The 56,138-nt window shown below is 42.1% G+C and overlaps 1 protein-coding gene and 1 pseudogene across 3 annotated transcripts; both read right to left on the bottom strand.

Annotated features, from left to right (window-relative positions):
• Window positions 1-28,778: 28,778 nt before the first annotated feature.
• On the bottom strand, window positions 28,779-51,927 carry ELAC1 (elaC ribonuclease Z 1). Of its 3 annotated transcripts, none has more exons than XM_060173893.1 (5): window positions 51,732-51,927; window positions 50,161-50,529; window positions 39,618-39,782; window positions 32,528-32,962; window positions 28,779-29,747 (listed from the first exon to the last, which is right to left on the bottom strand). In XM_060173893.1, the coding sequence occupies exons 3-5, from the start codon at window positions 39,772-39,774 to the stop codon at window positions 29,281-29,283; spliced, it is 1,059 nt and encodes a 352-aa protein (XP_060029876.1). In that variant the 5' UTR covers window positions 39,775-39,782; window positions 50,161-50,529; window positions 51,732-51,927; the 3' UTR covers window positions 28,779-29,280. The 3 variants fall into 3 exon arrangements, with proteins under 3 accessions (XP_060029876.1, XP_060029874.1, XP_060029875.1); XM_060173891.1 differs by having other exon boundaries at window positions 32,495-32,962; window positions 51,732-51,924; XM_060173892.1 differs by lacking the exon at window positions 50,161-50,529 and having other exon boundaries at window positions 32,495-32,962; window positions 39,618-39,783; window positions 51,734-51,924.
• A 1,876-nt stretch (window positions 51,928-53,803) lies between these two features.
• Window positions 53,804-54,259, bottom strand: LOC103107176 (vesicle transport protein SFT2A-like; annotated as a pseudogene).
• Between the last annotated feature and the right edge of the window lie 1,879 nt (window positions 54,260-56,138).

Below are 56,138 nucleotides of genomic sequence, written 5' to 3'. Positions count from 1 at the left end.
TGGTATATATACACAATGGAATACTATGCAGCTATTAAGAACAATGAATCCACCTTCTCTGACCCATCTTGGATGGAGCTAGAAGGAATTATGTTAAGTGAGCTAAGTCAGAAAGATAAAGAGTATGAGATGATCCCACTCATCAACAGAAGTTGAGAAAGAAGAACAGAAAGTGAAACTAAAAGCAGGATTTGACTAAATCTAGTAGGACACCAAAGTAAAAACCCTGTGTTGAGGGGGAAGGTGGACATTAGGCTTCCCAAGGCAGCTGGGTGGGTGGGGGTGGGTGGGTGGAATGGGTCTTTTGGTGGTGGGAATGGTGTTTATGTACACTCCTATTAAATTGTAGTCATATAAATCACTATTTAATTAATATGAGAGGGGAAAAATTGAGTGTATGTCTCGAACTTTTTAAAGCACAGACTGAGTCTTTTTAATACATAGGCTGAGTCTTTGATATGTTGACTCTCTCAAAAGTCTAGACCAGGGAGAACAGAAGCAACTGGTGGCACAGCTATATACAAGATGCTGGGTATTGTACAGCAAATCCTAACAAAGGGACTTTTCAAAATTAACCCAATTACCAAATAATGTGGTAACAATAACTATCCATTTTCTTCTTGAACCCTAAGACAGCAGGAACCTCACATCTCCACTATAGAGCCTATATTTCCTCCAGTCCTGGAACCTTATGGTGGGGCCCACTTTCCTGCATGCTTCTCTCAATTCATATCAAATAATACTGCATCCGCCAATCACAACCTAATCAACGCAATGAGTGCCACCTCAGCATGCTTCACTTCAGACTGTCCAGAGACTTCAGGTGTGGAATGACAACCTTTCAGCTTCATTACTCGGGTGAGACCTTTCCTTTCATAGTATTCTCTAATTCCATTCCAGGTGGTTCACTTCCTAACAAAATCCAAAAACCTAGACATAGACCAGGTCCCCTGAGATAGAGCATATGTTCACACGTATCCATAAACTAGGGCAAAATATATACCTGAAAGCAAAAGTACACAATAGTCTGCAGTGAGTACCCCCCCAACACTTCATCTGCACTTTAGGTCCATAATTGTTCAACAATTTGTTTGGCTTTGTATGTTCACTCTCCTTTCAGCCACCAGGTTCCAGATGCCAGCATGATGCCGACCAGACTACCTTGGACAGACGACCCCACCAATGTGTCCCGGAACTCCGCTTCCCCAGAGACCCACCCTACTAGGGAAAGAGAGGCATACTGGGAGTATGGACCAACCAGTCAACGTCCATGTTCAGCAAGGAAGCAATTACAGAAGCCAGACCTTTCAACTTCTGCAACCCACAATGACCTTGGGTCCATACTCCCAGAGGGATAAAGAATGGTAGTCCTAATACACAACAATTCTGCTCCTGACCCTAGCCTCAAATGAATTTACCATTTTGTGAATCAAATAGATTATTTTCAGGAATCAAGCAAATTATTAGTTCTTAAGCTTTATCCCACCTCCCCACCTCACCCCCCTTTTTTTTTTTGACAAATTTTTATTTCCAAAAGGCTCTCAGACTTTTTCACCTGAAAGTAAAAAAGTTGGCAAGGGGGATTTAGAAAAATGGAAAACTGCTTCACAAGCTGAATGATTATCCAAGCTAATGCTGTTATCAATCATCTCCAGGATGACAATCAAGGAGCAGCAACACTTTATACCTTTTGGGAACTGTACAATTTGCTCATAAGCATTTTTACCTGTGTGATCTCATTTCAGGTCTTCCACAAATCTGCAAGGAAAGCACCATTAACCCACCTTTATAGATAAAAAGCAGAGCGTCAGAAGATAAAATTCCAAAGAGGTCTCACAGTTACTAGCCAAGACTAAGATCAAGTGGCCAGGGAGCACCATGCCCTGTTAGGGAGAGCAGCTCCTACTCTGTTGGTTACAAATGACAAAAGTTCAACAACAACTAAGGTGGGAGGAAGGCCAGAAGATGGTGGCAAAGGCTTTATATCTACCAAAACTACAGTCACCAAAGTCACAGCTTTCCCTCATCTGACTCTGTCCTTAGCATAGACCCCACTCCTGGCTCTCCTCACTTCAGTCTACCATTATCACTTCCTTCCAGGCTTCAGTCAGCTGAAACCATCACTGGTAAAGCTAACACTGCTGGGGGTCAGGCGGTGGTGCAGTGGGTTAAGCGCATGTGGCGCAAAGCGCAAGGACCAGCATAGGGATCCCAGTTCGAGCCCCCGGCTCCCCACCTGCAGGGGAGTTGCTTCACAGGCGGTGAAGCAGGTCTGCAGGTGTCTATCTTTCTCTCCCCCTCTCTGTCTTCCCCTCCTCTCTCCATTTCTCTCTGTCCTATCCAACAGCAAACAACATCAACAATGGCAATAATAATAACCACAGCGAGGCTACGACAACAAGGGCAACAAAAGGGGGGAAATGGCCTCCAGGAGCGGTGGATTCATGGTGCAGGCACCGAGCCCAGCAATAACCCTGGAGGAAAAAAAAAAAAGCTAACACTGCTGCCTGAAGATATTTGCATTAACATGCCTCAGAAAAGTCAGGAAAGGACATAAAACAATAAAAAGAGGGGGAAATATACAAAGAAGACAGACTAATGGCCAAAAACATTGAAAAGAGGATCAACAGCAATAATGATCAGTTCAAGTGCAAATTAAAGGCAAAATGAGGTACCTTTGTATGGCCACTACGGTTATTAACATTAAAGACTGACTACACCACAGCTGGGGAAATGGCTCAACTGGTAAGTAGATCATCTGACTCCTATTCATGAAATTCTTGGTTTAATCCCCAGCACTACATACACCAGAGTTGTGTTCTGACTTATTTCTCCTCTCTGTCTCCTGGGAAACACAGTCTTGCACACAGACACACATGTAATAAATAAATCTTTTTAAAAATAAATCTATATCAAATGCTAATGAGAATGTGGAGCCCCAGCAATAGTAGTAGGCATATAAAGCACTGCAGGTTACTTCAAGAAGTTTGGCAGTGGTTTAAGAGTTTAATATAGGGCTAGAGAGCGAGTACATTGGATAGGGCTTGTAAGTTGCCTTGTGCTGGGTCCAGGTTCAAGCCCCAACACCACAGAGGAAGTGCTATGGTATTGGTGGAAACTCTGGTGCTGTGATGTTTCTTCTTTGCTCTGTCCATCTGTTTTGTTTGTTTGTTTTCTGTCTCCAGGGTTATCGCAGAGGCTCAGTGCCACTATGAATCCACTACTCCTGGAGGCCATTTCCCCCCATTTTTTTACTGGATAGGACAGAGAGAAATTGAGAGAGGATGGGAAGACAAAGAGGGGTACAGGAGGCTGCACGGTAGTGCAGCAGGTTAAGTGCACAAGCTGTGAACCACAGGACCCACGTAAGGATCCCCGTTCCCCACCTACAAGGGGGTCGCTTCACAAGCGGTGAAGCAGGCTTGCAGGTGTATATCTTTCTCTTCCGCTCTCTGTCTTCCTCTCCTCGTAATTTTTTTGGTCCTATCCAACAACAACAACAACAGCAGTAAGAACAACAAAAATAACAAGAGCAACAAAATGGAAAAATGACCTCCAGGAGCAGTGGATTTGTAGCGCAGGCATGGAGCCCCAGCAATAACCCTAGAGGCAAATAAAAAAAGGGGGAGAGAAACACCTACAGACCTGCTTCACCACTTGTGAAGCGGCCCCCTGCAGGTAGAGAACCAGAGGCTTCAACTGGGATCCTTGCCCTTCCTACTATGTGCCCATAAACTGGGGTGCACTTGGCCCTTTCCATCTCTATTTGAATGGAACAAGTGTTCTGGAGCAATGAAGTGGTACATATGCAAGGTCTCAGCACCACCAAATAAAAACTACTTAAAGAATGTATATTTAACCATATGACATAGCATTTCAATCACTATGAGATATGTATCCTTCCAAATGCAAATATTTGTCTTCACAAAAAATTGTATACATGATTTCAATTCCAAACTGGATGTAACTGAATGCTCATTGTGGGTGAATCTACTAGCCTACTAGCAGACTGTGATAAAGGCAGCCAGTGGTCTATGTGTAATGCCTGGGACACATGCAAAAACATGGCAGCTGGGTCACCCAGGTTGGGTATTTATCTGTTACGAATAGTCACATAATTATGCTTATATAAATATTTGTAGTTTGGAATATTTATGGTGCATTATATTATTTAACTACTCATGATGTTTCTCGGATTTTCCTGATAATGAGAATCATCTAGTATGATAGGCTGAATAGCGGCCTGTGCCTATATCCCAACCCCTGGAACCTGTGGATGTTCTATGGCAAAAGGTGTGACTAGGAGATGTGGTCAAGTTCGGGGATGGAGCAGGGGAGATGGACTCAGATTATTCAGTGGGCCAGTGGCCATCCTTAGAGGATGGACACAGGTAGACTCAGAGTCAGAGAGGCAAATGATGTGATGGAGGAAGTAGCGATCAGAGTGATCACTCTGCAGATGGAGGAAGAGACTATAAGTGAAGGAATACAAGCTGTCAGTAGAGGCTGAGAAAGGTAAACAGGTTTCCTCCTGAGAACCTGGTTACAACAGTAACCTCCAGAAGAAACTACTTTTGTCTTTAGTCTAGTGAAATGGATTTTAGACTACTGACTTCCAGAACAATACAGTAACAAATTCATGTGTTTTTTTTTCCACCTGGGCTATTGCTGGGTCTCAGTGCCCACACAATGATTCTACCATTCCCTGAGGCATCCCCCATTTTTTTTCTCTTTTTCTGAATTTTCTGAAAGAGACAAAGAGAAATAGGGATGAAGGAAGAGTGAAAGAAAGGCATCTATGTACTACTCCACCACTTGTGAAGCTTCCCCACTGCAGTTGGGAACCGTGGACTTGAACCTGGGTCCTAGAACATGACCACGTGTGTGCTCTACCTGGTGAGTGATCACTCAGCTCACCAAATTCATGCTGTTTAAGATACAAAGGTTTTGGTAATTTGTTACCACAACATTGGGAAACCAATATACCTGTGGTGCTTGTGAAATAGATACTACCATCATTTCCCCTGTAATTCTGATTCCATAGTCTAGGGGTGGAGAGACCAGGAATGTGGGTCTTAGCACAGGTCCAGATGATTTTTATCTTAAGGAAATTTGAGAACAGTTGCAGTAATGGATTGTGATAGCCCAGCCAAATTCCTACCATGATTTTTTTTTTTCTTCTGGTAACACGTTCCATCTTTTTGACCTCCAGTGTAGAGATGTGACCAAGGATTGACCAGTCATGACACACAGTTGTGTTAGCTCTTGAGACTCATCCATAGGTGAACATGTGACCCACATTAGCCAGTCAAAATCCTTCTCTGGGAATTTCTGCAAGGAAGTCATGGTCTTTCTTTGTGCCAGGATTGCTGTGTTGGGATGGTTGCCATGACCTGTCATTGCTGACAACTACTTTCTCTGACTACAGAGAGAAACCCATCTGTTGTGGGAAAGAGGAAACAAACAGAGGGGAGTGAAGCTAAAAGTCAGAGGAAAACCCTTCTATCCTTTGAGCTCTGAATCCAGTTGCATCTGCTACAGCTGGCATCGTCCTTATTCTTTTGACTTAAAAGATACCAACCCATTCTGCCACTGTTTTGAGTTTATTCAATTGGTTTTCAAGCCCTTGACACAGAAATACTCCAAACTATTATAAGTGAGGATTTTTATGTGGAATGGATCCTTTCCACAGCCTGGCTTTCTCTACACCCATTTCCATGTCCAATACCAAGTGCTCAGTGCATGTCGGTTCCAGTTTCCACTTGTCTGGGCTGAATTCATATACTAATTATACAGAGATTTTAGTCACTCTTCGTCACTCACACAGACTCCTTTATAGAGTTAATACTTTATATCATAGCCACACAGAGTCATCCCTCATCAACTCTGTTTTCAGACTACTTCTCCTTCTAGTTTTAATCCTGTCCCCTCCTTGAATGACAAGTAATTCTAGGGTGGTGCCTTTCTTCTAGTGAAAACAGACTTTGCCAAACTCCTATGATTGCTTCTGTTCAAAGTCCTATTTACAAAAAGCCTTCTGCCTCTATGTTATGTGTCGTTTTATAGGCATATTTAACAAGAAAGGAGGAACAAAGAAAGAAGTTGATTGTTGACAAGAAATTTCTCTCTCATTATTCAAGTTGTTTCATCGATGGTTGTGTCTCTTTGAATTCCAAAGATTCTCAGCTCTAGCAGATGCAAGTAAATGCTATTATCTTCAGCATTTCCCTGACATAAATGCTCTTCTCCAAGGAGTTGGGCCTCTGCTATTTACAAAATGGAATTGTCCAAAGAAGGCCCAGGTGTTACTGAAGGTTCACACACAGACTACTGTTGGCAAGAACTATCAGATCTTTACCAGAGTCTAGCTGTTAATCTTGGTGGAAGAAACTAGGTCTCCCCCCAGCTCTTCATCTGCACTATTCCGCCTTTAGGTTCATGGTTAGTCAACAACTTGTTTGGCTCTATATGTTAACTCTTTTTTCATCCACCAGGTTCCAGATGCTACCATGATGCCAGCCTGACTTCCCTGGGCAGACGACCCCACCAGTGTGTCCTGGAGCCCCACCTCCCCAGAGCCCTGCCCCACTAGAGAAAGAGAGAGACAGGCTGGGAGTATGGATCAACCTACCAACACCCATGTTCAGCGGGGAAGCAATTACAGAAGCCAGATCTTCCACCTTCTGCACCCCACAATGACCCTGGGTCCATAGTCCTAGAGGGATAAAGAATAGGAAAGCTTTCAAGGGAGGGACTGGGATATGTAGTTCTGGTAGTAGGAACTGTGTGGAATTGTACCCCTTTTATCCTATGGTATTGTCAGTATTTCTACTTTATTAAAAAAAAGGAAGAAGAAAAGAAAAAGAAGGAAAGAAAGAAACAGGCTGGGGGTATGGATTGACCTGCCAACACCCATGCCCAGTGGAGAAACGACTATAGAAGCTAAAGACCGGGGCCAGGTGGTGGCGCACCTGGTTGAGCACACATGCTACAATGCGCAAGGACCCAGGTTCAAGCCCCTGGTCCCCACCTGCAGGGGGAAAGCTTCACAAGTGGTGAAGCAGGGTTGCAGGTGTCTCTCTGTCTCTCTCTCCCTCTGTCACCCCCTTCTCTCTCCACTTCTGGCTGTCTCTATCTAATAAATAAAGATTTAAAAAAAAAAGAAGAAGCTAAAGACCCTCCCTTTTACATCCCAGAAAAGAATGTTGGTCCATATTACCAGAGGGGGAGAAGTGTTAGGAGGAGATAAATAAAGTGCTCTGAAACCCAATTCCATCAGGACCCAGAAAGAAGAGACAGAGAGAGAAAAAAAAAAGAAGGATATTCAGAAGTAGTAATAGGTTTAGGTGTGACTTGAAATGGAAGAGAAGGCAAGTCCATAGAGAAAATGGGGTGATCTGGGAGGTGGCACAGTGGGTAAAACACTGGATTCCTAAACATGAGTTCAATCCCCAGCATCACATGTACCAGAGTAATATCTAGTTCTTTCTCTCTCCTCTTTTTCTCCTTAATAAATAAAATATTAAAAGAAAAAAAAGAAAAATTGTGCAAAAATACAGACAGAAAGATAGATAGATAGATAGATAGATAGAAGATAGACAGTTATACAAGTAATAGTCAGCCCATATCTGTGACTTTAGGAGAACCACTGCAGTTTCCAATGTAGGGAATGGGGACACAGAACTCTAGTGGTGGGAATGGTGTGGGATTATATCCCTGTTATTTTGTATTTTCAAATCACTGATTAAAAAATAAAGAGGAAGAGAAAAGGTCTCCTCTGCCCAGAGAGTGGAAAGGGCTCTGGCTAGCACTCTGTGAACCTGAGTATATGACTCAGCCCCTTGTCACCCTTCAGTTACTTAAGTCAGTCACTTAACACCACTAATTCTGATTTCTTCATCTGTAAAATGGGTTTGTGTTACTCCCTATCGGTCTCCTATGATGACTGGCTGGGTGCATTCAACAAGACAAGTGTGTGTCTGGCAGTATAGTGTGTTACACAAATGAAAGACATAATTATGATGCCCTGTTTCTAGACATCTTTATTCAAACCCAGGGCTGTGAGATTGTGACTATACTACTTACCAGGATGGAAGAAATCGGCTCAGTGGGGTGACTCAATGATAAAAGCACCTCCTTGTATGCGTGAGGCCCTGGGTTTGATCACTGGTACCAAATGCAAAAGCAATACAGAAAGAAAAAGTCTATGGATACTCAGGCAGTGTTTTTGCATTTCTCTCTCTCACACTTACCCTCAAAAAAAGTAAAAATAAAAATAAAAATAAAAATTGGGCTATGGAAATGACTAAGTAGTAAAGTACACATGCATGAGATGCTAGGTTCAATATCCACAGCATACTGAAAAAACAAGGTTGAAGACGTGAATGGCTTCTCATAAGCCAGTGTGTTTGCTGTGTATATGCTATAATGCGTAAGAAATCATGCAGGCACATATACAGAGTTGAACCCAACTTGGACTGTTAGGATGTATATGCAAATGGATAAAGATTCAGAGTAGGATGCACATGACAATGTAAACAGATGTTACACATTTCTGCAAAACATGCCCAAACATGACCTTCATCAGATGCTTCTAAACTCTCTCCAGATTATGATCATAACTTCCAAACAAAACAAAAACCAATGGATTTGGACCAGAGATCTCTAAAGCCTCCTCCACCCCCACAGTTGTCTTTATTTAGTACTAAATTTAGAGCAGACGGAGAAACCAGCAAGCAAGACAATGCCTGCATCTGCTAATAAATTAACGCCGCTGAGCAAAGCAAGTCGAAAAAACTTGAGTGGTTTCTCCATGTTAGCTGAGCTACGAAGAAGATAAGAACTTTTGTTTTTGAGAAGCTTGTAGTCTATACAATTTAGACATAATCTTGTTTGCTAACATTTTTTTGAGAATTTCTTATGTGCTGGACGCTGTTGTAATTATTTTACTCATATCAACCTGATCTTCCCTAGTAAGATAGGTACTGCTGTGTTAGTCTACTAAAAGGACACTGACATTCACAGTTTAAGGGACTACTTACTCAAGGTCACAGGGCTAGTGACAGTTCTATGTGCTGAGTATACCTATCAGAAGCAAAACCAAGTCATGTCCTGTTGAATTTTCCCTGTGAAAGCAGGGACACAGATAGTGAGCAAATTAGTGTGTGTCTCCTTAGTTGCTGATCAGTGTTGTGGAGGTGATCAGGGTGGGGAGGAGTACAGACAGTGCAGGAGAGCAGCTCGCAGGCCCTAGGTGATCAAGCCAAGGGGCCATGAGGAGATATGCGAGAGGAGAGAAACAAAGGAAATAAGAGGGGAAGTTCTTGGGTTGCTGGGGCTCAGGGTACAGTAAACGAAGTCTCAGGGAAAGGTCATGCTTTGGGTAAGAAAGTTCAGAGACAAGTGGGGAGATGCTAGCAAATGTGGTGAGGAGAGAAAGCGATTTCCCAAGAAACCAGCAACACTTGCCTGGACCCTTGCTCTTGGAGGGGCCTGTGGGAGTTATGAAGACTTTGAGGTGGGGGTGCAGAGCCAGGCTGTGATCTAGAAGCATTTCTTTTTTTTTTAAATTTTTAAGTTTATTTTCCCTTTTGTTGCCCTTGTTTTTTTATTGTTCTAGTTATTATTGATGTCGTTGTTGTTGGGTAGGACAGAGAGAAATGGAGAGAGAAGGGGAAGACAAAGAAGGGAAGAGAAAGATAGACACCCGCATACCTGCTTCACCGCCAGTGCAGGTGAAGAGCCGGGGGCTTGAACTGGGATCCTTAGTGGGTCCCTGCGCTTCGCACCACATGTGCTTAACCCGCTATGCTACCACCCAACTCCCATCTAGAAGCATTTCTATGTAAGCATGTCGGGTAAATTGCCTAAACAGATATCAGAAAAAAAAGGGACCTGAGTGAAAATGTGACTTAGTTTCTCATCTCAATGAATATTCAGTTAAGGGTCTAGTTTTATATCCGTGACCTGTATTCTCTTCCTTTGCAAAGACCCATGTGTCTCTTTTCCTGCCTGCCCTTCCCCCACAGTCCAAGTTTCAGGTTTAGCAAAACCTTGATCTTACCCCACAAGTGAGAGACTGATCGGCAGTGGGGAAAGCTGATCACACAGGATCTGACAGACCCTGGGTGAGATTTTTGACTCTTATTTGTTGTGAATGAAATATCATATTGTTATAGAGTGGAGTAATGATGTAACCTGAAATATATATATTTGCCTCCAGGGTTATCACTGGGGTTAGGAGGCATTTTTTTTTCCATTTTTGTTTCCCTTGTTATTGTTACTCTTTTATATATATATATATATATATATATTTTATTTTTTAATATTTATTTATTTATTCCCTTTCGCTGCCCTTGTTGTTTTATTGCTGTAGTTATTATTGTTGTTGTTATTGATGTCCTTGTTGTTGGATAGGACAGAGAGAAATGGAGAGAGGAGAGGAAGACAGGGGGAGAAAAAGACAGACACCTACAGACCTGCTTCACTGCTTGTGAAGCTCCCCCTACAAGTAGGAAACAAGGACTCAAACCTGGGTCCTTGTGCATGATAACATGCACTCAACCAGGTGCACCACCACCCAACCCCTTCAAATGTTAATTTTCACAATGTATTTTCAACCTAATATGTCCAAAATACTATTCAACATAAAAATAATTGAAATATTTGATATTCTCTTCCCCTCAAGGTTATCGCTATGGCCGGAGGCTATTTTTCCCCGTTTTGTTGCCGTTGTTGTTGGATAGGATAGAGAAATCAAGAGAGAAGGGAAAGGCAGACACCTGCAGACCTGCTTCACCACTTGTGTAGTGACCCCCACACACACACACAGATGGGGAGCCCGGGTCTCAAGCAGGGATTATTTTTTTTATTCCCTTTTGTTGTCCTTACTGTTTTATTATTGCAGTTATTATTGTTGTTGTCATTGTTGTTGGAAAGGACAGAGAGAAATGGAGAGAGAAGGGGAAGACAGAAGGGGGAGAGAAAGACAAACACCTGCAGAGTTGCTTCACCACCTGTGAAGGGACTCACCTGCAGGTGGAGAGCTGGGGGCTCGAACCAGGTTCATGTCAGTCCTTGCATTTCGCGCCACGTGCACTTAACCCACTGTGCTAGGGCCCACTCCCAGGAATTCCAATTCTCAATGAAGTAGTCAGTAGTAGAGTAGAATCAAGAACAGAAACAACAGCAGTAGGGAAAAAAACAAAGAGGAAAGGAGAGGGCAAAATGGACAGAGAAAAAGCATCAAATGTTAGTGAACCAAGGTCAATTTTTAAAAAGACTGTCATAGATACTGTAAATTAGATGCAAAACTCATGGGGTCCAAGTGACATTCTTCAAGCGAATTGAACAACTTGCCCAAAAAAATGTGTGTGCAACCACACACACAAAAAAAAAAATCCACAAATTGCCAAGGCACTTCTGAGGAAAAAAAAGGAAATAAACAGAGGTATCATTCTCACAAACTTCAATTTATACTACAAAGCAATACTGATTAAAACAGTGTGGTACTGGAGCAAAAATTAACACTTGGACCAACGAGACAGAACTGAGAGCCCAGATAGGAGTCCACACATAAATGACCACCTAATATATGACAAACAGGCCGAAACCATGCAATGGGGAAGAGAAGGTCTCTTCAACAAATGGTGCTAGGAAAACTGAACAGCTACATGTAGAAATGTGAAACTAGATCACCACTTAATACCAATACACCCAAATCAGATCAAAGTGGATTAAACAAACTAATATTAAACCAAAATCTCTAAATATTAGGCTACTGCAAAAGTCAGCATGTACTTTTTCTATTTTCCTATCCAAAAATGCATTTTGACTTTTCCAACTACCTAATATATAGAAAACATTCCCCATCTTTACTTCATCTTGGATGGATCTTGAAAGGATAGCATTGGGCGGAATGAGTCAAAAAGAGGGCTGAGTACCAGATGACCTCACTCACTAACAGAACTTAAGAGACAGTCACAGAAAGGGAAAACATAAAGTAAAGCTTAGTTGGGGTTCTGTGTACTCCACAAAAGCAAAGGACCGGGGGGGGGGGGGCAGGGAGGAAGAGGGACCTTCAGGGATGAGGGGTGGACTGGAGTCCTAAATTGGGAATGAGAGTGCTTTGCAGATACCTAGCTCAGGGAGATGGGAAATTGTACCCAGGTATCAACAACTGTACTGTGAACCATTAACTTCCCAATAAAATGAAAAGAAGCAAACAAAAACAAGGCCATTGGGAGTGGTAGATTCATTTTGCAGGCAGAGTGCCTGCGCAATCCCTGGTGATAATAAAAAAAAGAAAAACAAAGCAAAGGAAGATATTGGGAGAAGAATTAAAACTTGTGGTCTATGTCAGCAGATGTAAGGATTGAAAAGGGGAGAGGATGGATAGAGAGCGACAGGGAACTGGAAGCCCAGTGCCTTATAGTGGTGGGAGATGGCACTTTGGTGGTGTGATTGAGGTGCTGGCATCTGACTTGGGGAGACATGAAATTAAATGTCTGTGAGAAATAGTTTTGTAAGACAGCGCTTCCTCAATAAAGAGAAATATATTTTAATTTTTTGCAGCACTGAAATCTCACACATGCATGACTCCACTTCTCTGGGGTGATATCTTTCCAGCTCTCTCTAAACTTCAGATAGAGGTAGGATAGGAATAGGGACCTTTTTTTTTTTCTACAAGGGCCATTTGGATGTTTCTAACAGCATTCATAGGCCATGAAAAATTATCAACTTAAAAAAGAAATTTTGTGGACTGGAAGTTACCCACCCCTGAGGCAGGAGAAGGGAGTAAAACTCCCTACACCCCACTTCCCCACCTGTGGCAATCCCCCTGAGCACTCATTCTCCGATGTGATTCCAGGGCTCACGCCCTGGGCCTCCTTCATAGGAAAGCACATGCGCTACAAAGTGGACTGTCAGTTATATCTCAGTAAGACTGCTTTAATAAATAAAAGCACAGTGAGCAGTTGGGAGATGGCATAGGTGGCAGAGCTCGGGATTTGCAGGCATCAATTCATGGCACCGCATATGCCAAAGCGATGCTCTGCTTCTCTCGACCTCTCAGAAACAAACAAAAACCAAACAGATCTTTAAAAAATTATAACAGTGATTATGTATGTAAGTTTTCTACTACTGCATAACAGAACACCACAAACTCTAGGGCTTTAAAAAAGTTACTTTTCTTACCATTTTGTTATTGAGAAGCACATGGCTGGTGTTGTAGATGGGATTTTCTGCTTAGGGTCTCACAAGTCCAGAATTAAGGTGTTAGACTTTTATATGAAGGCTCTGGGGAAGACTTCTCACTTGTGCTGCTGGCAGAATTCAGTGTTTTGCAGCTGTGAGGATGGAGTCCCTGCTTCCCAAAGGCTGTTGGCTGGGCACCTTTCCCTGCTCCCAGAAACTATTCTCAGGTCCTTGAAGGTAGCTCCTTTTACCTCCAAAGCCAGCAATGGACTTGCAGATACTTCTGGTACATCAAATCTCTACTCTCTTACTCTTTCCTGCCAGCCAGAGCTCATCACCTGTTTTCAAACACCCCAGATAATCCCACATCTTGATTTGGGACTTTTTTCATGATCCATTCACAGCAGAACCTAGATTACTGCTTGCATGAATAAACAGGAAATGAGACCTTTTAGATTTCTGCCTGAAAAATTTCACCATAATGTACCCACCCACACACACCATTCTACTAAGACAAAATTTATAAGTAACTGAAAATATTAAGTTGGGGGCCGGGCGGTAGCACAGCAGTTAAATGCACATGGCTCAAAGCACAAGGACCAGCTCAAGGGTCCTAGTTTCAGCCCCCCCGGCTCCCCAATAGCAGGGGGGGTCACCTCACAAGCAGTGAATCAGGCCTGCAGGTGTCTATCTTTCTCTTCCCCTCTCTGTCTTCCCCTCCTCACTCCATTTCTCTCTGTCCTATCCAACAATGACGACATCAATAACAACAACAACAACAATAACAACAATAAAACAAAGGCAACAAAAGGGAAAAAATAGTCTCCAGGAGCAGTGGATTCGTAGACATTGAGCCCCAGCAGTAATCCTGGAGGCAAAAAAAAAAAAAGGGAATAAATAACATCTTCCCAAAACGAAATCTTCCAGGTTCTTCTAAGCCTCAGCTTTGTTTCATTAGGGAATTAATGATTTACAAGACAGTTGTTGTCACATGGGTACAATTTTTCAACCTTCCATGCTAGACATCTGCACACCACTCCCACCACCAACCATTGTGATCTGGGACTCAATGTCCTCTTCACTTGTTCCCTCTTGGTCTGGCTCCAACAGATCATATTTAGTCCAAGCTACACTCTGTGTTTTCAGGTGTCCCAAGAAGGTGGCCCAGTGGACATTCCTTGCCCCAGATTTGATCTCCAGCATCAAAAGAATGAAAATCAAGTCATAGAGAAGTAGAATGTATTTGTAATACCATAGCTGACCAAGGATTTGGATCTATAATTCAGTGGTGGTTGCCTGTTTCTACATAGCAAACCACATAAAATGTCAAAACAATGCTCTGCTCTCTATATTTTTTTCCTTTTTGTTGCTCTTGTTTTTTTTATCATCGTCATTGTTATTATTGTTGTTGTTTTTGTTGGATAGGACAGAGAGAAATGGAGAGAAGAGGGGAAGACAGAGAGGGGGAGAGAAAGACAGACACCTGCAGACCTGCTTCACTGCCTGTGAAGCAAACCCACTGCACATGGAGAGCTGGGGGCTCGAACCAGGATCCTTAAGCCGGTCCTTGCACTTCGCACCATGTGTACTTAACCCACCACGCCACTGCCTAGCTCCCACTCTGCTCTATCTTTTGTAAATAATAAAAAAAAATACAAACACTTTTAATAAAATTTTCAGGAAAATGTTTTCCCTTCCTTTCCAACCCTATCTATAGGTACTACAAATAGCATGTTTTGAATACTGTTATAAAAAGCTGTATTTCTCAGTATATGCATGTGGGGGAAGGAGATTACTTGTGTTCCATGTTTACTAGCTGTGTAAGAATGGGTTCCATGGCAAAACCCTTCGCAAACCAGTAAGGACCAACATATGAGCTGTTGACCCAATCATGAGTACTGTTCTATAAGCACAACTCCAGTCCAGGATGTCTGATGGAGATGGAGCCTCACTGAGACCAGCCATCTCCACCCAGAAGTCATACAAATGTAGAGCACCCATTAACAACCTGGGTTTCATCTGGTGACAGGAACTAATGTTCAGTTCTACCTGAGATTGCCTTAACAATTCTGACAGTTACAGAGGGATTTATATAGCTGGAAAACTTGATCCCTCGCCTTTCCCTTTATTTTTTGTGGGTGAATTTAATCTTTGTACCTGCCATGTCTGCTGAGTGTATAATTAGTGTGTTGACATCTGAGCAACCGTGTTTCTCGGCTAGCTTTATTTAGGAGTGATTTTTTTTGTTTGTTTTGCTTTGGATAAACTTGGGTACTCTTTTCAAGTTCCTATTGCCCTGGATATGACAGCTTTTTAATCCTTAGACTATGTCTGGTGCGAACACACAGAAATACCTGCATCCAGATGTCAACTGGAATTATCCTGTCCCTTAAGATACACATCCCCCTCCTGTCTTTCTGTTCCTCTGGGTTATAGAAAGGTCAATGCCTTTCTTACCATCTGCAGAAAACTCCTGGGAGACAGGTACTCGCAGTTACCCCTGATTCTGTTCCTGTGAACTCTAGTAGTTTTAGATTGTCTGGCCTTTCACTTATGCTGTCCCTTTTTCCATCTAGGTCAACCCAGTCATGGAATCAGAACTTGTTCTTGTTTGGTGGTGTATAGCAAATTGTCTGGCTGACTTCAAAGAAATTTTGGGTGACATGGAATGACTTATGCCTAAGCAATGAAGTCACGATAAAAATAGGATCTATCCTTGGTTGTGTTTGTTTACCAGAGTTCTGCTCAGCTCAGGCTTATGGTGGTGCTAGAGACTGAACCTAGGGTTTTTAGTGTCTCAGGTATAAATGTCTTTTGTATAACCACCATGCTGTCTCCCCAGTCTATGACCTTGGTGCTCTTAAGACTCTCCCACCATTTCCCTAGCCTACATGGATGGGGCTCCAGACCTCCTAAGTCTTTATTGCCTTTGTTCTGATTTCTTCTATTGATAATACACAGCAAAAGCTAGCATCCCAATCTCTTAGGCAGATAAATTTTTTTTCTAGTGCTTCCTGTGGTTATATCTGTCAGTATATCTAAGGTCTTGCCACATTAAGTTCACAGGCAACCATTTTCTTTCGCCTCAATTTTAGTTCAGAGATCAATGGGGTATATTTTCCTTCCTTTTTTTCCCTTTATACTCCTGGAATCTGTGTATATACTTCCACTGCTCCTAGTGGCCTTTTTTATTCTTTAAATTTCATATAAAGGGAGAATGTGACTATAGCCTTACTCCATTGTTTATGAGCGTCCCCTGCTATCATGTACATGTGGTGCCGGCGACTTGATCTTAGGTCCTCAAACACGGTATAGTGTGTGCCCTACTGGGCAAACTAGCTCCCAGCTCGAGGGTAGGATTTTCATTTGTTTTAAAATATTAATCAGGACAAACCCCTAGAAGAACAAAGTACTGCATCTTAATGGAATAACAACCTAGCAAGGAAAATAGAGCTGGTCACCAAAATTTATTGAATGTTCCACATGGCACTAGGCTAGGAGCTAGGGCACAAAGGGAAACTAAAACAGACACGATTCTAGTCTTGTGCAGCTTACAGGGCTGGAGGAAGAGAAACGTCAAGCAAACATGCACACATGCAAATCAAAATGTGGAGTGACAAGTCTGAGAAAAGTGGGGTACAGGTGCTCTGAGAGTAATGTGTACCTACTAGGGGAGTCTGGGAAGGCTCCATGAATTTGACTGTGGAGCTGTGATCTGAATGCCCAGGAGAGGTTAACTTGGGGAGAAGAGAAACATATTCCAGGAAACCTCCCACAAAGGACTGAAGGAAGGCATATAGAGCTGGGCCACTCCTAAGAGTGGCACCATGAGGTGAGATTAGCCTGGCAAGGTAGATAAGCAAGGATATTAATATTTTCAAATAGGAGTGATGGGCCCCGATTTACATTTTGAGGTGTGGGGATAATTACTTTGTAGTACGATGAATGGATAGGATCTTAAAGATAAATGAGAGGGCTGGCCAAAGTCTAATACACCCTTGTGGAGACCTTCAGTGGATAATGATTACTCACAGCACTGCTTTACCTATTTGTGTGTGTTCTAATTCAAGTTTTAAAGTAAATGAATAGATATGCATAAGCTGTTAGACACACCAAATAGTATAGCACTATCAGGTCTACAAAAACAGCCCCCTGACAATCCTTCTTCAGGTCCCTTGATCTTCCTCTAAGGACTGCTTCCTCTACTGGTAACTGTTCATCTGCTGCTGACAACCCTACCTCTTGTTTTTTGGTGTTTTTGTTTGTTTGTTTGTTTTTTTGGTAAATGCCATAGCATAGGAGGAGACCACCTAGGACAGCAACAAGGGAGGACAGAACGACTTCAGGAACCCACCAAACCACTGGTGAGTGCAAACACATGTGGCTCATGGACAGGGAGGAGCCTAAGGAGAGATTGAGCAGCTGGTAACAGTCCGGCAGTTTACGAGTTGAGGCACAACCTCCAGTATGTTTCACCAACAAAAATACTGCTGAAGGGAGGAGAGGACTCCCCTAAGACTCAACAAATGCAACTGTGAGTTTCCATTGCTATTGCCCTCAGAGGCTGGGGCAGCAAGGGAGAGGCCCTGTGCTGACATCAGTGAACAGAGGACTGACCAGGAAACTCAGGAGAAGAGCTACACCTTGGTGGCCTAGCAGTGGGGCTGTATAGTGGGAGCCTTTTCACATTGTTCTCCTGTGGAGAACATGGTGAATAATTGCCTCAGAACCTACACTCAAAGGGCCCAGCAGTGCTGTCCTGCTTGGCAGAGAAGCTGAATTGAGCCTGAAGCTTTGGATCCTTGGGGTGTGAGAGTCTCTTTGCATAACCACTGTGCTACCTCTCCCCCACTCTGCTTTATCTCTTGCAGGAGTGAGTGACTAAGCTAAGAAGCCTACTTATTGTTTAAAAGCACTCAGGCTCCCATAGCCTACAGGGAAGAAAAAGAACAAAAGAGGCTTTTAGCAGCCTCTGTGCTCCAACTCAGGGATTGAAATAATATTGAAATAACTGTTAATTTCCACAACTGTGAACTCTTTAAGTACCTTACCTAGACACAAGTCAATCCAGGCAAGAGTGAGAAGTAATTTGAAAAGTGCTATGAAAGGGACACCATAACATACTATATAGAATAGTTGAACAAACAAGAAGAAATATTAGAGAAGTGAACCAGGACCACAGTCTAGGTAAAGACTCCCCAAAGGGTGAGCCACAAAACAGTGAGGTCAACATCCAAACATTTGTTAAGGAAAGTCACAGGAGTGAGTAAAGAGTTTGAAAGAATTGTCATCAGAAATGCAGAAACAACAAATGAGACTCTGGAAGAAAACACTAATTATCTCAAGGTTATTAGAGAGCTGAAAGCTGAAATAGCTGAGCTAAGAATACAACTAGAGCTGAACAAGCTAAAACAGTATCAGAACAAGATGAACTCCAGAAAAGAGTAGAGGGGAGAGAGAATAGAACAGATGAGGCTGAAGACAGAATTAGCAAGATCGAGGACAAATTAGAGACAACTAAAAAAGAAGAAAGAGATCTCAAAAAGAGATTAAGAGATACTGAAAACAACAACAGAGACCTATGGGATGATTTCAAAATAAATAATATACTCATTATTGGCTTACCAGAGGAAGAAAGAGAGGGAGGAGAAGAAAGCATCCTTCAGGACATAATAGCTGAGAACTTCTCTAGTCTAGACAACATCAAACACATAAAAGTTCAAGAAGCCCAGAGGGTCCCAAACAGAATTAACACAGACTTAAAGACATCGTATTTAAAATGGAAAGGAATAAGAATAAAGAAAGGATCCTGAAGGCTGCCAAAGAAAAACAAAGAGTCACCTACAGAGGACAACCCATAAGATTAGCAGCAGACTTCTCCACACAAACACTACAGACCCGAAGAGAATGGCAAGATATCTATCAAGTGCTCAATGAGAAAGGCTTTCAACCAATACTACTGTATCCTGCTAGACAGTCATTCAGACTAGATGGAGGCATAAAAACCTTCTCAGACAAGCAACAGTTGAAAGAATCAAATATCACCAAGCCAGCCCTGAAAGAAGTTCTGAAAGGTCTCCTATAAACAGTCAGACCACCATAAGTATGTCATATGTCAGAACACTCTAAAACTCTACAAGAATGGCGTTAAAATAGCTTCAATCTATATCAATAAATGTCAATGGCCTGAATTCACCTACTAAAGGCACAGAGTAGGAAAACACAACCCAACAATATGCTGTCTATAGGAAACCCACCTAACTCAACAAGAAAAACAGACTCAGTGAAAGGATGGAAGCCTATCATACAAAGCAATGGCCCACAAAAAAGGGCAGGAACAGCTATTCTCATATCTGATGCAATAGCCTGTAAAATAAGTAAAATTAAAAAGATAGGGATGGACATTACTTAATGTTCAGAGGATAAGTCAACCAAGAGGACTTAATAACTATTAACATATATGCACCCAATGAGAAGCCATCTAAATACATCAAACTTCTACTGAAAGAGCTACAGCAATATATTAACAGCAACACAGTTAAAGTAGGGGACTTCAACACCCCACTCTCTCAACTTGACAGATCATCCAGGCAGAAAATCAATAAAGACATGAGGGAGCTAAATGAGGAGACAGATAAACTAGAACTATTGGACATTTTCAGAGTCTTTCACCCCAAGAAACTGGAATACACATTCTAATCAAGTCCACATGGCTCATTCTCAAGGATAGACCATATGTTAGGCCACAAAGACAGTATCAGCAAATTCAAGAGCACTGAAATCATCCCAAGCATCTTCTCAGACCACAGTGGAAAGAAACTAACACTTAACAATCAACAAAAGATTAGTAATAGTCCATACAAGCACACATTAGGAAACAAGAAAAAGCACAAACAACCTGATTGCACACCTTAATGACCTAGAAGAAGAACAAAGGAACCCTAAAGTAACCAGAAGGACAGAAATAACTAAAGTTAAGGCAGAAATCAATAGCATTGAAAATAAGAAAACCATACAAAAGATCAATGAAAGAAAATGTTGGTTCTTCGAAAGACTGAACAAAAGCAACAAATCTTTAGCCAGACTCACAAAACAAAAAAGGGAGAAGACTCAAATAAATCAGATCATAAATGAAAGAGGAGATATCACAAGACACCACAGAAATTCAACATATCATGTGATGCTTCTATGAACAACTATATGCCACCAAGCTAGAGAACCTGAAAGAAATGGACGATTTCCTATACCTACGAACTTCCAAAATTAAATAAAGAGGAAGTGGATAACATGAACAGGCCCATCACAGCTAATGAAATTGAAACAGTTATCAAAAATCTCCCCAAAAATAGAAGTCCTGGGCCAGATGGTTTTAAAAATGAATTCTACAAAACCTTCAAAGAAGAACTAATACCTCTACTTTTAAAAGTCTTCCAGAAGATTGAAGACAAAGGAATACTCTCTTTCAGCTTCTATGAAGCCAACATCACTCTGATTCCAAAAGCAGACAGGAACACAACCAAAAAAGAAAACTACAGACCAATATATCTGATGGACATAGATGCTAAAATATTGAACAAAATTCTAGCCAACAGGATACAGCAGTATATTAAAAAGATCGTTCATCATGACCAAGTGGAGTTTATCATAGGGATGCAAGATTGGTTTAATATATGTAAATCAATCAACGTGACCCACCATATCAATAAAAGCAAGACCAAAAACCACATGGTCATATCAGTAGATGCAGAGAAAGCCTTTGACAAAATCCAAAATCCCTTTATGAACAAAACACTATAAAAAATGGGAATAGATGGAAAATTCCCGAGGATAGTGAAGTCTATATATAGTAAACCTACAGCCAATGGTGAAAACTGGAAGCATTTTCCCTCAGACCAGGTACTAGACAGGGCTGCCCACTATCACCATTACTATTCAACATAGTGTTGGAAGTTCTTGCCATAGCAATCAGGCAGGAGCAAGGAATTAAAGGCATACAGATTGGAAGAGAAGAAGTCAAACTCTCCCTATTTGCAGACGACATGATAGTATACATAGAAAAACCTAAATTATCCAGCAAGAAGCTTTTGGATATCATCAGGCAATACAGTAAGGTGCCAGGCTATAAAATTAATATTCAAAAGTCAATGGCATTCATCTATGCAAACACTAAATTAGAAGAACATGAAATCCAGAAATCAGTTCCTTTTACTATAGCAACAAAAACAATAAAATATCTAGGAATAAACCTAACCAAAGAAGTGAAAGACTTGTATACTGAAAATTATGAGTCACTACTCAAGGAAATTGAAAAAGACACGAAGGAGGGGAAAGATATTCCCTGTTCATGGACTGGAAGAATTAACATCATCAAAATGAATATACTACCCAGAGCCATCTACAAATTTAATGCTATCCCCATCAAGAGCCCAACCACATTTTCTAGGAGTATAGAACAAATGCTACAAATGTTTGTCTGGAAACAGAAAAGACCTATAGAATTGTCAAACCAATCTTGGGAAGTAAGAACAGATTTAGAGGCATCACACTCCCAGATCTAAGATTGTATTATAGGGCCAATGCCATCAAAACTGCTTGGTACTGGAACATGAATAGACACACTGACAAGTGGAACAGAATTAAGAGCCCAGAAGTAAGCCCCCACACCTATGGACATCTAATCTTTGACAAAGGGGCCCAGACTAGTAAATGGGGAAGCATAGTCTCTTCAACAAATGGTGTCGGAAAAAATGGGTTGAAACATGCAGAAGAATGAAACTGAACCACTATATTTCACCAAACACAAAAGTAAATTCCAAGTGGATTGACGACTTGGATGTTAGAGCAGAAACTATCAGATACTTAGAGGAAAATACTGGCAGAACTCTTTTCCGCATAAATTTTAAAGACATCTTCAGTAAAATGAATCCAATTACTAGAAGACTAAGGCAAGTATAAACCCATGGGACTACATCAAATTAAAAACTTATTCACAGCTAAAGAAACCACTACCCAAACCAAGAGACCCCTCACAGAATGGGAGAAGATCTTTACATGCCATACATCAGACAAGAGTTTAATAACCAACATATATAAAGAGCTTGCCAAACTCAACAAGACAACAAATAACCCTATCCAAAAATGGGGGGAGGACATGGACAGAATATTCACCACAGAAGAGATCCAAAAGACCAAGAAACACATGAAAAAATGCTCCGAGTCTTTGATTGTCTGAGAAATGCAAATAAAGACAACAGTGACATACCACTTCACTCCTGTGAGAGTGTCATACATCAGAAAAGGTAGCAGCAACAAATGCTGGAGAGGGTGTGGGGTCAAAGGAACCCTCCTGCACTGCTGGTGGGAATGTCAATTGGTCCAACCCCCATGGAGAGCAGTCTGGAGAACTCTCAGAAGGCTAGAAATAGACCTACCCTATGACCCTGCATTTATCCTAAGGAACCCAACAGACCCATCCAAAAAGATTTGTGTACACCTATGTTCTTAGCAGCACAATTTGTAATATCCAAAACCTGGAAGCAATCCAGATGTCCCGCAACAGATGAGTGGCTGAGCAAGTTGTGTTACATATACACAATGGAATACTACTCAGCTATTAAAAACGGTGACTTCGGTAGTCGGGCGGTAGCGCAGCAGGTGAAGCGCAAGTGGCGCAAAGTGCAAGGACTCACATAAGGATCCCGGTTCAAGCCCCCGGCTCCCCACCTGCAGGGGAGTCGCTTCACAAGCAGTAAAGCAGGTCTGCAGGTGTCTATCTTTCTCTCCCCCCTGTCTTCCCTTCCTCTCTCCAGTTCTCTCTGTCCTATCCAACAACAACTACATGAATCATAACTACAACAATAAAACAATAAGCGCAACAAAAGGGAATAAATAATAAATATTTAAAAATACTTAAAAAAAACCCAAATTTTAAAAACAGTGACTTCACCGTTTTCAGCCCATCTTGGATGGAGCTTGAAGAAATCATGTTAAGTGAAATAAGTCAGAAACAGAAGGATGAACATGGGATGATCTCACTCACAGGCAGAAGTTGGAAAACAAGATCAGAAGATAAAACACAAGTAGAACCTGAAGTGGAGTTGGTGTACTGCACCAAAGGAAAAGACTCTGGGGTGGGAGGGTGGGGGAATACAGGTCCAAAAAGGATGACAGAGGGCCTAGTGGGGGTTGTACTGTTATGTGGAAAACTGAGAAATGTTATGCATGTACAAACTACTGTATTTACTGTCAAATGTAAAACATTAATCTCCCAATAAAGAAATTAAAAAAAAAAAAAAAACATAGCATACATAGGGGCCAGGCAGTGGCGCACCAGGTTAAGCGCAGAGTGCAAAATGCAGACCAGTGCAAGGATCCTGGTTCAAGCTCCCGGCTCCCCACCTGCAAGGGGGATACTTCAGAAGTGGTAAAGCAGGTCTGCAGGGCTCTATCTTCCTCCCCCCATCTCTATCTTCCCCTCCCTGCTCTCAATTTCTCTGTTTTATTTAACAACAGCAGCAGCAACAACAACAAAAATGGAAAAAGATGGCTGCCAGGATCAGTGGATTTATAGTGTAGGCACCGAATCCCAGCGATAACCCTAGAGGCATAATAATAATAATAATATACTTAAAGTACTATTTTTTAATTTTAAACATTACTTCCTACTGTAGGAGAAAAAAATCTGATTTCACCTCACATCCCACCCCACCTCCTCAAACTCTATTCTTATCCTGCCAAGAACAAACATTCAAAGCACTACCAGTATTCCTTTATTCTTCCCATATGAGAAAAAGATTACTGATTCATTCACAACCTGAATGTTCTGTCAGTGAGGACAGAACATTTCATTATAAATGTACGCCTTTGCAAAGACAAAAGTGCCTTCACTGTGCACCTTGTCAATAACATATTTAGAGCAGGAGGATTTTTACCTCTTTAAAAGGAAAACTAACTACAATAAAAAACAAAGTGCAACAAAAGGTAATAAATAAATATTTCTTAAAAAAGGAAAAACTGCCATTTTTTTAGAGCTGCCATTAAGGAAAAGAAAAAAAGAAATCACAATTAAAGTATCAATGTATGCGCTAATTAAAATCCTGGATACAATTATTTGTACCAGGAGGCAATTTTTTAATAAGACAAACGTTTGGGGGCCAGCAAGCTCACTTTAGTGTCCCTGCTTTGCCATGAGCATGAGTTGAGCTAAGGGTGAGCCCCCAGTCCCAGCACACTAAGGGAAGCTTTGGTACTGCGGTGTCTCTCGACACACCGCCCATTCTGTGTCTGTCTTTCCAGCTGAATAAGTTGGCCCAAAGAAGTGAAGTCATAGTGACAACCCCCCAAACAAACAAAAAACAAATACCTTGGGAGAGAAGTAGAGAAGTATTAGGTCACTAACTGGTGATTCCCAAGGTCACATACTAATGTAGCAAAGCAGGCCTTTCTTATGCCTTTACTGAAATAGAAGCTAGATGGGCTCAAAACAAGTCAGGTGTTTAGTTTTGACCATCAGAGAAGTCAATGTTAATAGAGATACAAAAAAAAAAAAATATATATATATATATATATGTACGTACAACAATATTCACGGTAGCATTATTTATAATAATGGAAAATAATTTCAATGTTCCCAAAGTATGAAAATAATTGATTCATATTATACAATGGAATAATACAGAATCACTAAGTTCATGCATTCAAAGAATATTTAATAACACAGGAAAATTCTTCTGAGCAGATCGACCTATATATAAAAATATGTATCATGGGAGAGTTGGGTGGTAGCGCAGTGGGTTAAGTGTACGTGGCTTGAAGCACAAGGACTAGTGTAAAGATCCCGGTTCGAGCCCCCACCTCCCCATCTGCAGAAAAGTCACTTCACAGGTATTGAGGCAGGTCTGTAGGTGTCTTATCTTTCTCTCCCCTCTCTGTCTTCCCCTCCTCTCTCCATTTTTCTCTGTCCTATCCAACAACGACATCAATAGCAACAACAATAACTACAATAATAAAAAACAAGGGCAGCAAAAGGGAAAATAAATAAATATCAAAAAATAAAAAAATATGTATCACGTATATAAATGTGTCATGTTTAGACATATAAATTACCTGTGCCTCCAGTATTTAGAAGTATATTTAAAAAATTTTCTCCCTGTATGGCCCATCACCCATATACTTCAGAATCACCTGGAGTAGGGGTGGGGATTGGAGGTGGTAGGAGAGGGTCTTTCTTTTTTTTTTTTTTTCCCCCTCCAGGATTATTGCTGGGCTCAGTGCCTGCACCATGAATCCACCACTCCTGGAGGCCATTTTTTCCCTTTTGTTGCCCTTGTTGTTGTAACCTCGTTGTGGTTATTATTATTACCATTGTTGATGTTGTTCGTTGTTGGATAGGACAGAGAGAAATAGAGAGAGGAGGGGAAGACAGAGAGGGGGAGAGAAAGACAGACACCTGCAGACCTGCTTCACCGCCTGTGAAGCAACTCCCCTGCAGGTGGGGATCCGGGGACTTGAACCGGGATCCTTACGCCACGTGCTCTTAACCCACTGCGCCACCGCCCGACCCCCAGGAGAGGGTCTTTCTTAAGAGTCACATGTTCTTGGGTTCTACCCCTAATGTACTAATTTCCAAGTTTTTGCACTTAAGGATTTGTCTGCCTACACCAGGGGTGGTGAATTTTTTTTTTTCCTGCCAAGGGCCATTTGGATATTTATAACATCATTCATGGATGACACAAAATCATCCACTTAAAAATTAGCATTTACTGTTGCTATGAAAAAGCTCCTAGATGGAATGAATTTGGAGTACAGGCTGTGGTTCTTGGCAGAGACAGACTTGATTCATCTTTGACCCACACATGCTTGGCTACTAGTATACTACCTTGACTAGCACTAATTCACACCTTAGACTGAGGACCACTGGTCCAGAAAGCTCTCTGGGTGGTATAATTTTGAGTACTCAACTTTTTTTATATCTTTAAAAAAAATTCTCTACCGAGCATCAACTGTTTTAGTGGTGAAAGTAGATTACTAAGACATGGGCATAGGGAACAGCTGATCTGGAGTCTACTTTTGCAAGTCTACACATCTTTTGAGAACTGGACTGGAAATGCCTCTGATTATTTTTTAAATCTAAAATAAACTGGTATCTGTGAGTTTCCAACAACTAAAAGTCAATTTAGGACAAAGGCATATTAAGTATAATTAATTACAGAACCCATGGCCTTAATGTAATGGGCAGGTGGTTATAAACATAAAATATTTTTGAAAAGCATTAATGAATAACATTTCTCAGTGTTCCATGATGTTCCTTGGGAAAAAAGGATTCACTTATTAAATAAGTATGGGACACAATACATTCTCTATCTAATTCCGTTTGATTTTTGCACATAAGCAGATTATAGGCTTTAGGAAATCCAGTAGAAGCTTTATTCCTAACACAATCTTTCTAAATTCTTAGAGTATCTTATCATTGGGAACAAATTTTAGGTCAGAAGAGAGCCCAAGAAAGAATGTCACCAAGGACTAATACAGTCCACTTGATCCAAGGTATCAATTCATCCAACATTCCCACCATCTCTGAGGGCTTAGCCCACATATATTAATAGAGTCTGATTCTCAGGGCACAATTCAAGTCAGTTATGGAATAATACTCAGGAAAAGCAAAACTGAGTGCCAGGCTAGAGGATTAGGAAAACATTTAAGAAACTGTATGCTTACTTCTATTTACTTATCTACCTGTCATGTAATACTGTGAGCTTGGTCCTGGAACTCTGTCTTATATTCACTTATACTCTTCCAATATCACAGAGCCTGTCACTCAACTGGTTCTTGGTGCACAGGGCATGACCACTCAGGTAGGTTTGATTATGTGGACAAGTACAGTAACACAGTGGACTAGGCACAGGCACTAAACTTGGGGTTTTAAAGCACGTACACTTGATTTCATTCAGCAGGCATTTCTGACCTCCACTAAGGATGGGCATTTCCAAGAATGTAGAGATAAGAATCTAAGATGAAATCTTTACCCTAAAGAGCTCCATGTACTAGAGATCTTTAATACGAACCATTCCTTCCTGTACAGTTGAGAACACAGTAGACATCTAAAAAATACTTATTTGTATTTATTTATATAAGATAAAGTTTGAGTCTGGTCAAACTTTGATACTTCGGGGGCCAAGAGGTCTACAGTAGCACAGAGCCAGAGCAGTACGGTATCTGCTCCACACTGACTTCTTGAATAATTAGGCCCATCCTAGCTCTCATATGCAGAAGTCAAAAACGTTTATCAGGGAAGGGCTAGAACCCAAAGGAATTTTCTACTGTACATCATGACAATGTTTCTAGTGTAGGTGTGCTATCAAACTCACTACAGCTTTAAGATGGTAAAGCAGGGCTGAAATGGGGTTCAAGAGGGTTGACAGGCCTTCACAGGACAAGACCTCTTTTTTTTTTTTTTAAATATTTTTTTTAATTTTATTTATTTATTCCCTTTTGTTGCCGTCATTTTTTTTTTATTGTTGTAGTTATTATTGATGTCGTCGTTGTTGGATAGGACAGAGAGAAATGGAGAGAGGAGGGGAAGACAGAGAGGAGGAGAGAAAGATAGACACCTGCAGACCTGCTTCACCGTACTGTCTCGATTAGCCTTCACAACAGCCCTTACACATAGAGCTTATTATACTTATCAGTCTGGAGATAAGCAAGCCAAAGCTGAGAGAGAGAGAGTAAGTGATCTGCTCCAGACCACACACTGCCACCCTCAGGTGGAGAATGGCACTCTGAAAACAGGTCTTTCTGGTACCAAAGACTCTTGATGACTCAAGCAATACTTTCAACAATAATGAGCACTAGAATGTTTTCTGGGGTTACAGGGCGGTAAGTGTTTCTCAAGCTGATTTGAACAGTGTAGTACTTGAGACTAGTCTACCATGTAACATACTTTGAGAAATACTGTGGGACAAACAAGTTACCAATAGCAGGCGAACAGGGGAGGGAAAGCAGCTCAGAAGTACAAGCTGTTCCAGGAAGAACAATGAAGCAAAGTGCTTCTGGAATTAGTAAAAGATACATATACTTTAGTCTAATAATTACTCCTTTGCTTTCAGATTCGTGAATTCCAGTTCATAGCTCATTTTCATCAAATAATATTTGGTACGGCATTCTAATCCCAACATATACACTTAACCAACTTTTGAGGATTTGCTGAAGACTTTTTTTTTCTGTAGAATTTGACTTAACTAGTAGTTCAACTCATTATGTCATTACCTTTGATCAAGTATTCACATTGGGAATATATGTTTTAACTTGTTGTGTGTTTCAACAGGCCTGCAATTTCCATTTTGAAGCAAGATGATTCTCCACTGTACAGGACTGATCCAAATTTTATAGGCGCCAGCATCCCTGGCTCTGCTGACTCAAGCTCAAGCAATACTCCCCACTCCCCAGCACCGTGAAAAGAGGGCCTCCCCACAATTTCAAAATTCACTCTAGAGGAGTGGTATCTCCCACAGCCAAGAACCACAGATTCAGAGAGAACCAAAAAGTTCAATAAAATGGTAATTGAAAAATAAACACCTAGCTCAGTATTCCAGCAAAAACTCTGAAGTTTAATATGCCAGCTTTAACCCTGCATGTCTCATGTCTCATTACATTTTTCTCTATCCTGTTAATAACATGAACAGATTCAACACAAACTGCCAAAATGCCATTTTTAGCCAAGAGGACTGAAAGCCTTGTGTACTTTGCCAAAAACAGCAATAAAGCTGGGCAGAAGCTAAGTCCAGAATTACAAGGAGTATTGGTGTATATTCGAGGCAGCAGCCACAAAACAAAAAGCTTATCTGATTAAGCTATCATTTTGTCAAATTTGAACTTTAAGAAGAATGCTGTTGGCTTTTAATTTCTTTTTTAAGTCATTTATTATCAAAAACCTGGCTCCCTCTTGCTGCCGAGTGAGTTTAATAATGCAGCTCCATCCTTTCTAGGATTATTAGGACCCAAATAATTTTAGACCAAAAACAATAACAACAACAAATGGGACCGTTGGTTCAAAGACATATTCACAGTATGCTTTCAGGAACACTGGATTCATTTCTTAATTGGAATGCCAATCACCAGAAAGTCTTCTGCTAGAGTCACTTCTTGGAGATCTAACACCGATTCAGCTTGCTTTTTTAGTTCTACAATCCCATCTGTTTCTCCTTCTCTGGCCAATGCAACTGGTTTGTACCTCTGACTGAAGTGAGTCAGAACCAGCCTCTTGGCTTGGCACAGCTTTGCAAATTCGGCTGCCATCTGTGGTGTGCTGTGTCCGTGCTCCTTTGCTTTGTCCATCTGGGTGTCATCCAGGGTTGCTTCATGGATCAATAGGTCTGCTTCAAAGCACAGCTTCACTGCTCCATCACCCACAATCCCAGAACAGTCCCCCAAAATGCAGATTTTCCTTCCAACGATAGGCTTTTTCAAGACATCTTGGGGAGAAATTGTAACTCCATTTTCCAGAACAACAGAGATGCCATTTTTCAGCTTCCCATAAGCAGGACCGGGTGGCACACCTAATGATGAAGGCAGATGACATCACATCACAGGATTGGAATTCAAGGCTTTTTAAGAGAGTCTGTTTTAATAGCACAGCAAATAGAAAAGGAATCCAATGCTCTTCATTGTTGTTGTAAAAATTTTACTACTTGTGGAAAGCTGGAATAGTTATACATTTTTTAAAGTCCAGTGATGGCTATTGATATTAGCAATGCGTTAATACTTAAAACATTTCTCAAGCATAGGTGTCAGACGAGTTTTAAACTCTTAAATCTGAGACTCTATTATTGTAGTCAAGAGAATAGTTTCAAACAGCTTGGCAAGTGGTGCAGTGAACTAAGCACTGGACTCTAAAGCATGAGGTTCTGAGTTCAATCACCAGCCATCACATGTGCCAGAGTGATACTGTGGTTCTCTCGTGTCTTTTCTTATTTTTTATTATCTTTTATTTATTTATTGGATAGACAGTCAGAAATCGAGAGGGAGAAGGGAGATAAGAAGAGAGATAGAGAGACACCTGCAACACTGTTTCACTATTCGCAAAGCTTTCTCCCTGCAGGTGGGGACCAGGGGCTCGAACCTGGGTCCTTGTGGACTGTAACATGTGCGCTTAACCAGGCACCACCACCTGGACCCTGTTCTCTCTTTTTCTTTCATAAATAAATGAATAATATATTCTTTAAAATATTTATTTATTCCCCTTTGTTGCCCTTGTTTTATTGTTGTAATTATTATTGTTGCTATTGATGTCCTCATTGTTGGATAGGACAGAGAGAAATGGAGAGAAGAGGGGAAGACAGAGGGGGAGAAAAGATAGACACCTGCAGATCTGCTTCACTAATTGTGAAGCGACTACCCTGCAGGTGAGGAACCAGGGGCTCGAACCGGGATCCTTAAGCCGGTCCTTGCACTTTGCACCACCTGCACTTAACCTGCTGCGCTACAGCCTGAATCCCTAAATATTTTTTAAGAGAGAGAGGATAGTCTCAATACCCTGTCGTGCATGAGAACAATAAATTGATCCTTAAAGAGTTCATGTAAGGCAGGCCGGGCGGGGGCACACCTGGTTAAGCACACACAGTCCTAAGCCTAAGGACCAGCACAAGGATCCCAATTAAAGCCCCTAGCTCCCTACCTGCAGGGGGGACGTCTTACAACTGGTAAAGCAGGTCTGCAGGTGTTTATCTTTCTCTTTATCTTCCCCACCCCTCTCAATTTCTCTCTGTCCTAGCCAATAAAATGGAAAATTGGCCACCAGTAGCCACTAGATTTGGATTCCTAGTGCAAATACTAAGCCCCAGCAATAACCACGGAGGCAAAAAAGAAAAAGTTCATTTAAGTAGTGACAAGGTACCTATCAACTGATCAATAAAAAAATTGCTAGAGCAGATTATTTGATCACAAGATCAAAAAGAATCTCAAATGATCATAATCAATCTCCTTTCAGATAGGGGCAACTCCATACTTACCAAACTGAGGTTATATCTCCCACTAGTCTACAATACCTGATTCCCACTCTGGAGACTACTTATAAATGTGTGGTCACTAATCCCAACGGAGATTGGGCTTATAGTTTCCAAATATAATTATATTAGCACAGATTTTTAGATAATAAAAACACCTCTGGTTTAAGTCAGTCTTCCTCATTATTTAGTCAGAAGTTTGTTTTTGTTTTTTTAAGTTGGAGAGAGAGAGAGAGAGGTTATTCCAGAAATGAAATAAACACACAAAATACATCACCATTTTTTTTTATAAGTTCTGCCATGGTCATGCCAAGAAAGGTGGTGATACTGCAGGTGTAATGGGCCTGGGCACTGCTCTGAGGGGAGTTGAAAGGCCCCCTCATGCACTGTGGCCTGCTGAAGGAGGCACAGAGTCTCAGGTGGGTGCCAACCCCTTCTTTGTGCACTTGTTTTCAAGGGTGATGTGCCCAAGTTCACAAATGGTTGAAGTGCAGTGTTCTAAGCACCAAACTAACTTAACTGAGACTGAAGGTATAGGCAAGGCCAAGAGAGAAGGAAAGCCTTGACAGTAGTTGGTTGGCCTATGGCAAAATTCTCAGGTCAAAGATGTCAATGAAAACATGTTTCAGGGAGTTGGGCGGTAGCACAGGGGGTTAAGTGCAGATGGCACAAAATATAAGGACCAGCGTAAGGATCCCGGTTCGAGCCCCTGGCTCCCCACCTGCAGGAGAGTCGTTTCACAAGCAGCAAAGCAGGCCTGCAAGTTTCTTTCTTTCCCCCTCTCTGTCTCCCCATCTCTCTCGATTTCTCTGTCCCATCCAACAACATCAATGGCAATAATAATATTAATAACAACAATAACAAGGGCAACAAAAAATGGGGGGAAATGCCCTCCAGGAGCAGTGGATTCATGGTGCAGGCACCAAGCCCCAGCAACAACCCTGAAGGCAAAAAAAAAAAATGTTTCAAAAGGGAGACATTAAAACAATAAACCTGGACCTAAGACAATACCACCCTGTCAATTGCAGTAGTATGAACTAAGAATGTGCAGGCACTCGCAGAAAGGATTTAATCATATACTTGGATTTTGCTCTGAATAGTGTCACTTGGTCCTAAGAATTTTCTGTGCGTAGCAATTTGGACAAAGAAAGCAAAGAAAATGGGGAAAAAATGTGTTTTAGGCTTGTCATTTTTAAGTTTAGGTAAGGAAGGTTGCTGTGACATTTCTAACTGCTTCCACTAACAGCAGCTAGATTGATGAGAATGGGGAAGAAAAACAAACAAACAAAAAAACCACTTACCAAGATCTTTCAGTTTCTGTGCATTGAGTTTACCTGGGCGTTTCTTTTCCACGACTGAGAACCCAAAGGAGGGAATTCGGTGAAAGAGGCGAAACGCTTTTACCACAAACTGTTCATCATCAACCAAAAGGTAAGAGTTTTCTTCTGAGTCTAACAGGATAGTTCTTCCTTGCTCCTCGTTGGGAGAGTTGTCAACTCGATTGGTGTTAACAGATTCTTTCATTTCTTCTGGTGGACACTGGTCCTCTGTAGGCACCAGTTCGTGGACCACATAAGGGAAGACCAATTCCGTGTGGGAGAGCTCCATGGTTCTCCAGATAAAGTCCCGAAGTCCTGCGGGGCCATAGATTTCAATAGGCTGTTTGGTGACTGTGGAGCCACTCTGCAAGCTGATTGTGCAGAGGAGGCCAGGAAGGCCAAAGAAATGGTCTCCATGCAGATGTGTGATAAAGATCTTGGTAATTCTCCCTTCAGAAGGGGGCAGAGAGAAAAAAATTGGAAACTTTTCAGAAACAAATCCAGAGTTGAAATATGTACAATGATTTACACAGAAAGCAGCAAAATGAGTTTAGTAATTCTAGTTATTACTATAAGCTTGTTTCTTTACCTATTTTGTTTATTTATTTATTAATTATTTTTTTATATTTATTTTATTTATTTATTCCCTTTTGTTGCCCTTGTTTTTTTTTATTGTTGTAGTTATTATTGTTGTTGTCGTTGTTGGATAGGACAGAGAGAAATGGAGAGAGGAGGGGAAGACAGAGAGGAGGAGAGAAAGACACCTGCAGACCTGCTTCACCACCTGTGAAGCGACTCCCCTGCAGGTGGGGAGCCGGGGTTCGAACCGGGATCCTTATGCCGGTCCTTGTGCTTTGCGCCACCTGCGCTTAACCCGCTGCGCTACAAAGAAATGAGACCATTTCTTTGGCCTTCCTGGCCTCCTCTGCACAATCAGCTTGCAGAGTGGCTCCACAGTCACCAAACAGCCTATTGAAATCTATGGCCCCGCAGGACTTCGGGACTTTATCTGGAGAACCATGGAGCTCACCCACACGGAATTGGTCTTCCCTTACGTGGTCCACGAACTGGTGCCTACAGGCTGTAGCGCAGCGGGTTTACCTATTTTGATATGATTCCACAAGCAAAACAGATAGGTTTTCTTTTACTAGGTGGCTTTAATAAAGCATCCTCAAAGTACATAATATCGCAGATTTAAAAGTATTTTTCTATGTGTCTTTAAAAAAATTAAAAGGGGGAGTCGGTCTGTAGCGCAGCTGGCCAGGCTTCCCTGGATTGAAGACTCCACCAATGTGTCCTGGAGCTCAGCTTCCCCAGAGACACACCCTACTAGGGAAAGAGAGAGGCAGACTGGGAGTATGGACCGACCAGTCAACGCCCATGTTCAGCGGGGAAGCAATTACAGAAGCCAGACCTTCTACCTTCTGCAATCCTCAATGACCCTGGGTCCATGCTCCCAGAGAGATGGAGAATGGGAAAGCTATTGGGGGAGGGGGTGGGTTGTGGAGATTGGGTAGTGGGAATTGTGTGGAGTTGTGCCCCTCCTACCCTATGGTTTTGTTGATTAATCCTTTCTTAAATAAAAAATAAATAAATAATAAAAAAATTAAAAAATAAAAAGGAAGTGTACCAAAATAATTCACTTCAGTAACTATAACAGAATATCCCTCCAGTCAAAAACATCAAGCACTTACACTGCCCCCTATCATCTCCTCTGATAATAGCAAATATGTGCTTCAGGAAAAAAAAAATCCTTGGCTCCTGATGACTCAATCCAAAACTGCCTTTTAAGGGCTTGCTATACTGGATAAAGAACTAACTAACCAAAACAGAGCTTGCTTGTTCGGGTGAAATCGAGGAGGGAGAAGAAAAAAGAAAGAAAGTGAGTGGCAGAAGAGAAGGGAAAAAACTGAGAGGGAAGGAGGTGGAAATCAGGGACCAGGGTACAGAGCAAAGGGCCAGAGCTCCATGGCTCAACCCGTTTTTAAGTTTCAATCTGAACTGAGCAGCATTTTCAGTGCATTTCAGTTTAGGCTGTAACTTGATCTGGCTGATGGTAAACTGAATCTACTCCTGGTTTGTGGCAGGGTGCCACATCAGCATTTTCTTCAGCTGCACCACAAGGTGTTTTATAAACTACGACACTAGTCTAACAGAGGCTTCTCTCCTTTCTCTTGGCCTACCTAGTTCAAAGATTTGACACCACAAAGTAACAGAAATAGTTTACGGATGCCATAAAGAAGAAGAGTAGTATATTATGATATGAGTTCATTGTGAACATCCAGGTCAGAGTGTTCTCCAGGTGAGTCTCCCGAGTCCCTTCCCCAAACTCAAGTCCCTAAGTCAGAGAATAGCAGATTGGGGGCAAAGGTCAATTTCAGACATTGAGCATTTCCAAGCATTTCCCAGATGTACTCTAGAAGTTTCTTCAGTATACCTGCCCTCTCTTTTTATTCCTTGTCTCTCTCTCTCTCTCTCTTTTTTTTTTTTTTAATTTCTAGAACACACAGCTGGGGAAATGGCTCTGCAGGTATAGCACAGGATCTGTATGTATGGGGTCCCAGGTTCAATTCCTGGTGTTGCTTATACAAAGCAGTGCTGTGCTTCTCTCTCTCTGTCATAAAATAAATACAGCTTTAATAATTTTTTTTCTAGAATCATTTCCTTATTCTTCTTCCTTTCTAGATTCTCATAGCACCTCTAAAAGTGGCCTGAGGCCTCTCCAGACAAAAGGACGAACAAGCTATAGAACCCAGCTGGCACAGGGACCTCAAAACTGCTAAGTCAAATGTTCTGATCTTTCTCCCTCTCTACTGCAAAAGAAAGCCAAGGTTGGATACCCAAACAATCTAAATTCATAGTAAGTGAAAGAAGTCAAGTAAATAAAAAGTGCTTCCCACAGTTATCACAGAAGACAAACATTTCACTTTTCCAGAAACGTGATTTGAGAGGGGAAGGGAATGGCACCCACATGATCAAAGGCAAGAGGGAGTTTTCAGATGAAGGAAGGAAAATGCCTGCACTCCTTTCACGTAAGAATGAGGAAGTTGGGGCCAGGTGGTGGCGCACCTGGTTAAGCGCACATGTTGTAGTGCACATGGACCCGGGTTCGAGCCCCCGGTTCCCACCTGCAGATGGAAAGCTTTGCAAGTGGTGAAGAAGGGCTGCAGGTGTCTCTCTGTCTGTCTCCCTCTCTATCTCCCCTACCCTCTCGATTTCTGACTGTCTCTATCCAATAAATAAAGATAATAAAAAAAATTTAAAAAAAAGAATGAGGAAGTTGCCGGGGAATATGTCATATACAGAGGAGTGGAATACTAAACATAATACTAAATCTTATATTTACTGTCATAGGAAAAAGACTACAACATACCACTCACATGTAGTGTTCAGTTGGGGGAAAGTAAGTACACACCAGGTAGTGGTTCTATGTATGCTAGACACAAATCATTATCATATATGCAAGGACAGAAAGTCTACATATGTGGGGATATTTAGGTTTTTTAAAAATATTTATTCCTTTTTTGTTGCTCTTGTTGTAGTTATTATTGTTGTTGATGCTGTTGTTGTTGGATAGGACAGAGAGAAATGGAGAGAGGAGGGGAAGACAGAGAGGGGGAGAGAAAGATAGACACCTGCAGACCTCCTTCACCACCTGTGAAGGGACTCCCTGCAGGTGGGGAGCCAGGGGCTCAAACCGGGATCCTTACACTGGTCCTTGCGCTTTGCGCCACGTGCGCTTAACCTACTGTGCTACTACTGGACTCCCTATTTAGGCTATTCTTATTTACACTTTTCTGCTGCTTGAACCTTTATAACAAGTAGGTATATTTTTTAAAAGATTTATTTATTTATTTTCCCTTTTGTTGCCCTTGTTTTTTTCTTTTTTTAATATTTATTTATTCACTTTTGTTGCCCTTGTTGTTTTATTGTTGTAGTTATTATTGTTGTTGTTATTCATGTCATAGTTATCGGATAGGACAGAGAAATGGAGAGGGGAGGGGAAGCCAGCAAGGGGGAGAGCAAGACAGACACCTGCAGACCTGCTTCACTGCTTGCGAATCGACTCCCTTGCAGGTGGGGATCTAGGGGCTCAAACCGGGATCCTTAAGCCAGTCCTTATGCTTTGCACCAAGATTTATTTTTATGAGAGACAGACATCAGAGCAGTTCTCCATTCAGGCATATGAGACACCAGAGTTTGAACTAGGGACTCACACATGCAAGTTCTGTGCTCTGCCTGCTGAAACATCTCCCTACCTGCATATCACCATTAAAATTTTTTTCTTATTATCTTTATTTATTTATTGGATAGAGACAGCCAGAAATCAAGAGGGAAGGGGGTGGCAGGGAGAGAGTCAGAGAGACACCTGTAGCACTGCTTCATCACTTGAAAAGCTTTCCCCCTGCAGGTGGGGACTAGGGGCTTGAACCCAGGTCCTTGTGCATTGTAACATGTGCGCTCAACCAGGTGTGCATATCATTTATTTCAAATATTTATCTATTTATTTATTCCCTTTTGTTGCCCTTATTGTTTTATTGTTGTAGTTATTATTTCTATTGATGTCGTTATTGTTGGAAAGGACAGAGAAATGGAGTGAGGAGGGGAAGACAGAGAAGGGGAGAGAAAGATAAGACACCTGCAGACCTGCTTCACCACCTGTGAAGCGACTCCTGTGTAGGTGGGGAACCGAGGCTCAAACCTGGAACCTTAAGCCCGTCCTTGTACTTTGCGCCAGGACCACTGTACTACCACCCAACTCCCGCATATCATTTTTTTAACCATACTTTTGAAATCATTTCTGAGAGCAGGAAAAACAGAACTTAAGTTCACATATTGGAATCAGGAAAAGAGGCTGGGGAAGCGACTTAGTGGGTAGTGAGCATGCCTCCCAAGCCTGGGGTTTGGGGCTGGACCCCTTGAAAAATCAAACACAGAGACAAATAAGACTCCATGAATGGTATAGATATTCTAGTGTCTCTCACCCTCTCCCATGAAAATATAATAAATAAAATTATGATTACACAAGGTAAAGCTGTACTTATTAATGAGATGACTACATATAAAGGCTATTGAAAGAAATATGTCAAGATAAATAGATAGTATTTTCTTATGAAATTCATGAAATATTATTACTCCAGGAGGCAGTAAAAACTGAAAGGGCTTCAATAAGTCAAACGATGGATCCATGTTGAGTTACTGAGAGAAATCAAGACATGCTAAAGGAACTGCAGCCAGCTTGGGCCTGGAGGCTTTGAAAAGCTGATGTTTCATAGACAACGTTCTGAACTACTGTCTCACCTTCCCCTCTCAGGCTAGGGCACTGGTAAAACCAGTAAAAATGTAATAAAGATTCCCTTAGGCTGTATTTTATTTTGATTTCAATTATTATTATTTTTTGGCCAGGTTTAGTTTACTTTTATAATGTCAAAAATTACTATTGACATTTTTTACAGAGTTTTGCAACAAATTAAAAATATGTGAAAGCTATAAAATATAAAAGACTAGAGAAATGTATTGTGGCAGACAGACTTATAGTGATGTCTCACTGGGATACACACACATACACACACACTCTCTCTCTCTCTCCCTCTCTCCTCAAAACTACACTTACTGGAGTACAAGGGGGGAGAGGGAGAGGGAGGAGGATGAGAGGGAGAGGGAGAGGGAGAAGGGGGAGAGAGGGAGAGCGCCACAGCAGTGTACTACCTCCTGAGTAGTTTCCCCTGCAGGCACTCCCATGTGGCAGCCCAGGGGCTTGAACCTGGGCTCTGACACATCACAATGTGTGCACTCCACCAGATGAATCCCTTGCTGGGCCCTTGGATTGAGTTTTGTTCCATATTTACTTAGTAGTTTTATATTTAGTGAAGAAAACATATGAACTAAAAAAATCAGTAATTTGTTTGGGCAAGAGAAACTCAAAGAGAAAATGAAAAAGAATTGTTTTTACTGAAGAAATACACTGAAGACAGTGTTCCCATCCCCACACTAATGAAACATGGATGGAGACTGGCCCTTGGTAGTGTCCATGGTGTTGTACACTCTCAAGGCTGTGGAATTATACCCCCAAAACATGCAGTCCTGTAAACCAACATTACCTCAATGACAAGAAGAAAGGTGCTGATCGAATATAATGACAACATTTTTAATTTTTATTTATTATTATTATTATTATTGTTATTATTGCCATCAGGTTTATCACTGAGGCTCAATGCCTGCATGATGAGTCTACTGCTTCTGGTGTTCATTTTCCTTTATTATTTCTTTTCTTTTTTTTTTAATTGATAGGACAGATAGAAATTGAGAAGGGGGGAGTTGGGCGGTAGCACAGTGGGTTAAGCGCACGTGGCGCCAAGCGCAAGGACCGGCATCAGTATCCTGGTTCGAGCCCCCAGCTTCCCACCTGCAGGGGAGTTGCATCACAGGCGGTGAAGCAGGTCTGCAGGTATCTGTCTTTCTCTCTCCCCCTCTGTCTCCCCCTCCTCTCTCCATTTCTCTCTGTCCTATCCAACAATGACATCAATAATAATTACAACAATAAAACAACAAGGGCAACAAAAGGGAATAAATCAATAAATAAATGAAAAAAACTCATAAAAAAAAGAAATTGAGAAGGGAAGGGGAAATAGGCGCACACACACACACACACACACACACACACACATACACACACACACACACACACACACACACAGAGAAAGAGAGAGACCTTCAGACCTGCTTTGTCACTCATTAAGCTTCCTCTGGCAAGTGGGAAGTATGGTCCCAAACCCTCATGCATGGTAATATGTGCTCAACTGGGTACACCACCACCCAGCCCCCTGAAATACTGTTTTATACCCAGAGAATAGATGACAGACCCTAATTAACAAACTACAAGTAATAAACTATGGTTTAACAGCAAGACAAGAGCTTTCAAGCCACTCCAGAGTGGAATTGGGGAGCGAACAGGCAAGTAGGGAAGCTGCTGCTAAGCCTGGGGTCTGAGGCAAGAGCCTGCTCAGCAAATCTGAAAGGCTGTTGCTGAGCAAAGACCCAGCAGAGCCGAGAAATCAAGCAGAGCAATAGACAATCTTCATCAGGTAGCTGGATCCAAACTAACCTGCTTTAAGCTGACTTTTCATAAGCTGCGTCTGAGTTCCCTCCCCACAGTCAAAGAGCCAGCATTCACCCTCACATCGAAAGACCAGAGCAGAGGCTCCCCGGGTTGGGGATGGGTATGCCGCGCCAGTTCCCAGAAATGTCACATCCATCGACATCTTCCACCCTGCAATGGAAAGATCACCAGGGATTACTACACATCCAAATCATGTAAACAGATTCCAATGGAATTTGCTGCTACTATCTTTTGGTTATTTAGCCTGAATCCTATTCTAGTCTGAATCCTTATTCCCTGAGTTTCCCAAACAAATCCTAAGTAAGATTTTCATAACCTTCTTTTAAAGATGGAGACAGGGAGACAGAATGGTAGACAGTGGAAGAGACTACAATGAATCGACCTTCAGTGTTGTGGGGGTTCAGCTTGAACCTAGTCCTACACATGGCAAAGCAGTCCACTATTCAAGTAAGCTATTTCACTGGCCCAAAATTCAATAATTCTTAGTCAGTAAAAACCACAGGTTGCCAAGCCTTGTGTGATTACTCACATACACAAAAACATACAATAAAAAAACAAAAGCAAACTCAATCAATTAAAAACTGTAATCAAGGGAGTCGGGCTATAGCGCAGCGGGTTAAGCGCAGGTGGCGCAAAGCACAAGGACCGGCATAAGGATCCCGGTTCGAACCCCGGCTCCCCACCTGCAGGGGAGTCGCTTCACAGGCAGTGAAGCAGGTCTGCAGGTGTCTATCTTTCTCTCCTCCTCTCTGTCTTCCCCTCCTTTCTCCATTTCTCTCTGATCTATCCAACAACAACAACAATAATAACTACAACAATAAAACAACAAGGGCAACAGAAGGGAATAAATAAAATAAAATAAAAAACTTTGCTAAACATTAAAAAAAACTGTAATCAAACCCTAATGACAGTTATGGGGCCAGCTGGTGGCGCACCTGGTTAAGCACACACATTACAGTACTCAAGGACCCGGGTTCAAGCCCCTGGTCCCCACCTGCAGGGGGAAAGAAAGCTTCACAAGTGGTGAAGCAGGGTTGCAGGTGTCTCTCTGTCTCTCTCTATCCCCCCTCAATTTCTCTCTGTCTCTATCCAATAATAAATACATAAAAGATTCTTAAAAACCCTAATGACAGGAATTTCTGGACAAAGCAAAATTTGGGAGACAGTGAAAAGGTGGCTGGTTTCCAGTGGCTTAGGAGTGAGGGAGGCAAGCAATGAGTAAGCTTCACTTGGGACTGTAAAACCATTCTGTATGGCACAGTGAAAAAAAGATACATGTCATTATATATAGAAAGGTAGAATGGGGGGTGTACCTGGTAGAGCACACATGTTACAGTGCACAAAGACCCAGGTTCTATTCCCCAGTACACACCTGCAGGGGGAGAGCTTCATGAGTGGAAAAGCAGAGCTGCAGGTCTCTCTCTTTCCCTCCCACTCTCTATTTCCCTCTCACTCTCTATTTCCCTCTCTCCTCTCTATTACTCTGCCCCTACCCAGAAAATGAAAAAAAAAATGCATAGAATATACAATACCACAAGTGAATGGGCCCAAATGTCTTAGTTAATAAGTATATATCAATATTTACTCACCGACAGTAATAGCTATATCACACCGGTACAAGAAATTAGTAATAGGGAAATCCAGTGGGTGGAGGTGGGGAAGGACTCATTGTACTTTCTGTTCATTCATTAAAAATTTATCTTATGGAACCTGAATAACTCTAGTTGAGGTACTGGACAAGAAGTGGGACTTAATTATGCTACGTGATAAATCTCTGGTATCTACTGTGATCAGCCTTTTCGCTGACTGATCATAAATAATAGCAATGCTTTACACTACTCTGCAGTAATGTGGATACATTTATATTAGCGCTGAGGGAATGCCTCACTCTCCGGAAGGACAGTGTTCATGGCTATTTCGGATTTGGGTTTCTGCTATTAGGTCATCAGCAATAATCGATAGATTTCTGCCAACACTTGACATCTCTTTTTCCTTTCATTCTTTCTGGCCACAAGCCTTTCTGTGGTGTTTGACATCATCAGATACAACAACTGAAAATAAACCCAAACTAACATATTACTGGATTATATATTGTCCACATTGATAGAAGGGAAAATAGCAAACAAATAATTTTAAGAACTACTAAGAAAAGAAAATTTGGGTAGGAGTAGACAGTATGATAGTTATACAAACAGACTAATATCTGAGGCTCTGAAGTCCCAGGTTCAATCCCCACACCACCATAGCCAGAGTTGATAAGTGCTTTGGCAAACAAAACAAAAACAAAAAACAAAAAAACCTCTGGCTGCCCCTTGCAGTTCTACTTTATGCCCACCATAATCCAGAGCTAAGCAGTGCTCCATAATGACCCTGGGTCCATACTCCCTGAGGGTTAAAGTATAGGAAAGCTATCAGAGGAGGGGATGGGATATGGAGGTTTTGTGGTAGGGATTGTGTGGAGTTGTCCCCCTCTTATCCTATGGTTTTTGTCAGTGTTTCCTTTTTATAAACATTTTAAAAGAGAGAGAGAAAATTTGACAGGCAACTGAATATTTAAAATTATCTGTAATTTTTTCACCCTTAGAAATGGATAGAAACAGAAAATAAATCTTCACTCACTTTACAAAATGACTAGAAATAAAGTGAACACGAAAGGAGTTGGGCGGTAGCACAGCGGGTTATGAGCATGTTGCATGAAGCGCAAGGACCAGTATAAGGATCCTGGTTTGAGCCCCCGGCTCTCCACAGGCGGTGAAGCAGGTCTGCAGGTGTCTATCTTTCTCTCCCTCTCTCTGTCTTCCCCTCCTCTCTCCATTTCTCTCTGTCCTATCTAACAATGATGACATCAATAACAACAATAATAACTACAACAATAAAAAAACTAGGGCAACAAAGGGAAAATAACTAAATAAATATAAAAAAAGATTATATTAAAAAAATGAACAAGAAAGGAAAAGCCCCTAAAAGGTCCAAACAAATGGAGACAGAAATTATGTTTCAGGGCTTGGCAGGCCACACCTGGTAGAGTGCACATATTACCACATGCAAGAAGCCAGGTTCAAGCCCCTAGTCCCTGCCTGCAAGGGAGGAAACCTCACATGAAGCAGTGCTACATTTGTGTCTCTCTAGCTACTATTTCCCTCTCAGTTTCTCTCTGTCTTAGCAAATAAACAAAGAAAGCAAATGGCTGACAGGAGCAGTGGATTGATTCTGTAGGCATTGGGCCCCAGCAATAATCTGCTGGCAAAAAAAATAATAAAAATAAAAATAATTTTAAAAATCATGTTTCATAATAGTAACTGTTTGCACTGTAAGATAAATGGCCAACATCCCTAAGGCAAAGTTAATATTGCAGAAATGTTAATATTTTTATAATTAGCATAGATGCATTTAATGGAACAACAATAACTATAAAAATCTAATTATCAGACTGAAGAAAAAAATGAATGTCTGAGCATGGGCAAGAAAATTACACAGTGAGTAATGATTTGTTTCCATATATTAAAACTTATTACACCAAACAGGTATAATTAAAAGAGAATAATATTGGCACAAAAATACAGGTGAAAGACAAAAGACAGGCCAGAAATAAACCCAGGTATGTATGGGAATCAGTATGTAACATAAGTTACTTTAAAAGTGTTTCCTACCCCAACCCTACCAGGGAAAGATAGAAACAAGCTGGGGGTATGGATTGACCTACCAAAGCCCATGTCCAGCAGAGAAACATTTACAGAAGCCAGACCTCCCACCTTCTGCACCCTGTAAAGAAGTTTGGTCCAGGGGCCCAGTGGTAGTGCACTGGGTTAAGCACACACGGCGTGAAGTGCAAGGGCTGGAGCAAGGATCAGGGTTCAAGCCCCTGGCTCCCCATCTGCGGGGGTTTAAGGGAGGGTGGCCGTTGCTTTGCAAGCCATGAAGCAGGTCTGCAGGTGTCTCTCCCCCTCTCTGTCTTCCCTTTCTCTCAATTTCTTTCTGTCCTATTCAGTAACAGCAGCAGCAATAACAATAACAACAACAATGGGAAAAAGATGGCCTCCAGGAGCAGTGGATTAGTAGTGCAGGCACTCAGCCCCATCGATAACCCTGGAGGCAAAAAAAAAAAAAAATCTGGTGCATATTCCCAGAGGGGGAGAGATGTTATGGGAAGATGACCAGAGGGCTCTGAACTCCAACTCCATCAGGACCCAGAAAGGGAAAAGGAAAGAACAAAGAACGAAGGATATTCAGAATAGGTGTAGGTGGGACTTAGAAAGGAAGAGAAGGCAGGACCACAGGAAAAATGGGCAAATACATATCAACATAGATAGTCATAGAAATAATAGTCAGTCCATATCTGTGACCTTGGGAGAACTCCTGCAGTTTCCAGTGGGGGGAGAGGGGACACAGAGCTGCTGGTGGGAAAGGTGTGGGATTCTACCACTGTAATCTCATAATTTTGTGAACCAATATTAAAGCAATAATAAAAAAGTCTTAACAAAAAATGGTACTTTTTAAAAAATACTCAGAAAGTGACTTCTTTAAAAAAATATATATATTACTTTTTAAAAAAAGTGATACTGTGTCCTTTGGGACAAAATGTGGATAGAACTGGAAGTGATTATGCTTAGTGAAATAAGAGGTGAAAGACATACTATATTATTTCACTGATATGTGGAATCTAGAGAACTAAAATACATGACCCTGAAAAAAGAAAAATCCAGAAACAGTCTCTAAGACCTTGTGAGAACTATGGTGGTTAGCAATGGGAGGGTAAGGGCACAGGATTTTGGTGGTGGCTGTGGTGTGGAATTATATAAACACACACACACACACACACACACAGTATTAGCACTCATTATTCTATCTTTAATCAAAGCTACTTTTTTCCTAACATAGATGGCATATATAGAGGGAGTTGGGTGGGGGTCGGGCAGTAGCTCAGCGGGTTAAGCACATGTGGCACAAAGCACAAGGACCTGCTTAAGGATCCTGGTTCAAGCCCCCAGTCCCCACCTGCAGGGGCGTCACTTCACAGGTGGTGAAGCAGGTCTGCAGGTGTCTCTCTTTCTCTCCCCCTCTCTGTCTTCCCCTCCTCTCTCCATTTCTCTCTGTCCTATCCAACAACGATGACATCAAGAACAACAATAATAACTACAACAATAAAACAATAAGGGCAACAAAAGGTAAAATAAATAAATATTTAAAAAATTTTTTAAAAGAAAGCATATAAAGAATAACAATTGATCATAATAAACTATGTTGTAAAAGAAAAAAATCTGTCTTGTTACAATAACTGTACTAAGAAAATCTGGGCAGTATTTCATTTAAAAAGTGGTTTCTTTACTGAACCACACTGACACATTGGCTATTTTTGTAGAAAAGCAAATGTAGGGAGTTGGGCGGTGGTACACTGGGTTAGATGCCGCACACAGTAGTGCAAGGACCCGTGAAAGGATCTTGGTTAAAGCCCCCAGCTCCCCACCTGCAGAGGTGTCGCTTCAGAAGCGGTGAAGCAGGTCAGCAGGTGTCTTTCTCTCTCCCTATCTTCCCCTCCCCTCTCAACTTCTTTCTGTCCTATCCAAAAATAATAATAAAAAAAAAAAGAACACGGAGCAGTGAATTTGTAGTGCAGGCACCAAATCCCAGCAATAACCTTGGAGAAAAAATAAAATAGAAAAAAAAGCAATATATATGCTAGAAATCTAAATGCAACAGTTCAATAAGATATGTCCCCAAAATTAAAGGAGTCTGGGAGGCAACTCACCCTACTGAAAGTGCATAGAAAGCATATAGCCCTGTGTTCAAAGCCCTGGCTCCACAGGAAAGCATCACACTCAGCACCAGGGTGAGCTCTATGGCTGGTGGCACAGCACTATGGGAAGTCTCTTGTCTGTGTCTCTCTCCCTCTTTCTCTGTAGAAGAACAAGAATAAAAAAGCAGACCTAAGAGTGCTGGCGCGGCACAAGCACAGGCCCCAACACAACACTGACCGAAATGAGAAGATCAAAGGGATAGAAAGTCTAACTGACAAGACTGGAAATCTAGACAATTTTTTAAATTAAAAAGTTATTTAATTATCTCTATTTATTGGATAGAGACAGCCAGAAATCGAGAGGACGGGGGTAACAGAGAGGGAGAGAGGCAGAGAGACACCTGCAGCACTGCTTCACCATTTGCAAAGCTTTCCTCCTGCAGGTGGGGACTGGGGGCTCGAACCCGGGTGCCTGTGCACTGTAACATGTGTGCTCAACCAGGTGCGCCACCACCCAGCCCTAGACAATATATTTTTTAAAAAAGATTTCTTTATTTGAGAAAGAAGAGAAAAGAGAGGGAAAGCCAGAGCACCACTGTGTCACATGCAGTACTTGAAGTCAAATTTAGGATCTCACGCACACAAATCCAGCACCTGAGCCACTACATCACCTCCTGGATCACTAGACATTCTTTTTTTCTTTTTAGATTTTAATTGTTTATTAATAAAAAATGAAGAGAGATCTGTCTCTCACCCTCTCTATCCCTCCCTTCCCTCTTGATTTCTGACTGTCTCTATCCAATAAAGATAATAAAAAAAATTAATTAAAAAAATGAAGAGAGAGAGAGAAAGAACCAGATATCACTCTGGTACATGGGCTGCTGGGGATTGAACTCAGGAGTTCTTGCTTGAGAGTCCAATGCTTTATCCACTAGGCTACCTCCTGGACCACATTTCTTTTATAAAGGCATTTTTACTACATAAAAACTATTATATTTTAAAATACTCAAAGTCAAAGGGTTGAATGTTATGTTCAATGTATGTTAAATGGTGACGAATGGCCTCTAACAACTATTTCATGAAAATGCATTAAAAATAACAGACCTGGGAGTCGGTTAAGCACAGGTGGCATGAAACGCAAGGACTGGTATAAGAATCCAGGTTCGAGCCCTGGCTCTCCACCTGCAGGAGGAGTCGATTCACAGGTGGTGAAGCAGGTCTGCAGGCGTCTTTCTCTCCCCCTCTCTGTTTTCCCCGCCACTCTCCATTTCTCTCTGTCCTATCCAACAATGATGACATTATCATCAACAAAAATAACTACAACAATAAAACAAGGGCAAAAAAAAGGGGGAATAAACAACAACAACAATAATAATAATTTAAAAAAAATAACAGACCTTACCAAAAAAAAACACACATACACACACAACAATGGGGCTTTCAGTGGCAAACCTGGCTGAGTGTACACATTACCATGTGCAAGGACCCAGGTTCAAGCTCCTGAGTCCCCTCCTGCAGGGGAGAAACTTCACAAGTGATGAAGCAGGACTGCCAGGTGTCCCTTCCTCTCTGTTTTTCTAGCACCCTCTCCCCCACACTCTCAATTTCTCCCGATCCTATCACATTAAAAAAAAGGAAAAAAACATCAGAAAGCAAATGCCTGCTGGGATTAGTGGATTCTAAGCAGGGCTGCCAGGTGTCCCTTTTTCTCTCTCTCCTTTTCTTTTGCTTTCTTTCCTTTTTAAATCTTTTATTATTATTTATTTCTCCTTTTGTTGCCCTTGTTGTTTACTGTTGTTGCCCTTGTTGTTTTATTGTTGTAGTTATTATTGTTGCTGTTGATGTCGTCGTTGTTGGATAGGACAGAGAGAAATGGAGAGTGGAAGACAGAAAGGGGGAGAGAAAGATAAGACACCTGCAAACGTGTTTCACCGCTTGTGAAGCAACGCCCCCTGCAGGTGAGGAGTCCCGGCTGGAACCAGGATTCTTCCGTTGTTCCTTGATCTTTGCGCCACAAGCACTTAACCTGCTACAACCCGACCCCCAATCTCTCTCCTTTTCTATCTCCCTCTCCCCTCTCAATTTCTTCCCATCCTATCACATTAAGAAAAGAAAGAAAGAAAGAAAGAAAGAAAGAAAGAAAGAAAGAAAGAAAGAAAGAAAGAAAGAAAGAAAGAAAGAAAGAAAGAAAGAGAGAAAGAATATCAGAAAAAATAGCTGCTGGAGTGGTGGATTCTGTGCAGGCATTGAGTCCCAGTGATCATCCTAGAAACAAAACAAAGTCAGTGGAGGTAGATAGCATAATGGTTATTCAAAGAGACTCTCATGCCTGAGGCTCAAGAGTCCTAGGTTTAATCCCTAGCACCATGAGCCAGAGCTGAGCAGTGCTCTGTTAAAAAAAAAAAAAAAAATCAAAGATACATAAAAAGAAAACAATGGATACATGTAAAATAAATTACAGACAAAATCAAAAGAGGAAAGAAGCATAAGGGCTCAATGTCTATGAAGGGAAAATGCGAATTAAAGGGACACCATTTTCCATACACTGATAATCAATATTAATGCTAGCCAGTATTTGCCAAGACTCAGGAAACTTTCATACCTAGTTTAGATGGAGGCATGAATTGCTATTATATTTAGGAAGAGTAAGTTGGTTGTATATAATAGCAATAGTAATACTGCTATGACACATCTAACCCAGCAGTCCCATGTTTGGGTCTATGTCCTACAGAAGTAAAGGATCTCTGTACAACCATGCTAACTGCAGTATTTTTAAGGTAGATGCAGTATGGGAGTCTACACTCTGAATATATGTCAGTATGGACAAGCTACTCTCAGCTAGTACTCTCAGGTCTGCAACTTTTGTCTTAGAAGGATGACAATGAGAAAGATCACAGATGTTATGGCATGATCTCATTTTCATAACAAGGGCCTAAACTCCTACATTTATATAGAATGGAGAAAGACTGGCTGGACGAACATGCACCAGGCTATTAACATGAGTTATCTCAGGGGTGATTAAAATCATGGTGTTGGTAGAGGGGATTACTAACTTTTAAATATTTTGATTGTAATAAGAAGTATAGCCACTTCTTTTACATTTGCTTAATATTGATGATTATTTTTTAATATTTATTTATTTCCTTTTGTTGCCCTTGTTGTTTTATTGTTGTAGTTATTCTTGTTGTCGTCGTTGTTAGATAGGACAGAGAAATGGAGAGAGGAGGGGAAGACAGAAGAGGAGAGAAAGACACCTGCAGACCTGATTCACCGCCTGTGAAGTGACTCCCCTGCAGGTGGGGAGCGGGGGGTCTTCAACCCGGATCCTTATGCCGGTCCGTGAGCTTTGCGCCACGTGCGCTTAACCCGCTGCGCTACCACCCGACTCCCCAATATTGATGATTATTTTAATGTGTCTAAAGCCAAATAGGCTCATCTAACATCACCTGATCTCCTCTCCATCACTTGTCAGAAGTGCCTTTTTTCCACACACCTCCTCATACATCTTTCTGCCCCATGCACAAGCCCTGAGGTCACTGCTAGTGTCCTTCACGTAGTACTCTACACGGTCCCACCCAAGGCTAAGCTTCCTTGTGATAAGCAAGTAGCTTACTTTGTGAAGAGTATTAAAATTACTGGACTGTAGTTTACAAGAGAGGTGAGAATAAGCGGGATGCAGAAAGAAAAAAACTGAAGAAGGAATACTTGGGTAATTTCTTTGCAGTCCCTAAGAAATAATACATCTGAGGAGTCGGGCAGTAGCGCAGCGGGTTAAGCGCAGGCGGCGCAAAGCAAGGACCCACATAAGGATCCCGGTTCGAGCCCCCGGCTCCCCACCTGCAGGGGAGTCGCTTCACAGGGGGTGAAGCAGGTCTGCAGGTGTCTGTCTTTCTCTTCCCCTCTCTGTCTTTCCCTCCTCTCTCCATTTTGCTCTGTCCTATCTAACAATGACGACATAAGAACAACAATAATAACTAAAAAACAAGGGCAACAAAAGGGGAAAATAAATACAAATATAAAAAATTTGAAAAACAGTGGGGAAAAAAAGAAATAATAGATCTATTCTGGCGGTGCATAAACCTAGAACACTTTAGAATTGCCAGGAGGGCTTTTAGAATATATCAATGATTGGGCTATACCCCAAAACAAACAAGAAATTCTGCAAGTGAGACATGTTTTAGAATAACAGTCATTAAAAAAAAAAACTTCCCTTGTGACTCTAACGTGTAACTGAGTTTGAGAAGCACTTAGCAGCTAATGGAGAACTGTAATGGATGGATCAGGCTCACATGAATTCATGACCTAGCCTTTAAGGGGGGGGGGGGCTGGGCGGTGTCGCAGCAGATTAAGCGCACATGGCGTGAAGCACAAGGAGCAGAGCAGTGTAAGGAACCTGGCTGGAACCCTTGGCTCCCCACCTGCAAGGGGTGTCGCTTCGCAGGTCTGCAGGTGTCTATCTTTCTCTCCCCCTCTTGACTTCTCTCTGTCCTAACAACAATGACAACAACAACAACAGTAATAACAACAATAAATAAGGGCAACAAAAGGGGGGGAAAGCCTCTAGGAGCAGTGGATCTGTAGTGCAGGCACTGAGTCCCAGATAACCCTGGAAGCTAATAAATAAATAAATAAAATAAATAAATAAATAAATAAAAATAGAAAAAGAAAATTTTGTCAGAAATTTCAAACACTAAGATAAAGAAAGTAATATAATGCTCTACCACATACCCAACATGTACATCAACAATCATCAACTCATGGCCAGTTTTGCTTCTCCTATGTCTCTCACCTACCAGCCAAGCACTTGTTAAATATTCATCCAAGAATACTTGGTAAGTGGTATCAGGTACTTCTATCAGGAAGTGCAGGTTGTCTGGCTGTCTTTTTTTCTGATGTTAACAGTCACTAATGCTTATTGCCAGGATCCATTATTTTATTGGGGGTTGCCAAAAGGTGATGTTCTTTCATTTCATCTGCAGTAATCAGCTGGCATCCTTCTGTGATTCCTTAGTGAATTATTTATCCTGCGGTGCAATTTGTACAGAAAGGTCCACTAATCGATCTTAACAACACAAAGAAGGACAACACCTTATTGGAATCCTGATGTGTTGCAATTTGAAGCTCATAGCAGCCCAATGAGATTTGTTTGCCAAAATGTACGGCCTGGATTTGAAATAACAGTTAATTAAAGGAAACCACAGGGATGGAAAAAGCAAAATCCAAAACTGCAGGAAGCGCCACAGGACAAATAAACTGGCATCCCCCGCCCGAATAAAACATCAGAGGGAAAAATTGTGAGGGAGGGGCAAAGAGACTAAAAGAATTTCAAGAAATGTCAACCAGATGTGACATTACCTGTAGATTGTTTGGATCCTGATTTTAACAAATGAAACTGCGAGACAGAGAGAGAGAGGGACACATACACACACACACACTCTGGGAATGTAAACACTGAAAGGATGAAAATATGAAAGGCTTATTAAATTCACAATGGTTTTACTTGGAGGTATTATGTTTTACACACATAAACAGGTATTTCGAGGACGAAATGGTATGTTTCAAACTTGCTATTAAAAATAATCCGGGAGGGGGAGTCATAGATGGAACATGGTTGATCTCAAGTACTCGGGGCCGATTGTATGTCTGGTGTTTCATAATGTTTCAAATACCAGCCAAATACTCAACACCTTCCACTAGGTCGGGAGTCATCAGAAATCGATTGGTGTTGTCAGTGGTGTCCGGTGACACGCATGCTCCGTTCTAGGATCCACAATCCCGAGTGGTGGGTGTTGGCCGGTTTTTCTAGTGGAAAGTGCTGACAGACAGACAGACAGACAGACAGACAGACAGACAGACAGACAGACAGACAGACAGACGCTGTGGCCTCGAGACCGTCACCCGCCTGGGACCAGGTGGCCATTCGGGTGGAGAACCGGGCGGAGGCCGCAGGGCGGTGGGTCACTCACTATCCGGGGCCCGGGGCCTCGCTGGTGGCTCCCCCGAGCGCGCAGACCCCCACAACCCCTCCCCACACACACACAGGGCACCCAGCCGCCACCCGCGTCTCAGATGAGACGGCTGCGAGCAGTGAGCCGCCCGCGTCAAAGGCCGCGTCTCCGGCCACGAGCAGCCCGGGCTCCGCTCCAAGTCGCTGCCAGTCTCCGCGAAGGTGCGGCGGGCGGCGCACGCTCCTGCCTGGGGCTCCCAGCGGCCCGGCCCGCGAGACCGGAGGCGGCGCACCCGCCGGCGCGGCCCGGCCCGGCCCGGCCCGGCCCGGCCCGGCCCGGCCCATACGGCCCTCGAGGGGGAGGCCGCGGTGGTGCAGACCCTGGCCCGCCCCCTGCCGGAGCGTCGGCCCCACTCACCCACTCCCCCAGGCCCGGGGCTGGAGCCGAGGGAGGCGCAGGCTGGCACCGGGACCCTGCCTTCAGCGAGGCGGCGAGGGGCACGGGCGGAAGTGCACCGCCCACTCTGGCCGCCCTGGCCGCTCTAGGAGGCGCTGGAGGTCCGCGCTCGGTGGTGCCCACTGGGGTCTGGGGGCAGGGAGGCGCAGGCCCGACTTGCAAGTGCTCCTCCTGGCATTCCTTCCAGCGCCTCAGTAGTCTGCGTGGGATGGTGGGGATGGCATTTGCTTTAAGGTATATACTTTGCCCTAACTTACATGTGTACATATGCCCTATCTCATGGGCCCTGGTCTGTTATCTAGGTTTTAAGAAGTACACCACCCAAAATGGAATTAAGGAGTCCTATGAGCTAGGAAAGGTCTCACCAGAGTAATGAAGCTGAAGAGTTGACATTCCACGCCTGACGTCTCTGGACATGGTCTGAAGTGAAACATGTCAACGTGGTACTGGTTGCATCGATTAGGTTGGGATCAGCAGATACAGTATCAGTTGGTACGAATTGAGAAAATCATGCAGGAGAGTGAACCCCACCTTATAGGTTCCAGAACTGGGAGAAATATGGATTTTATGGAGAAAGGGGAAGTTTCCTGCTGTCTTAGGGTTTAAGAAGGCAATAGATAGTTATTGCTATAGCCAAATTACTTGGCAATTGGGTTAACTTTAAAAATCCCATTGTTAGGATTTGCTGGATCATACCAGACCTCGCCATAATTTGTGTTCTTTTATACTATTTACATATAGCTGTGTCTTATAAAGTAACGCCACCTGTTGCTTTTGTTCTCCCTGTTCTAAGCTTTTAAATTTAATATTTCAAAGAACAAGTCATTATTATGAATGTATTAACAATCTGAGCCCATTGTTAAAATTCAATCTGATTACCAATTTGAAGTTTTAAGTATTTAGATTGAAGGAACATATACTCATAGACATATACTATGGTCTATGCATCAAAAAGTTTGAGACATTCAATCCATTCCCCCCCTCATATACATTGAATAGTGATTTGTAAGACGATAAGTTAATAGAAGTGTGTATTAACACCATTCCCACCACCAAAGGTTTGTGTCTCCCTCCCCTCCAGTGAAGCTGAACATCTATCCTCACTCTCTACCCAGAGATTTTTACTTTGGTGCCATAGTTCAAACTCAGTCAGATTTTGCTTTTGAGTTTCACTTTCTGTTCTTCTTTTTCAACTTGTTTATGAGTGGGATCATCCCATACTCGTCTTTCTTTCTGACTTCTCTCACTTAACGTAATTCCTTCTAGTTCCATTCAAGATGGGTCAGAGAAGGTGGGTTCATTGTTCTTAACAGCTGTGTGGTATTCCATTGTATATATCATAGGTTTCTCAGCCATTCATCTGTTGTTGGGCACTTGGTTTGCTTCCAGGTTTTAGGTATTACGAATTGTGCTGCTATAAACTTAGATGTATACACATCTTTTTGGTTGGGTGTTATGGAGTCCTTGGGATATATCCCTAGGAGAGGAAATACTGGGTCATATGGGAGGTCTATTTCTAGCTTTGTGAGGGTTCCTTTGTCCCCACCTCTCTAGCATTTGTTGCTGCTGTCATTTTTGATGTATGACATTCTCACAGGGGTGAGGTGGTATCTCAGTGTTTTTTTTTTTTATTTGCATTTCTCTGACAGTGACCTGGAGAAATTTTTCATGTTTGTTAGCCTTTTGGATTTTGTCTATAGTGAATTGTTTGTTCATATCCTCTGCCCATTTTTGGATGAGATCATTTACTTTTTTGTTGCTAAGTTTGGTGAGCTCTTTAGATATTTTGGTTATTATTATTTTTAATATTCGTCAAATGCTGTTTAGGAAAGACTATGAGATGGGCAGGAAATCACTGAGTGGGGCCTGCCCGGCCAGGTCAGAGGGGCAGGCATGGTGACCCTGGGTGGTTAGATCAGCCTGGGCCTTGGGTCTGAGCTGCCGAACATTCCGGAGTGTTCCAGGAGTCGGGAGAGGGAGGACAGGGCCCCCGGGACAGCATCAGCCTTCATGCTGCACACGCCCACCCGACCTCAGCTCATCAGGGAAGAGCAACACTTGATGATGGCATATGGGATGTAGGACAGGCTGTACCAGGTCATGGACAGGAACTGCAGGATGCAGAAGAGCAGGGCCAGCCCCTTCTAGCCCCACCACAGGGCGGCGCACAGGGTCAGCACCAGGCACAGCAGCATGACGACAGTGGTCAACAGCTGAGTGGTCTCGAACATCTTCCTCGGCTGCTTCATGGGCCACATGAGGAGGCAGGTGCTGGCCAGGGCAGCAAGGTTCCCTAAGGTGTAGAACACAGCGAACTGCTTGAAGCTGCCAGGGAGTCACAGCAGCCTGGTGCCGAGGATGGAAAAGATGCCGCTCATAAAGCAGATGACGATGGTGTTGAAGCTGAGGCTGGAGGCATCCAGGATCTACGACATCAGGCCCTGCTCCTTATCGTCCTGGCCGCTCAGGACCTGCTGCAGCTTCTCCATGGCGGTGTATGCCCACTCCCCCCGCCCACCTGCAAACCAGGAAGCACAGGAGTGGCCTAGATATTTTGGTTTTTAGTCTCTTGTCTGAGGTATGTCATGTGAAGATCTCCCATTTTGTGAGGGGTCTCTTTGGGTGATGGTTTCTTCACTTGTGTAGAAGCTTTTCAATTTGATATAGTCCCATTGATTTGTCTTGTAATCCACCCTACAATTGGGCTTGTCTTCCTTGCAATTCAGCTTGTATCATCAAAGCTGTCCTTGAGGTTTAGGTGGAAAAGTGTTCTACCAATGTTTTCCTATAAGTATTTTATAGTTCCAGGTCTAACACCCAGGTCCTTCATCCATTTGGAGTTGACTTTTGTTTCTGGTGAGATAAAGTGGCTCAGTTTCATTCTTCTGTATAGTTTTAACCCAGTTTCTTTAGCTTCAATTATTAAATAGAGCTTCCTCTCTCCATTTAATTATTTGGGCCCCTTTATAAAAAATTAGATGTGCATAGGTGTGGGGTTTTTTTTTTTTTACATTTTTCTCTCAAAATTGTGGTGGCCATTTTCCAAATTGAGTTGGCATAGGTGTTTTCAGTTGCTGCAATCTGCTTTTTAAGTAGTTCAGTACATTCCTGTAATCCTTTAACTTAAAATTTATCAATCTGATGCATCCTTTTATTAGAAAAGAATGCCTTAAGACTTTCTGCTATCACTTGATCAAAAATCAAGACACTGAGCATTATCATACTGACTATCAAATGATGTGACCAATTTTACTGATTAATCCCAGTGACTTTTTTTTCCCCCTTTTAAAGAATATTTTGTTTTACTATGAGCTACGGAAAGACTAGATAGATATTAGTGCTAGCAGCTTTGGCACATGGTAAACTCTATAGAGTTACTTCTTAATCAATGTGGTAGCAGTTAGAAATCAACATTCATTCTTGACATGTAACATATTCAATACAGGCAGATTGACTAAACCAATTGAGCTCATCTTTGGATGAGCTGATCAGGAATCCAGTGAGGGTTAGCACCTAAGGTTGCGTTCCCTACCTGTCCTGTGTGAAGTAATTTCTGATTTCATGGTACCAACTAAAGGTCATTAAATCTCTGAGTTGATTACTTTGAAAAAGATTGTGGGGGAGTAGCTAGCTCTCACCACCTCAAGTATCTTGGTTTCTGCTATTAACCTGAAAGCATCTACTTTGGGAGCACACGTCCAGATGGGCATACTGTCTCTGTTGCAGTCTCATCAGCTCATTGAAGCCACAAGTGACCTGATGGCAGGGAAGGTATCTGAATGCCAGGCACATTAAGGGCTTCTGACAGTGATTCTGCCTTAGACAATCAGCATGGCTGTGACCGTCTGCAGGGGTGCTCTGCTATATGGGCTGTCTGCTCAGAGTGGGGGAAGAGTTGGATCTAAATAGGGTCAGTACTTTGTTAAAATTATCATCTGAAAACTTTAAATTCTCACTTTGCCATTTTAGTAGCTCCTTGATCATGATGACTTGGGGTCTAATTCTACATCTGTGGAATATGAGTAGCTACACTTTCTAAGGTTTCTGCAAGTTTAAATTATACAACAGGTTTTGTAAAGTGTTGGTAATAATGCAATGGCTTTGTGGCTAGAAGTGAACATTCAGGCACTAGCTGTTTTATCACGCCCCCCCCCCCAACACACATCACAAACTCCACGTAACTATCTTTCCTAATTAGCACCCTAACATTAGGGTCTTGAAGTATGTATTGAGGAGAGAAGAGAGGAGGTGAGCAGCAATTCCTCTACTGTTCTGATTAAATAAGGAGAGTAGAATACTGAAAAAGGGTAAAAGCACAACTATTGCTCCACATTTGATTTTAAGTCTAACATGTTCCCAAGGGATCAG

The sequence above is a fragment of the Erinaceus europaeus genome, chromosome 15, assembly GCF_950295315.1.
Source record: "Erinaceus europaeus chromosome 15, mEriEur2.1, whole genome shotgun sequence".
Classification (NCBI taxonomy): Eukaryota; Metazoa; Chordata; class Mammalia; order Eulipotyphla; family Erinaceidae; genus Erinaceus; species Erinaceus europaeus.
The sequence above is the reverse complement of the archived record's forward strand: the minus strand, read 5'-3'. Positions and strand labels throughout refer to the sequence as shown.

Bases quoted from the DNA above. Each gene is read 5' to 3' on its own strand.
- ELAC1 (XM_060173891.1), bottom strand. From the start codon at position 39,774: ATGTCGATGGATGTGACATTTCTGGGAACTGGCGCGGCATACCCATCC. The intron at 32,963-39,617 runs GTTAGTTTGGAT...CCCCTTCTGAAG, and splicing joins GAAAAGTCAGCTTAAAGCAG to GGAGAATTACCAAGATCTTT. The intron at 29,748-32,494 runs GTAAGTGGTTTT...CTTCATCATTAG, and splicing joins ACAGAAACTGAAAGATCTTG to GTGTGCCACCCGGTCCTGCT.